The 64,412-nt window shown below is 38.6% G+C and overlaps 3 protein-coding genes across 3 annotated transcripts; 1 reads left to right on the forward strand and 2 right to left on the reverse strand.

Annotated features, from left to right (window-relative positions):
- Positions 1 to 658: 658 nt before the first annotated feature.
- Positions 659 to 9,456, reverse strand: LOC127661243 (ADP-ribosylation factor 4-like). Its single transcript, XM_052151868.1, has 6 exons — positions 9,227 to 9,456; positions 7,870 to 7,950; positions 5,973 to 6,082; positions 5,570 to 5,641; positions 4,239 to 4,364; positions 659 to 1,912 (listed from the first exon to the last, which is right to left on the reverse strand). The coding sequence occupies exons 1-6, from the start codon at positions 9,291 to 9,293 to the stop codon at positions 1,826 to 1,828; spliced, it is 543 nt and encodes a 180-aa protein (XP_052007828.1). The 5' UTR covers positions 9,294 to 9,456; the 3' UTR covers positions 659 to 1,825.
- Positions 9,457 to 14,573: 5,117 nt separating this feature from the next.
- On the forward strand, positions 14,574 to 25,865 carry LOC127661235 (transmembrane protein 116-like). Its single transcript, XM_052151857.1, has 12 exons — positions 14,574 to 14,716; positions 14,904 to 14,947; positions 16,979 to 17,042; positions 17,552 to 17,692; positions 20,040 to 20,147; positions 20,551 to 20,597; positions 21,929 to 22,054; positions 22,132 to 22,177; positions 22,265 to 22,336; positions 22,954 to 23,092; positions 24,028 to 24,098; positions 25,159 to 25,865. The coding sequence occupies exons 1-12, from the start codon at positions 14,684 to 14,686 to the stop codon at positions 25,309 to 25,311; spliced, it is 1,044 nt and encodes a 347-aa protein (XP_052007817.1). The 5' UTR covers positions 14,574 to 14,683; the 3' UTR covers positions 25,312 to 25,865.
- Positions 25,866 to 35,519: 9,654 nt separating this feature from the next.
- LOC127661266 (neuropilin and tolloid-like protein 2) lies at positions 35,520 to 56,525 on the reverse strand. Its single transcript, XM_052151904.1, has 10 exons — positions 56,516 to 56,525; positions 53,134 to 53,190; positions 52,542 to 52,685; positions 45,555 to 45,803; positions 45,428 to 45,475; positions 42,414 to 42,541; positions 42,055 to 42,283; positions 39,832 to 39,945; positions 36,248 to 36,378; positions 35,520 to 36,020 (listed from the first exon to the last, which is right to left on the reverse strand). The coding sequence occupies exons 1-10, from the start codon at positions 56,523 to 56,525 to the stop codon at positions 35,520 to 35,522; spliced, it is 1,611 nt and encodes a 536-aa protein (XP_052007864.1).
- Positions 56,526 to 64,412: the final 7,887 nt, after the last annotated feature.

A 64,412-nucleotide genomic window follows, 5' to 3' on the forward strand; every position in this document is an offset into this window, starting at 1 on the left:
ACTGAATTCAGTTGAGTTGGGAATACATGATGTACAGGATTTTGTGATGTAATTGTAGCATTGATGAAACTGGGCGGAAGATTTCCATTTCCCAGCATGCTTAACATTGGGCACAATAGGAAGAGTGAATGTTACAATTAAGTGTTATTTATGTGTTTTTAAATAACATAATGGGGGATACTTGTCAGAGATTAATGTTGTGCTATGTTGAGATTTAGATGAGTTGCCATTATGGTGAAACGTGGAGTTTGAGCTACAGGTGATTGTTGCACAGTAGGAAATGCTGTGCGAACCATAGCAAAGATAATAAGCTACACACTGTACGGCTTCCAACCAGCATGTATTTAGCATGCTAACATTCACTTTCACTAGTTAGTACAAAATGAACTATGATATCGGAGTTACGTTGACAACTCTAATTTAGTTGGGTCAAATGCATTTCTGAACTTTGTCAGGATATTTGAAATGCAATGAGGGCTTCAGATGTAGGTGATATACGGTGTAATGGTGTAGAGACTTGGAAAATTGCAATAATGCATCCTTGGGAATGAAACTAATTTTAGAAAGGCAGATCTTGCCAGTGTAAATCAATTAACCCAATCAGTATATTGCTCAGGTCCAATGCAACAACAACAAAAATGTAAGCAGTCGGTTTTGTTTTTATCAGATCTTTATTCTCTCACAGGGGTGGACCTTGTGGCACAGTTCGAGTAAAGGTAGGGCATATGCCATCATGGGTAAATGTAGAAGATCAGAACAGCCCTTTTCCTGCTCACCTTGACAGGAAAAAAGGACCTTATTGGTTTACTGGAGTGTCCATAAATTCTTACCCAATGCACCCTGACCAAGGTGCCAACATACATGCATCTTTCCAACAAGTATGAAGCAGATTGAAGCTGCATTGTTCAGAATTCAGGGATTTTGGAACAGTTCGTCCCTTTCCAACCACAAACATGTAATGACATCACACCTCAGAAAATTCCAAGCAAGGTACTCTGATCCGTTCAAATGCTTTCAAATAAAACATTTACTCACACGCTGTTCAATGGAGGTATTTTACACCACAGGAGGCAAGACGTCAGTGTGTTCAACATTTAAATGATTCCATATTGCTGTCAATACTTCATGTACCATTTTGTTTCCAACATCTCAAAGAATCTGTTGGTGGCAAAGTCCCTGAAATAAACCTTTTGCAACATAAAGGGATAGTTCACCAAATATATACAAATTCTGTCATCATTCACTCATACAGGAAACAACATGAGGGCAGAATTTTCATTTTTGATGCAAACTTTCCCTTTAAGAGCCTTTTGCACACAAGTTAATGTGTAGCTTTACAAAACAACCAACTAGAGTCAAATTAACTGCCTTGAAATGGAATGTTTAAAGGATGGTGGGTCCTGCGACCCGGAAGAGTCCGGTTAGGCAGCGCTGCAACAGGGATCTCAAGGTGAGCGTAGCAGTTACTCGGTCTTAAACTACTCCAAACCTGCGTGAGAGGGTCCCGTCCCAAACCTTCTCTCTCTTGTGCCATAATGCTCTCACAGTTATCAAGTAAACGTGCAATTTAAGCATTATCTTACGGTCATAGAAAAACAATCAAGATTTATAAGAGGGGGAAATTAAAAGGACAGTAGGAATACAGCATAGAAAAAGACAGATAGATTAGACATGATGCTGAAACACTTGATAGCTCCTCCACACCTGTACATCCCAAACACACACACATACACACAAGTTCTTGAGGACAGAGTCTATAAGCCGATACCCTCTGTCTTTCTAAAGTTCACACACTTTATCTCTCTCTCCGCCACCGGCATGCGCACTAGTGTTTGGAGAGCTCGTTTGATAACCAGTCCAGTCCTTCATAGAGTCCAGTGCCTTGTGTAGCACAAGTTGCTTGAACGTACCACTGTGGAGAAAAGACAAAGCGACATTAAACAAGAATAATCCGATATTAATCAGAATTTGGTCATATTCTGATTAAGTGCCATGTAAATGCATTGACCTGATTGCCGTAATCAGATTAAACTAACATTATGGTTTTCAGAAATCTGAATAAGACAGCTGGTGTATACCTGTATTAGTCAGAATTTTAGGTCATTAAACACCTTATTCAGAATATCCTCCATAACTGAATGTTCATTTATATCTACGCATTTATTTCTGTGTGATATTACAAGCAGGCAGTGTCAGAAATTAATATATATATATATGCATCCATTAAATGCAAAATAATATAAAAAATATATATATATATAAAACGCTTGGGGAAATACAAAAATGTTAATGTGAATGTAAAATTGAAAGTTGATTTTTTTATTCGATATTTCTTTTTTTTTCTTCCCAATTTGGAATGCCCAATTCCAACTACTTAGTAGGTCCTCATAGCGGTGCGGTTACTCATCTCAATCCGGGTGGAGGAGGACAAGTCACAGTTGCCTCCGCTTCCGAGACCGTCAAACCGCGCATCTTATCACGTGACTCGTTGTGCATGATAATACGGAGACTCATAGCATGTGGAGGCTCATGCTACTCTCCACGATCCACACACAACTCACCACACGCCCCATTGAGAGCGAGAACCACTAATCACCACCACGAGGAGGTTACCCCATGTGACTCTACCCTCCCTAGCAACCAGGCTAATTTGGTTGCTTAGGAGACCTGGCTGGAGTCACTCAGCACACCCTGGATTCAAACTCGCGACTCCAGGGGTGATAGTCAGTGTCACTCGCTGAGCTACCCAGACCCCAATTCTATATTTCTTTAATCATTCATTCATTCATTCATTCATTCCTGTATTTGTTTTTCCCTTCATGCAACATGCTAATGAGAGGATGTCAATCAAACATCAGTAGGCGGACTTTATGAGACCACTGGCTGATCATTGTAAAAGCGCTTCTCTTGACTATGACATTAATAATGACAATATAAAATTTTCAATCAATCAATTAATAAAAGTTTAGCAAATAATCTCGCTTTTACAAACTATTCGCTGCCTCGTGGAGCAACTCTTCACCATTGTGAGACTGTAAACACCCGCCAAACAAACTATGGTATCGATAGTTTGACTGATATCTGAACAGCTGTTGACATCCTCTCATCAGCATGTTGCATGAAGGGAAAAACAAATACAGAAATAAAAGAATGATTAAAGAAATATAGAAATGTTAAATTTCAATTTTGCATTTCCTTTTACAATTTGTATTTCCCCAACCATTTATTTATTTTTTATATTGTATTACTTTTGCATTGATTGGTGCATTTACGTATTTGACCTCAGACATTTTATTATTTATATATTTATTTGAGTAAGAATATGCAGATTTATTTATTTGTATTTATTTATAGTTTTTGCAAGTTTTGTCCTCCATACAATTCAAGTTAAGCTCAATCGACAGCATTTGTGGCATATTGATTACCACAATTTTATTTAGCCCTCCTTTAAAAAAAAAAAAAGAAAAAAAAAATCTGTTACATTGAGGCACTTACAATGGAAGTGAATGGGGGCCAAAAGTTAAATACTCACTATTTCAAAAGTATAGCGACAAGACAAACAATGCATGTTAAAATTATTTTAGTGTGATAAAATCGCTTACTGTGTAAAGTAATATCCAATTTTACAACTTTGCTGCCATAATGAAATCATGACAACAAATCCTAAATCGACTGTAAAAATTACCATTTAACAACTTTACAGCTCAAGTTATACACAAGTTAACAGAAGAATTAAAGTGCTTTTATAAAATTATAAACTTCACATTTCTGCCTTTAAACCCTCCAGAAATTGCCCCATTGACTTCCATTATAAGTGCCTCACTGTAACATTGATTACAGTGAGGCACTTAAAGAAAAGGAGGGACGAATGCAAGTCGAAATAATTTTTTGTGGTAATTAGCAGTATGCCACAAATGCTGTCGATTCACTTAATTTCTGACCTAGTTTTAAAACATCAAAAGATACGTCATGGCCCAAACTAAATTAATGAATTTAGTCAATTGCTGTCTAAAATATCTCCAAAGCACTGTAATAAATTGCAAGGGCGATCATGGAAAAAACATGAAAGTTTTATTAAGATTGAGATTCTGCCAATTGCACGTTTACAGAAATATCTAATTTGCTGTGAAGCATGCAAACATCTTTTCTCAACAAAGGCTTAACTAGAATATGATGTGCATGTTAATGTGGTCAGTGTTTAAGTGCATGTGGGATACATTCAAGCAGTGTGCGTGTACCGTTCTGCTGCGTAGACTCTGCAGACCCAGTTTGTCTGTGAGCTCACTGACAGCCATGGCGTTAGGCAGATCCTGTTTGTTAGCGAAAACCAGCAACACGGCGTCCCTCAGTTCATCTTCCTGTAACTGCATAGACAAAAGAAGCAACAGTAATGAAGCTGGGATAACTGAAAAGCAATATTGTGATTTTAGGTCACATTACAAATCTCAGCAAAAAGGACTTTTGAAGAGTTTCGGTCAGATGATGGATCTGTGATTAGTCCAATCAGACCAGTGCTGCGTCGTCACTAAATCTTACATTAGTTGATATTTTACATGCATTTTTAAGGCTTGCAATTAAAACCATTTGATTTTTTTATTTATCTAGCTGGCTAACATAGATGAGGTTTTGTGGAAATTGCAAGAATAATTTAAGAAAGTCTTGGAAGCATCAATTAGAAAGGTTTAAAAATGGACTTTAAAGCAGTCATGCAGTTATATAATATAATCACAAAAATCTAACCTTTAATTTAAGTAAAACAATTGAAACAGGGGAAATCTCATTATTAAATACATTTCTCCAAAACGCATTGGCCATAATTATTTGCACCCTTGTATTCAATACTATTTGCAGCCTCCCTTTATTCTTTAGTCTAACTGACTGTGATTGATGATTAAGGGAATTTGGCCTGTGTGTCACCTCATATTTATACCCCTGTGAAACAGGAAGTAATGGATGAACAATTTAATGTACTTAAGTCACCCAGATCCACTAAAGTTTTAAGAATTTCAAGTGTTACAATAATTGTGGCCAATATGTTTTGGAGAAAAATATTTATTAAATAATGAGATATTTCTCCTCTTTCAATTAAAAGGTTAGATTTTATTTTTTTATTTTTTTTTGAATGAAAGATCAAAAGGATAAACAATGCAGATTTTGTTTTGCCACAGCCTTTGTTAGCATTTACCAAGGGTGCCAATAGTTTTGGCCACCACTGTATATTATAAAAAAGGACATTGGTAGGGCCAGTGAAAACCAACACCCTTACTGTTAAGCCCTGCATTAAACCTAACTTAATAAATCACACTAAGAAGTTCATTTCTAAGCAATTGATGGCATCGTTGATGATGAATTGACAAAGTACATAAACTTAAAAGAAGATTAAATATAAGATTAAATAAGAAAGCATCCACCAATGATTTATACGCAAATGTAAATATGCAATGTAACCTGATCTCAAATCAGGTAAGTGTAAAAGGTGGTGAAAGGCTCTTGAAAGTAATAAACACATTACTATGTATATGTAATATTTAAAGTTTAATATCAATGCAGATGATAAGGCCATTCTTACCATTTTAGCAAGCTCCTCTGCAGACTCTGCCACTCTCTCTCTGTCATTACTGTCCACCACAAAGATCAAACCCTGAGAATAAAGACAGATCGGTCATTGTCCTGCTGCTAAAAATGACCACTAATTTTATCACTAGTGTTATATAACAGCTTTATTAAGAGGCAATGTTTATGTGATGCCTTAAGTAGCTAATTAACATATACCGGTACATCAAGGTTTAATCAACTGGAGACTATTTTGCATTTAAAAAGGCAAATAAGACCAGAAAGCTCAACGGGTATGTTGCTTGTAACTAAACTATTGTAAGAAGCTTTGGACAAAAACATTTATAAGTACCACATTACAACTGAATCACTATAGCACAACACGTTTCCTATTAATTGAATCTATATCAAGATTCTACCTGGGTGTTCTGAAAATAGTGCCTCCATAGAGGACGGATCTTGTCCTGGCCGCCGACGTCCCACACGGTGAAGCAGATGTTCTTGTATTCAACAGTCTCTACATTAAAACCTGTTCAGAAAACAGCAACAAGACATTCAAGGGACATCATAACTTCAACACAAATTTCCTAGGTTATAATGAGATTAGTAGAGTTAGACCGATATATATCGGTTTTACCGATAAATCGGTGCCGATAGTTGCTTTTTGGAACTTTCTATGTAGATAGCTGCCGATAATTTCTTCGCCATTTCAAAATAAGAGTTCCCGGTGTGTTTCAGACTTGTTTATACTTAAAAGTCTGGTGTTATGCACCAAATCTGTATCAATAACCGAAACAATAAAGCAAATGTGATATTGTTTAAAATTCATGTAGGACTCTTTGTCTTTGCCAGTATACTGAAAATATATGCTACCTGTCTGTATGTGCTAACAAAGCCATATTCACATCGTTTTAGGGTTTGGGTAAGAGCATAATCTGATAGTTATGGTGGTAGCACATCCTGATAGGTATTATCTGCGTGACAAGATGTGCTACCTAGGATTTTTAACACATTTCATACTTTTGTAGTACATACTGTCAGGTTCTCCCGTGCCTCCCGACATGTGCTACTCATGTTTTAACTTTACATATCACTGTTTTTACTGCTGGTAGCACATCCGGAGCAGGTAGCACAGATTGTCAGAACACCAGCCATAGTAAAGAAAGATTTTGAAAAAAATCGCTACAAAACTTCTTGTCGAATAGTCGTTTGGTGTCATTTAACGCAACATGAGATCATACGAAACAGCACTGCTGACTGACGAGAGGAAGAATTACACCGCTCACAGTCCAGACGCACTCCACACTTCCCAAACAGCTTCAGGTGACGTAGATCGCAAAGTATGAGGAAATGCGTGTGAGTCACTGTGCATTTCTTTTCATGAGGAAAATTGGCAATACGTAAATTAAGAGAGTTTGTTTTTTTTGTACAAGGCAATAAAATATGTTTTGATTTGTTTTGGCTTGTTTTCCAATATAAATATCTAAAATTTAAAACACGTACATTTTATTTAGCAGCTACTGCAGAAGAAAAAATTGTTATCTGAGAATGTTGAATATAATATTAAAAATACAAATAAGTATTTTTAATTTAAAATAATCTTTAAAAAAAAAAGATGCATTCACCTGAGAAGCAGCATATAAGATATTAAGACTTGCTTTTAGAGAATAGATCTTGAATATAAGTCTTTTATATTATAATGTATAAGTCTTTATTTTGTCATTACTGCAATTATAACAAAGTAAAAAATACACTTACTGTATATTTAAGAGACATCCTCTTAAAGCAAGTCTAAATATCTTATATGTTGCTTCTCAATTAAATGTTTCTCGTTTTAAGGATTTTTAGATATTTTTAAATGAAAAATTAAACAAAAACACTTAAAACAAGAGGATTTTTTTGCAGTGAATTATTTTACTGAATTAAACTTAATAAAAATGATGTTTCCCTTTAAATCAGTGAATGTTATTTAGAGGTATTTTTAAAAGATGATTTTGTCCTCTTTAGCACATTCAACCTTTTAACTCAGAATGCAGCTCTAATATTGGTAATAATAAATATATATATGTCGACCAAATTATGTACTATACCATATACACGTTGGGCTTTGTAAAGATAAATAAAATCCCAAACACTTGTTAACAAGTCAAAATAAAGTCAATGCTGTGACATTTGACACTGACCAGACTCTACAAAACTAAGTCACAAATATCACATGTAAGATTCTAATCATGAGCTCCTTCTGTATTACTTCAATAAAAACACTAACATTTCATTGAAAATGGTGAACAATCAATAATGCTGGTGTAATCTCACCTATGGTAGGAATAGTGGTGACAATCTCTCCCAGCTTTAGCTTGTACAGTATTGTAGTTTTACCAGCAGCGTCCAAACCCACTGAAAGATCAAATCACAAGACATGAAATCTTATCTGTCAAATATATCTCAGTATTGCGGTTTAATTTTTTTATCTATTCATACAGTTGAAGTCAGAAGTTTAAATACACCTTAGCCAAATACATTTAAACTCAGTTTTTCCTGACATTTAATTGTAGAAAACATTCCCCGTCTTAGGTCAGTTAGTATCACTAATTTATTATAAGAATGTGAAATGTCAGAATAATAGCAGAGAGAATGATTCATTGTAGCTATTATTACTTTCATCGCATTCCCAGTAGGTCAGAAGTTTACATATGCTTTGTTAGTATTTGGTAGCATTGCCTTTAAATTGTTTAACTTGGGTCAAACTTTTTGGGTATCCTTCCATAAGCTTCTCACAATAAGTTGCTGGGAATTTTGTCCCATTCCTCCAGACAGAACTGGTGTAACGGAGTCAGGTTTGTCGGCTTCCTTGCTCGCACACACTTTTTCTGTTCTACCCACAAATTGTCTATCGGACTGAGGTCAGGGCTTTATGATGGCCCCTCCAATACCTTGACTTTGATGTCCTTAAGCCATTTTGCCACAACTTTAGAGATATGCTTGTGGTCACCCTCCATTTGGAAGACACATTTGTGACAAGCTTTAACTTCCTGGCTGATGTCTTGAGATGCTGCTTCAATATATACACATAATTTTAATTCCTGATGATGCAATCTATTGTCAAGCAAAAAAGCAGAGTTTTAAGGTAGGCCCTAAAACACCTTCACAGTTACACCTCCAATTCAGTACACCACCTATCAGAAGCTAATTGTCTAAAGGCTTGGCATCATTTTCTGGAATTTTCCAAGCTGCTTAAAGGCACAGTTAATTAGTGTATGTAAACTTCTGACCCACTGGGATTGTGTTAGTCAATTAAAAGTGAAAATCTGTCTGTTAATAATTGATGGAAAAATGACTAGTGTCATACACAAAGTAGATGTCCTAAACAACTTGCGAAAACTATAGTTTGTTAATATGAAATCTGTTGAGTGGTTAAAAATTAGTTTTAATGACTTTAACCTAAGTGTATGTAAACTTCTGACTTCAACTGTACAAGCTATCCCAGAAGCTAGCATGCTAACATTAGCCACTATATCCAATATATTTCGTTTGAACTATTTGGCTTCAATGTAGAAATGATTAAAAAGCCATGATTACTTTAAAAACTACTATCCATATCTTCTAAAACTAATGTATTTATCCCATAAAGATATCAGAAATGCAGAGTCGAATGTCCTTCCAACACACTCACCCATCAGTATTCTCATCTGTTTCTTGCCAAAAAGTCTCCCAAAGAGCGATGAGATCGTGAGTCCCATGATGTTTTAAAAGAAGGACTTTAACTGTATCAATAACCGAAACAATAAAGCAAATGTGATATTGTTTAAAATGAATATTCTGTCTCTTTGTGCTCAATGTGTCTCGCCGGGTGCTTGACGCGTTGCCACGTAAGAAGAGGAGCCACCGTGGAAGACTTGACGTCACTTCCTGGTCCAAGCCAACTCGAGGCGGTGATGCCAAAATTATTCATAACTTCCGACTTTTGTGGTAACGCCCACTCTTAGACTACAACGCTTTTTTTTAAACCAAAACAAAGACAAAATGCAAAATAAACAAACACAACAGTGTGCCAGAATAATAATTAGATCAAGTATTGCACTAAATGAAATTAAATAAAACAACAGCGTTTTGTATTGAATTATCATGTGTTTAATGGGTTATAATTTTGTTTTAACATTCCAACAGTCAATGCAAAATAACATTTATACATTACCAATGTTTAACCCAACCTCTTTGATAATTATTTATATCTGATTACTTTAATAATTATTTTGTTATGCATTTAATGCATTTAATTATTAAAGACATAAGTATCTGTAATGGCACTGAACAACCAATGAGTGCTGACAAACTGTTGCTGTAAATCCCTAGTCAAACAGTAGAGGACACTGCATACAAAGTTTAGTGGACTGTGCATTAAATTGCATATTGCATAAGAACACAAAAATAAATGTTGAGTCTTACTTTGGCTGTTAAGCTTAATAATGCATTGGTACAATGATAATAATAATAATAATAATAGTAATAATGCAATAATGAAAGGCGTACATTTTTGAAGCTATATATATCCAAGCATAAGTCAAAAATGTATACATTCAACCCATATGTTTAAATTATAAATAAACTCAACTTAATCAATGCGTACTCTTAACACCCTTTTTTTATAAATAGCACTGCAGCTCTGTTATTACTTTTAATGTGCATTTGTTATATAATCTAAATACAATACCCTGCACCCTGTTGTTACTATTTACACTGCATCGGTACTGTACTTTGTTTTTATTGACATACTTGCATTTAGTTTCCTTTGATGTTTATCTCTACCTGTTTAAGTTATCAGTGCACATAAGAACTGACGGCAAAGAAGTTAATGGAGTGTCACAGTCTTCTTTGCACCACATGTGCACCAAACTATAATTAGAGTGTTAAGCAAGGTCTCCTTCTGTCGAAAGACACAAGTTGAGTCTGTTTTGGAGAAACAAGAGTCAAATAGTGGCCTGCTTTGAGGGAGATTATCAGCAATGTCAAAACAAAGAAAAAGGGGGTTAAACAGAAACAACCAGGGGAGAAAAACTGATAAGACATTTTACATTTACATTTATGCATTTGGCAGACACTTTTATCCAAAGCGACTTACAGAGCACTTATTACAGGGACAATCCCCCCGGAGCAACCTGGAGTTAAGTGCCTTGCTCAAGGACACAATGGTGGTGGCCGTGGGGCTTGAACCAGCATCCTTCTGATTACCAGATTACCAGTTATGGTGCTTAGACCACTACACCACCACCACCACCATCACATTTGGTAACATTTTATTATAGCTTTAATTAATAAGTAATTAAAATAGCATTGTAAAGTAAGTAATTAAGAAGCATTGTATAATGTTTAACAGATAAAGTATTTGCCCTCTACCTTATTTAGTCTGTTTTTGTGTATTTTACATACTAAATAGTTTTAGATCTTCAAACGAGATATAACATAAAACAAAGGCAACCTGAGTAAACCCAAAATACAGTTTTCAAATATATATATATATTATTCAAGAAAATAAGTTATCCAACATCTGTATCACCCATGTGAGAAACTAACTGCCCCTTTAAACTTAATAGCTGGTTGTGCCACCTTTAGCAGCAACAACTGCAGCCAAACACTTCGATAACTGGAGATCAGTCTTTCACAACGCTGTGGGGGAATTTTGTCTGACTCTTCTTTCCTGAACTGCTTTAGTTCAGCCACATTGGAGGGTTTTCAAGCCTGAACTGTTAGTTTAAGGTCCTGCCACAGCATCTCAATCGGGTTCAAGTCAGGACTTTGAATAGGCCACTCCAAAACTTTAATTTTGCTTGTTTTGAGTCATTCAGAGGTGACTTACTCCATTGCTTTGGATGATTGTCTTGCTGCATAATCCAGTTGTGCTTGAGCTTCAACTCACGGACTGATGACCGGATGTTCTCCTTTAGGATTTTCTGGTTTAGAGCAGAATTCATGTTTCCCTCCATTATTGCAAGTCGCCCTAGAGCAGCCAAGCATCCCCACACAATCACACTGCCACCAACATGCTTAACTGTAGGTGTGATGCTCTTTTAGTTGAATTCTGTGTTCCCTATCATCCAAACAGTACCACTTTTGACTTATCAGTCCACAGGACGTTCTCCCAAAAGGTTTGAGGATCATTTAGGTGTGTTTTAGCAAAATTCAGATGAGCCTTAATGTTCTTCTGGGTTCGCAGTTTTTTACATCTTGTCACTCACTCTTCCATGGATGCCATTTTTGCCCCGTGTCTTTCTGATAGTGGATTCATGAACAGCGAGAGAGACCTGCAGTTCATTGGATGCTGTCCTTGGCTTTTTTGTGACTTCCTGGATGAGTCGTCGCTGTGCTCTTGGAGGAATTTTGGAAGGTCGGCCACTTCTGGGAAGGTTCACTACTGTGTCAAGATTTCTCCATTTGGAGATAACGGCTCTCACTGTGGTCCTTTAGAGTCTCAGAGCCTTTGATATCGCTTTGTAATCCTTCCCAGTCTGATGTATTGCAATCACCTCATTCCTGATCATTTCTGGAATTTCTTTCGACCTTGGCATAGTGTGCTACTGGGTGAGACCTTCTAGCCAACTTCATGCTGCTGAAAATGTTTATTTAGGTGTTGATTTGATTGAACAGGGTTGGCAGCAATCAGGTCTGGGTGTGTCTAGTCCAGCTGAACCCCATTATGAATGCAGTTTCATAGATTTGGGGATTTAGTAACTAAGGGGGCAAATACTTTTTCACACATGCCCAGTTGGTATTGCATAACGTTTTTGCTTCCATTAATCAAATTATCATTTAAAAGCTGTATTTTGTGTTTACTCAGATTGCCTTTGTTTTATGTCAGATTTGAAACCATTTAGTTTGAGATACACAAAAACAGAAGAAATCAGAATGGGGGTAAATATTTTTTCACAGCACTGTAGCTTTAATTAATAAGCCATTAATAAACATTATATCATGTTTAACAGATTAGAAGTTCATGTGCAGTGACCCAAAAATAGATGTGGACACTTAAGTCTCACTTACAAAAATAAAAAATGAATGGAATGAATGAATAAGCACACTTTTAAAACACAATTTACATAATTTTCTTTTTTTATTAATAAGGCAATACATATTTAGTATTTGTACTTTTCAGGTTATGATGTCTACGGTTAATGTGATAAACTACACCTGTGGTTATAATGTGTGAACTACCGTCATAGATCCATTATAAAAGTCACCTCAGTATCAGTTGGTTAAAAATAATTGCAGAAATGGATAAAATATGAAGTTAGTTTTAAGAAAAGGTCTTAAATTATTTATTTATTTATTTTGTCATTTGAGGATGTGCAAACTGGTGTTAAATATGACTCTGATGTCTTGTGTTCAACGATCCTGAAACAGGATAATTGTTATGGTGGTCATTCATTTTTTAATTTTAATTTTTTTTCACATTTTAAATGTTATAAAGACACAAAGCAACCAATATCCAAAAAAGTTTTAGAAATTGTAATATTTATTTTAGGAATTATAAGCTTTTGGATACGCTTGGTCAAACCCACATGATAAATGCAACCCCTAAATAACTAAATAAATAACTAAAGTTGTTAATTATTGACCTAGGGATTCCTAGATGTAGTTCACAATAGCAGGTAATATTGGATAATATACAATAATTTACACATCATTAATACAGCCATTTTGCTGAAAATGTATCTTACACTGTGTACAAACATCTCAAGTTTCGTAACGGTCGGTCATTCAGATTTGATGTTATTAGCTGCTGAAATTTGATTGGCTGCTGGCGGCCATGTTTTTTTATTTGTCCAACTGATATTGTAGGATGTGTTAGCCTTTGGCCCCTACTAGATACTATGTACCCTCCTGTCAAAAAGTTATCAAAGGAATTTTGATTTGTCGAAGCGTTGCGAAGATATAAGCCAACAAATTGGTCAGGCGTCGTCTGTTTTGTACATATTGACCAATATCTACCAAAGGAAAAGTCAAAATGTTACCAAACTTGATAAACATAGACAACAGGATATTCTGAGGATGCACGCAAAGTTGCGAAACATTTAGCCTATAGGGGGCGCTACAACAAATAAACGCTCATAACTCCGCAACCGTATGATCAATGAAGTTGAAAATTGGTATGCATCTTATGTAGTAGACGCACCCCAATTTTAGAGCGAATCGGACATACGGCCTTGGAGGAATTTGAAAAACGAGGTTTTTCGAATTATGCAAATGAGTGCAACAATTTTATGGAATGAAATTGGAGATATACCTTTAGTTTGTATTGAGCCAAGGAATCCAATGATGTTAGACACTTGAGTGTGCGACAAACGGTTTAGAAGTTAAGGGCCAAAATGTAAACATGATCACTAGAGCGCCACCTTGAGGCCGATCGGGCCGAAACTTTCATACGCTGTAGTACTCTATGGAACTACCTTCCCTCAAAGTTTCAGCTCTCTACGACTTACGGTTTGGTCAGCACGATCAGTTTTAATGCAGAATAATACAAATAAAAATCCTTACAATTACAATAGTGTTTCAGCCCTTTGGGCTTGAACTCCTAATAAGTGAATAAATCAATAAAATTAAGCACATATAAATATTTTATTATATACAATTTATTTTGTAAATATTTTTTATTTGTAAATGCATTTATAAATAAATAAATACACCTCTGGATAACACTACTAATAAATATTTTGTACATATTTTTCCATTTATATGAAAATATACGAAACACATGACATTTTTGGACATTTCTTACTATTTTAATATACAAGAAAGTAAATATAGACTAAGATTTATACATCTGTGTTACCGAGGTGCTTGACTTGTATATTGCAGTATCTCCATGTTGGCAATAACTACACAACACTTGGCAATGGTCCAAGCTCTGTAATGAAAAACATCATGGTTTTTTCCCACAAGGCACACTGGTTATGAAAGCAAGAGTCAGTACAGGTGAGACTAGACACCATGTGATCAGAGCTGAGGTTCAACGTTCAGGTGAGACGGCTGGCAGTCGGAGAGCTGCTTAACATGACAAAACAACACAGAGCTGGCATGTAGTTTCATCAGCACACACACACACACACACACACACACACACACACACACAGGCAACATGAACTCAACTGGTGGATCTGGGGAAGAAAAGGTATTGACTCACTTTGCACACCTGAAGTATATTTAAAACATAATAATCAGTTTAACAGTTAAAGTTAATGACAGAATTGTTTGTTTGTTTGTTTTTTGCCATTATATTATTGTGATTGCCTTATCTACTTTGATTACTGTCCTACTTTTGATTTGATTAGGTTATTTCTTCTCCATCATTTCCACAGATAACTGCTTTGTCTTGGATATACATCTTGTCTTTGAGTTTAAGGTGAGAAAAACATTCAGTGTTAAGGAAATTATAAATGTTCTTTGCCCACATTGAAATGCATTGAAGGGTCATTAATAGTGCATCAACGAACGGTTCTCCTTCAACATGCGGTGACAAACAAAAGGAAACCATTGCTTGGAGTTATATGTTATGCATATGAAAGGGAGTAACTTGCCTAACTTGACTTCAGCAAGAACATTTAAGGAATTTCCATGTGACATGTGAAGTCACGTAAACTCAGGGCACCCTGATATGTGATCCCCTACCCAAATTCCAGCACTGACCCTTGGACAGCGACCCACGGCAGTGTCCACTCATGCTCATTTTGAACTAGTGGCAGTAAAAGAAGCGGGTCATAAAGTCACAATGCAGGACTGTATTAATATACCCCAAATAACTCTATTTTTTCACTCACTGGAAAAAACATTAACCTAAAAAATTTGCTTCACCAACAATCATCCATGCGATTATCTAATCAGCCAATCATGTGGCAGTAGTGCAGTGCATACAATCATTCAGATAAGGGTCAGGGGCTTTAGTTAATGTTCACATCAACAAAATTTGATCACAGTGATTTGGATCATGGCATGATTGTTGGTGTCAGACGGGCTGGTTTTAGTATTTCTGGGATTTTCACACACAACAGTTTCTAGAATTTACTCCGAATGGTGCCAAAAACAAAAAACATCCAGTGAGCGGACGTTCTGCCAACAGAAATGTCTTGTTGGTGTGAGAGGTCAACAGAGAATGGCCAGATTGGTTTGACCTGACAAAGTCTACAGTAACTCAGATAACCACTCTGTACAATTGTAGTGAGAAGAATATCATCTCAGTGTGCTGTTTTGGTGGCACTAGGGGGACCTACACAATATTAGGCAGGTGGTTTTAATGTTGTGGCTGATTGGTGTATATACATACACACATACATACGATAGTTTTTTCATATTTTCGTAATTTCATAATAAGAGTCCATAGTGTGATTTCGGCTTGTTTATACTTAACAGTCTGACATTATGCGCAAAATATAATTTTGTTTTCCTGCTTAATCCCAAGAATAACCATAAGAAAATTCAGATTTGTTGCATAACTTCAGACTTTTAAGTATAAACAAGACTGAATCATGCTGGGGACTCTTATTTTGAAAACAAAATGCATCTAGGATTGTATGCATTTATAACTCTTTGTCTTTACCCGTCATAGTAAAGAAATAATATTATTTATTTATTTTTTGACATTCCATATATCGAGATTAGAAACTATGGGCCGAACCACCTTAGATATCGGTGTCGGCAAAATCCACTATCGGTCGATCTCTCTCTCTCTCTCTCTCTCTCTCTCTCTATATATATATATATATATATATATAAGAAATGTAATTTCAAAGTTCTCCGTTGACGTACATTGCATGTAAAATGTGGTAACCTGTAACTGTAACCTGATGTATTCAGGATGATTCAGACATGTTAGTTATTATTTTTTACTTCAATCAAATCAGTTAATTTACTGAAAGCACCATTTTTGATGATCATATTTGATCAGTGTTGAATGTTCGCTATTCAAAATCAAAAATGTCTATATTTACATACTGAACTGCGATTGGTCTTTTATCTTACATTTATTTATTAACCATCTACAGCTGCATATAAGTTGCATTTGTTTTGGTTCTCTTAATTTACGCAGAAGCTTCCTCAAAACGTTTACACTATTATTTTGCTTGTCTTGAAAGCACCCAAATTTGCTTCAGGAAATAGATATCAAGTTTATTTTTAATCTTGCTTATTGCATCTAGGCTATATAAGGTTACAACCTGATTCTCACGTGTGGCTGATTTTTTATAATGTTTTTTAAACAATGAGTTTTGTTTATCTAAATCTTATAAAATTAACAAACTTAAATTGTATAGGTTAGATCGAGTAAAAAATGGATCCTTGAGGTAAAAGTAGCAGGTTACCAGTGTACAGGTATAGGGGGTTTTCCCACAATGCACTTATCTGATATTTATGCTTGTGTGACTTTTTCTATCTGTTGCAGTTTGATTGGCAGCTGTTCTGTTATGGTTGTGTCTATTGTAAAGAGAAGACCTCTTCATGAACAGGTGAGTCACTCACTTACTAACATGGAGATAGAGACAGAAAATCATTGCTATTGTTATTGCCATTGTTATTAGTGTATGTGAATGTGTAAAAGGGAATTTATTTTAAGAGATCTGATTATACCATCAGCTTCCATATCTTAAATTCCCACTTGAGTTAGATGTTGGGATTCCAATAGTTCATAGGAATTTTGAATGGTCTAATCGGCTGCACTGCAATCCCCAGGTGAATCACACGTAGAGCAAATACATTTCACACTATTGCTCCAAGTCAACAGTGAGGGTCAATATTGTCCCATAGTGCACCAGTGTACACACAGTCTCTAAATAAAAATGAAACCTTCTGATTGCATCACAGCTGACAACTCTCTCCATCAGGACAATTTCAGAAATGTTCACCTTCGATTGCAAAATGTTAAAATATTGCTTCAGCAGTCTCGTTAGCAAATATGCAGTATTTTCACTTTAATGCTTGTACTTGTAACAATGTTGTGTGTATTTTTGTGTCGTAGGCTAAACCTCTTCTTCAGCTAACCCTGGCAGATTTCCTGGCTTCACTTGTTTTGATGGGCACCGTCATAATTAACTTCCTATCCTATGAACATTTCCCAAAAAGTGAATTGTTCTGTAACTATGGATTGCCTTTATCTTTGGTGAGAAAACTCTTGACATGGAAACACACATCACTTATACCTCTTACTGTATTTGCTCAGACATTTCAATATTTTGAGGGTGTTTTACACTATTAAACATTAAATATGAAACATTTAAAAACATTTTCTTTGGTGAAATGACTGCAACACAGGCTCTCGAGGCTTATATATAAAACACTCATTTGACATACTGTAGAATGATAAAGGTCGGGACAGTAAGGGAAGCAGTGGCGGAGCTAGGGGGTGGGCAGGGGTGGCCATGGCCACCATGGACCGAAGCCTGGCCACACCATTGGCCACCCCTCTCGCAATTGCTGTTTTAGTAATTTTTGGGTCATTTTTTTGGCACAATTTAGTTCTTTAGAGGTGAAATCGTCTCTATACAAAATTAACATGTCCACACACCAAGGTCGCCAAACCTATCCGCCCCAGTTGTCATGGTATCCACCCCCCCGCCACCACCACCACCACCACAGTCCGAAGATATAAAAATGCTCTAAATGTTCTGAAATGCCAAATGTGATTGAAATGACATGAAATCACACATCTTTTTCTGAAGTGGTTATTATGAACAAGCATCGTCTACATTTGTTACTCAAAAAAAGCATCTTGAGGTCTCAGAAGTATTTGCATTAGTTGACAAATTTTTCCCTATAGCTATCGTCCCCATATCTACAAGATATCACTATAAAAAAAGGTCTAGAAAAGGCCTCCTTGCTACCTTTTTTAAAAAAAAAACATTATAAAAAGCAACCTTCCGTTATGATTTCTGACGTGTCCAAAAGGGGGTGCTATAACGCACAAAAAGTTTACGCTTAAAATATTCAAGTCCCCTAATACATAAGTGAGGCATCCAGTATGTGACATCATTTGGCAAGCTTAGAATATGAACTTTTAACAAATAACAAAATAAGGCCTGAAAACATTTGCGTCGCAAATCAGCACCACCTAAAGGTCATGTGGTAGAAATATGACTATAAAAGTATTTAAAAAATAAATAGACAAGTCATATATCGTATGAAAGCTCTCATTCTCAGGAACGCTATTTGTTGCCCTAATATCATGGTTCGAAAGATTTTCAAAAGAATCACAAAGTGAAATCAAATTCAATGTATGTACAGAGAAAAAAACTAATTATTGTTGCACTTTAATCTGTTTTGGATACTTTTCTGATGCTAGTGAAACTTTGTAATATGGCACTTTTCGTTCCACTGTCTCCTTAAGATGATTCGCTTGTTTTCCTCTTTTGTAAGTCGCTTTGGATAAAAGCGTCTGCCAAATTAATGCATGTAAATATAAAAATGTACGGATCACTTCTGCTGTAAGCCCCAAATAGCTAACTTTATATCTGCTTTTACATTAGGCGGCAGTCTTTGAGCTTGTTTGTGTCAAAAATCCAATGTTATATCTTAGAAAATATGCGGTCCAGCAGGAAAAGCACGCTAAACATATATATACATATGAGTGTGTTGTCGAATATTGATGATAAAATGTTATACATCATTGCAAAGGGAAGGATCTTAGCTTTCTAATAACACTTAAATTGAGTTTGTAGTCCACTCAGAGGCCGATATATTCAATGAAATAATGAGGGCGGTGCTTGAACTGAACATTAGACTGAATGTCTATGGACGAGGACATCTGTGAGGGCTAAAATGCATTAGAGCATTAGAGCGCCACCTACATTTCAGACCGGCGTTTTGTGATGGATGTATTTTCTGCCATCTAGTGGAATAAAATTAAACTTTTCGTAGTTAGACCGCTCCTTTAAAGTCATCATACTTTCTCTAGATTGCAGCTCTGCACGCTCCGTTCATTCTCTCAATCCTGAGCTGCTTTTTAAATAGTATTGCATGGCTGCTAATCACTATCCAGTCCAGCTTATGCATTTTATAAACTAAAATGTTAGTTTTGTAAAGAAACTATACATGCATAGGCAACATTAATATTTGCTTGCAAAACAAGCATTTAGTCCAAAGATGAAAGAAAAATTCAATGTTATATCTTAGAAAATATGCGGTCCAGCAGGAAAAGCACGCTAAACGAATATATACATATGAGTGTGTTGTCGAATAGGGAAGGATCTCAGCTTTCTATTGACACTTAGATTGAGTTTGTAGTCCACTCAGAGGCCGATATATTCAACGAAATGCTGAGGGCGGTGCTTGAACTGAACATTAGACTGAATGTCTATGGACGAGGACATCTGTGAGGGCTAAAATGCATTAGATTAAAAATACAATGACCTGTAGTGCATGTGTTTATTGTCTTGACAGTTTTCTCTCATCAGCACTTGTGATGGGACAGTATAGTTATGTAAGCATTAACGTTCTCTCTCTTTTTCTAGACATTCTACTGCATCTCTTTTCTGCTTGTCATCATTTATGCCTGTGAGTCAGCACATGCGTTTCAAGGATGGAGGGAAAAAGCAGAGGAGGTGGGGTTTGAGAACCAGGTGAGCAGGGATGAGAGGCACTTTCTGTCACAAGCTTTAAAAATCAAATCAACATCACTGCTATTACCTAATATGGCCGAACTTAAGCTGACACGTCAGTTTGACGGAGCCTGCATGCTATATAGGCAGTCACATCAGGTTTCAGTCAGGCTGTGCAGCTTTCCTTGCTTATTTTCCTTATGGTGACAGTTTACAAGCAATTAACTCTTTGCAGTGATTCTGTCTGATTTACAGTATATATCTAGAATCATGCATTATGATTTATTGTGGTTCATGAAATGCCAGTTTTAATATATTGTATAAAAAGCCCCTAGAATTGTGACAGAAAGGTTTTCACTGCCAAACACTTCTCATATGTGTAGCATTACAACAAGTCAAATTTGTCATCCATATGTTTCCACAGATAATACGCAGAAGGAAGAGGTTTTGTCTCTTCTATATTATTGTGTGGTAAGTAGTTCTGCTTAGACTTCATAAATGCAATATATAGAAATGGAAAATGATTTCTGGATTTCTGAACTCCATGTACTGTAAAAGTAATAACGCTTATTGCTTTACATTGAATGCAATGTAAAATTTGTCAGAGCAATTAAAATTTTGTATAAATTAACCATTTGTGTCCATGTTGGTTTCACACATTTTTGAAAAACACATTGCATTTTATCATAAATAAATAAATACAAATGATATGACTAAAAACGTCATTTAAATATTTCCCTTGTACCTTAAATACATGAGAATGAACGCAATTTAATCATTAGGTTTTCAAACATATTTTAAGGTAAAATAAATATATTTTTAACAAATATCATTCATTTTACTCCGGCTTCCTCCCACCATCCAAAACACATGCAGGCTAGGTTAATTGGTGTCTCCAAAAAAAATTGCCCTAGGTGTGGATGTGGATGTGGAGGTGAGTGTGAGTGTATGTCTGTCTATGTGTGGCCCTGCGATGGACTGGCGACCTGTCCAGGGTGTCCCCCGCCTTTCGCCCAATGTTAGCTGGGATAGGCTCCAGGCCCCCGCGACCCTGTACACAGGATAAGCGGTTGACAATGGATGGATGGATGGATCATTCATTTTTGAGTCAAGAATGTCTTCATCGTGGTTACACCATATTACCTGAACAAAATGTGCTATTTATAATAATAATTAAAATGTTTATAAATAAATATTTTTTATATTAATAATATGACAAAAAAAATCTATCTATATATTTTTTTACTTCACAGTTATGGGGGTCTAAAATTCATCTCTGTTTAATTTAATTAAATTTTTATTTTTTGTTTTGCTACATGCAAACAAAATGGCAACATATGTGTCATGTTACACCACATTACTTTTATTTGTTCAGCAAAAAAGTTTCAAATATTATTCATATTTTAAATTACAATTGTTTCACTGCTATTGTTTTTTAGGAAAATTAAATAAAAAAATAATAATAAAAATAAATAAATATATATATATATATATATATAGCTTATATTTTATATATAAAATATTTTGTAATTATTTTATTTATTCCAAAATGTCAGCATTTAATAAGACTTTGGCTTTAAGTAAAAATGTGGTGTAACCGTCCAGTGAATAAAAATCACAGACAAAATAGTAAAATGACTATGAAATCAGAAATTGAAATCATGTTTATCATAGTAGAGGTCTATTCAATTATAATATTTTTTGTGTGTGAGAACTGCATTTTAAATGTTTTTTGAATAACTTAATAGATCCAGACTGCAAAATGAGCGTCATGTCATTGACCCCCTTTGTCATTTCTATAGGCTTGTTCCAATTATTGGATACATCATTTATGTAAAAACCGTCACGTTTACGGAAGCTACTGTCGGGCCAGCATACAAACCCTCTGAACACAACAGAGGATGGCCCACTGCCGTGTTCTGCAACAGGTGAGAATATGCATCTGTATGTGAGTGTGTTGTATCAATGTGTGTCATTTTACTAAATCTCTCTGTTTCCTTTTTAGCTGCATTCTTTTCCTGCATTTAACAAATGACTCCTGCCCAAATGTGGTAAGCCATTTACAGACACCATAGGGCACAAATACAAATAAGGCCCTGTACAAGTTTTGATTATCAACCCTGTGTTTTGTCCTATAGGATTCCCCTCACGCTGAGTTCATTCGAGTTTTCACTCTCTGTAGTGTGATGATCGTCCTCATCAGCTGCACAGTAAGTACATAAATGTTACTTACAATAAAGTTTCGTTCGACCGAAATTTACATTTACATTTATGCATTTGGCAGACGCTTTTATCCAAAGCGTCTTACAGTGCACTTATTACAGGGACAATCCCCCCGGAGCAACCTGGAGTTAAGTGCCTTACTCAAGGGCCCAACAGTGGCATCTTGGTGGTGCTGGGGCTTGAACCCCTGACCTTCTGGTCAGTAACCCTGAGCCTCAACCACTGAGCCACCACTGCCCCGTCACTGCCCCGAAATCCGGGATGATTGCTGAAATAATCTCAGAGAAACCGATTCAGTTGTTTTATTAATTAAAACTCAGTTGTTTTATTAATTAAAACCTATCAAACAAGGCCGTTTCTGAGCATAGCCTATGGACATGGGCATAGATACCGGGGGGGAATGGGGGGAGGTAACCCCCCAAATAATCCACCCAAGCAAGGAGTTTTTGGTCTAACAGCAGAACGATCCAAACGCTCTTTAAACAACCGTTCAACCCATTGAAGAGAGACTGTACATCTATCCGTCACAGCCTCTTTCCCTTCAAAATAAATATGGCGCTGCCGTGAATAAGGTCTATTCTCTCTCTGTCTGTCTGTCTCACAGGTGGTGTACTGTAAGTTACAGAGCTGTTATAGACATTACGAGAACAAAAGCATGTTCACAATGTCACAGAGACATCCAGGTGGGATTTGGTCATCAGCTCGATACATGATCTTTGTTATCATCATCTGCTGGGCTCCAGGTACATACAATAATAACACACACACACACACACACACAGATGCACATATTTACTGTACACACATTAACACAGACGTCACAAAACATATGCATAACAATGTTTCGATTCATCTTATTTAAAGCTGCGCTTTGTAAGGCTTCGATTTGGCGTGAAATCGCTGGCTCATTCATCCTTGTGTCATTACATCATGTCCGCACACACAGGAAAGAAGAACCGGCTGTCTCATGTTCCGGCTGGAGAAACTAACTACACTGTTCATTCACACTCGCACAGTTCAGGACGGCATCGCCGCAGTCTAGATGGATGTTTATCTGTTTTCCGTTTGGCGACGTTGTTTACCTGCTGTAGAATCGAACATGACTCGTGTGTTAACCGATCGTGATAGTATATTATATCCCCATCATTATTGAATCCTCGTTTTATGTTTTTAGTTTACGGTGTTATTGCGTGCATCGCATAGACGTACTATTGTAGTAACTGAGGCTGGACAATATATTATAAAAATAATAAAGTCTTCTATTGAACTCGTATCAGCCATATCATGAGTTTAACCTCTTAAATTGAAAATTGTAGCACAATTCAAACATTAATAGTAGATAAAACTCTTTAATAATCATATTAAAATATACCAGTAAGTGATTGAGTCCCCTGTTCTCTATTTTTACGTTTTAAATGTTTAATCGTGTAACATCAAGATGAAATTAGCACGTTATGACTCCGGCTCAAGTGATGATCACACACAGGCGATGTCCAGATCAGCTCAAATCATGAGATTCATCCGCCAGAAGAGCAGTGCCAAAACACGACTGACGTAAAGCGTTCTTCTGCAAAATGCTTGCAATGTAAGTTTCAACCACAGGTGTCACTAGAGAGCACAAAGTTACGTGCTGCAGCTTTAAGATAAAATTAATACTGATTTCTTTTTTCTTTATCAGCTCTGCTTGTGATCAGTCTCTCCTTTGATCCAACTAGAATAAGAAAACTCTTCCCTCTCTATGTCATACAGGTAAAAGCATGTTTGATAACAGATTTCAGATTAAACAGATTAATGATTAAACGCATCATGCAATCCAAATATTTATTTATTACGAAGTAAAGCAACACAATTCTAGAACATTTTGAAACAACTTGATTTCATTGTTTTCTATGCATTTAAATGAGCAAAATATGAGTTTACTTAATCCATTTGAGTTGGGACAACATGAGTACTTTTTGTGGTGTTAATGTAGCATTGATGAAACTAGCGGACTAGGGAGAGTAAATGTTAAAAGTAAGTGTTATTTTATTAAGGGGATTACTTGTTAGTGTTTAATGATTTTGAATGAAGATTTGTATCCGCTCTTTTGACCCTCACAATGCAAGTGAATGGGTGCCAACATTTTTAAGCTCCAAAAAAATTACATAATTCAGCATAAAAGTAATCCAAATGACTCCAGTGGTTAAATCAATGTCTTTAGAAGAATATTGATCTGTTTCTCACACGCACCTATCATATCACTTCTGAAGACATGGATTTAACCACTGGAGTCTTATGGATTACTTTTATGCTGACCTGTTTGATTTTAGGTGCATCAAAATGTTGGCACCCATTCACTTGCATTGTATGGACCTACAGAGCTGAAAAATCCTTCTAAAAATCTTCATTGTGTTCTGCTGACGAAAGAAAGTCACACACATCTGGGATGACACGAGGGTGAGTAAATCATGAGAGAACCTTCATTTTTGGGTGAACTGTCCCTTTAAATATCATCTTTGTCTTGAAAGTACAAGGGAAGCATTTAAATGGTTAACATCTGGATCACACCAGTTTGGTGTAGAAACAAAACGATAATACTGTTAGAAAGCTGAGACTTCCCTTTTCATCATAGTGCATAAACTCAAATGTACACAGCAGTTCACATATTTATATACCTTTTTAATGCACTTTAGATTGAGTGTTTGTGAAATGAGGAAATGCAAATTGATTCGACACCCCGTGCCCTTTCCGCCAGACGCACATTTGAGGGTTTTCATATGGATGTTATTAACATACCTATTAATTGTGAGGTATATCTGCTGTTGTACAGGCACTGTCCGTGTCACTGCAGGGGTTCATGAACAGTATTGTGTACGCATGGAGACGGCGTAACTTCAGAGACGCCGTGCTGGGAGAGCGTGTGCCGCTCATGGCTTATTCTAACAAAGCCTTCTTCGAACAGTCGTTAAATGAGCCATCATGAAATCAAACATGAAATGTGTGTGAGAGTGTCTGCATTTTGAGAGATGGAAATTTTGTGTTTTTAAAGATTTGTATTTATTTTTTTATGTTGTGAATGTGATACCGTTAACGGAAATGTTTATGTGTCACTGTCTGTATAATATAAACATTATAAAATATACTTGAAATTTATAGAATAGTCAAGACTGAACAAAACCTCAATTATTAGTCGATTGCTTTCATTAGATTCAGTCTTGTAGACTGATATTGTATGGAAATGTTATATTTCTGTTGTATATATTTAACTAAATAAATCATGACATGGATTTGGCTCTTTGAAGCATTATTCACAATGACTAAGCAAGCAATGTCACGAGCGCTGTTAGTAAAACGTTTTTATGTCTCAGACTGTCATGCATGAGGGGGATGATCTGTGCAAGCCCATAAAGATTTTCAGGACAAAATATTCTAGTATGTACTTAACATTATGGCCGAAAGTCACAGTGAGTCATTGTCACATTATATAGTAGTAAGTCCATGGCATGCATTTGTGTTTGGTTCAAACAATCACTAAAAGTCAAGTTTTATTTGCAATGCTTCATATGAGTTGTTCATTCGCTCATAAAAGAATAAACACATGTATCTTGTGTCTAATACTTTGTTTTTGTTGCTTTAAATCAAAGTTTGCAATGTTGTGACTGATCTCAGAGCTGTTGGCTTAGAACTCTTTAATGAAGAAGCTTTTGAAATCCCAGCGGGGCAAAGAAAGGGGAAAAAATGCTTCCAGGACCAAAATGTGTTCGCCCTATTAAGGGTCACATTTACATAATGAATGCTTTAGGAAGCCGTTCCTTGTTATAAATGTGTGCAAGTCATTATCTGAACATTTATTGGGGTCAAAATCCTGTTTTAACAATCCAGCGTCTATGACCTTTAACTTCTTTTAGGTGGCGTCTCACTCCGTGATCAGCTGAAAAACAATTGTGCCTAGTTAACAAATTATACTTCCATTTGAAATCAACTTCTTGTAGATTACTTATGAATGTATAGCATTTATTTATAATAACTAGTATGTAAAGGAAGTATCTGACATGCGATGAGCCAATGGAAGGGGTTCCCTTACTCAAAATAAATATTTTTGTAATAATTAAACTGCCCCAATTTTGTAACCCTGGCCTGAAGTAGCAATACATTTATGCATTTGGCAGATACTGTTATCCAAAGTGACTTACAGAGCACTTATTACAGGGACAATCCCCCCGGAGCAACCTGGAGTTAAGTGCCTTACTCAAGGGCACAATGGTGGTGGCTGTGGGAGTCGAACCAGCAACCTCCTGATTATTAGTTCTGTGCTTTAGCCCACTACGCCGCCACCACCACTCAGTGTTGGGTGTAATGCAAGGTAAAGTAAGGGATTACTCTTCATTTTTATGATGTAATTGTGTTAAATACTTTCTAGACTATACAACAATTCTTTATAAAACAATAGTGAATGTAAAATATAAATTTAACTTCTAATGTTAAAATAGTTGTTTTTTAATTTAACGCTGCCCCTTTAAATTCTTTCGCCAGCTCATGAATAATTTATTTGATTTTATATGATTTATTTGAAAGAATTAAAAGAACAATTTCACATCTATACTTGTAGTTTTCATCTGGTTAGTACAGTGATCTAATTACACTGTAGAAGATGTAATTAGTAGTTAGTAATTAAGTACTTTTAGAGTAACTGACTCAACACTGTGTGGCTATATTTAGGGATCAGAATAGCATAGAGATTTGCAGTTGGGGTGTGTGTGTGTGTGTGCTCTTTTGAGTTGGTTGAGTAAACAACCACTTAGCAACCACCCAGAACACTATAGCAACCTCATTGCAACATGTTAAGAACCATTCAAAACACCTACAAATTTACTAAATGTGAAACTTTTAAGTATGTTGCTAACAAGTTGTTATATGATATTATATTACATTATATTATAGTTGCTACTTTCATGCTTGTGGTTGTTGTAGTCCTTATCTAGCAACTTGCTAGCAACATACAATGCTAACATTCAACATACAAGTGGCTTCAAAATTTGTGTTTGAGGTATTCATGGTGTGTCATTTATATTGCAGAACAAAATGTGAAAGTCTCTACAAGTAATTGTAACCAAAGGCCTTATTATACTCATAAATACAAGACCATATAAAAACCAAAGGAAATTCCCAAGGGATCCCATGACATAGAAACACTAATTGTCTTCTGGCTTTTTGGACTACATCCTGAACAGCTCTATACAGTAGATTAGCTTCTGTATGCTGGGCCTAACTGCTCAGGGCTAGTAAACAGAAAATCGCAAGAAACAAGACATTAGACATCACCATTGTGCTTGTGCATTGTCTGATTAAGCCACTTAATCACAGGTTACTTTAGGCATCATTTCCACCACACCAAACTATTTTGCCCCTAGTAAAAACATTTCTAAATTTAGTGTATTTGTTAACCAGGTGGACAAAAGTGTGAGTGAAGAGCATGCTTGAGATGAAATATGAGACAAAAAAAAAAACACCTCTTGCGAGCAGAATATTTTTATTGGCCGTCATTTACAATCAAGCTTTAATTTTGTCAAATTATGCAAAAAGTGTGAAAATATTATTTAATCGTGTATTTAGGGTGCATAAAATGTTAGCTATGAAATCACTGTCATTTCCACCCATAGACTGTAAAAAAAGATGGATGACGCCCCTTCGCTCTTTTCCATTGGTGAGAACTGAAGCCGCCAGTGTCCCGATATGGCGCTGACATCTTGGGACTTGAGTCTGCGCAGTTGCGATTTCGGGACCAGACCTGCACAGTAGTGAGCAGGAAGTAAAGCTGCGAAATCAAGGCCCCGCCCTCACTCTCGCTGAATCAATCGCAAGCACACGCCCCTGCACTTTTGACTTTTGACTTATGATGGTGTGAAATAATTAATTATAGAAATTTAGATATTACATTTAAAGCTCCAATCTCCTCAGTCCTCCGAAGATCCCGAAAAAAAGTCAGTTGGTGCTTCAGTGACTACTTCGCTCAGAGAACCTGTCAATCACAGCTGTCAATCATGATGTCACAGCACCGTTTTTATAGCATCAACGTGATAGTTTCTGTCATTTACTGTAGTTTCTATCGTTGGAAAAAAGATATGTGAAGTGTAATTTAATTGTTTAGTTGGTCTCACCTCCCGTTGAATAACATGGGGAGGCGGGGTTTATGACCTATACTAGGACCAGTCACCGGGGGTGGGGCGATCGAGACGTTTTGGCTTCACTTTTGAGGGCTTGTGCGGCACGCTTGTTTCCACCACAGAATTTTACATTTGGAAATGACATTGTGGTGGGATTGTTTTTTTTTTTTTAACTTTCAGGAAAATATACAAAGATAAATCCCCTGAGATGCATGTGCATACACTGTTAAACATTGTTAGTAGACAAACAAATTTTTGTTTTTAATGACACTTTACTTTCTTGAAGTCCACAGTGCTAAAAGTGCCAGAAGTTGAAGAAATAAATTGAGGGTTTTGTTTACAGTCAAAAACTCTAAAGAACAACAGTGAGAGCCGTTATATCCAAATGGAGAAAACTTGGCCCAGTAGTGAACCTTCCCAGAAGTGGCCGACCTTCCAAAATACCTCCAAGAACACAGAGACGACTCATCCAGGAAGTCACAAAAAAGCCAAGGACAGCATCCAATGAACTGCCGGCCTCTCTCGCATCAATAAAGGTCACTGTGCATGACTCCACGATCAGAAAGACACGGGGCAAAAATGCCATCCATGGAAGAGTGACGAGGAGAAAAACAACTGCTAACCCAGAAGCAGAATTTTGCTAAAATACACCTTGATGATCCTCAAAGCTTTTGGGAGGATGTTCTGTGGACCGTTGATTCGAAAGTGGAACTGTTTGGAAGACAGGGGTCCCGTTACATCTGGCGTAAATCAAACACAGAATTCCACAAACAGATCATCATACCTACGGTCAAGCATGCTGGTGGCAGTGTTATGGTTTGGGGATGCTTTTCTGATTCAGGGTGACTTGCAATAATTGAGGGAAACATGAATTCTGCTCTCTACCAGAAAATCCTAAAGGAGATCGTCCCGTCATCAGTCTGTGAGTTGAAGCTCAAGCACAACTGGATTATGCAGCAAGACAATGATCCAAAGCAATGGAGTACGTCACCTCTGAATGACTCAAAGAAGCTAAATTAAAGTTTTGGAGTGGCCTAGTCAAAGTCCTGACATGAACCTGATTGAGATGCTGTGGCAGGACCTTTAACGAACAGTTCATGCTCGAAAACCCTCCAATGTGGCTGAACTAAAGCAGTTCAGGAAAGAAGAGTCAGACAAAATTCCCCCACAGCGTTGTGAAAGACTGATCTCCAGTTATCGAAATGTTTGGCTGCAGTTGTTACATTTACATTTATGCATTTGGCAGATGCTTTTATTCAAAGCGACTTACAGAGCCCTTATTACAGGGACAATCCCCCCGGAGCAACCTGGAGTTAAGTGCCTTACTCAAGGACACAATGTTGGTGGCCATGGGTTTTTGCTGCTAAAGGTTGCACAATCAGCTATTAAGTTTAAGGGCGCTGTTAGTTTTTAGTACAAATTAACTATGCTTGTTTTTCCTTCACTTAACACAGTGACGTCTTCTCGAGTTGTCACCCAGTTACAGTGGTAATCAGCTGCCGCTTGTACTCACATTGATGACGTAATCGGACCGTGGTTCAGACCCAAATAATATGATGTGAACACAGACCAGCACAGGCAGCGGGTGTGGGAGGAAAAAAACTTTGGTTCGGACCAAGTGTGAAAGCACCCTAAGTCCTTTTTTTCTTCTTCACATCTGAAAGTGAAAGTGGAGATTTAGGGTTAAAAAAGGACTAAAATATTGAACGGTTTCTCACCCACATCAATCATATCGGTTCTGAAGACATGCATTAAACCACTGCCCAAATAGCAAGGACCTTTGGGCCAAATGTGTAAGGTAACCATTACATCTGGCGCGCCTAAATACATGTGGGCCAAATTTTCACCATATATGTTTTGGCAAAGCTTTAGAATTGGAGGGAATTTTCTCTTGGGTCACTGGCATTGGGGTACTGTATACGGCGCAGATGGCAACAAATAGCTGAGAGCCGTGTGTGGCTTGGCAATGGCAAGCCATAGAAAATGTTAACTTGTGGTTAACATTTGGTATACACTTGGAAAATGAGGGCAGGTATGGTCCACATCTCAGCCTGTTCAACAATGCAAATACTAATTCACAGCCCTGTACAAATTAACTAAGCTTGTTTTTCCTGTTTTTGAACACTGCTAATGTAATCCTGACCTATATCTACTCACAAAAAAAAAAAAAAAGTGGCTTGTAGAAAGGACAAAGTGCAGAGGAAGCCAAGCGAAATTTCATGGAAGTGAAAGTAAAACATAAATGTAAAAAAATTAAAACATGAAATGGAGTGTCAAAATACAAGTACATGAAACAAACAATGTATGACAGTGTGAGAAAGAGAGAAACAGAGAAGAGGGTAATGCATGAAATGAAAATATTTGTATTTTTGTGAAGATTGCATTAGGATGTGTTCGCGTGTGTAAGATGTGATATCTGATAAAACACAGAGGGCAGATTTAGGTTAATATGTCTACAGTCATAAAAGCTTAAACGTCATTAAAAAATACTTTGGTTGCCCTGTGATGTGAGACAGAACTTCATTGTGTGGCCGTTGCCACGTGCATTCATGAAAAGAAAAAACGATGAATAAATAAATTAAGAAAATGTGCTTTGTGGTTGTAAATTTACTGTATGCTCATTTAAAGGGACAGTTCACCCAAAAATGAACATTCTCTCATCATTTACTCACCCTCATGCCATCACAGATTTGTGTGACTTTCTTTGTTCTGCAGAACACAAATGAAGATTTTTAGAAGAATATCTCAGCTCTGTAGATCCATACAATGCAAGTGAATGGTGACCAGATATTTGAAGCTCCAAAAAGTACATAAAGGCAGCATAAAAGTAATCCACATGACTCCAGTTGTTTAATCCATATCAACAGAAACAATATAATAGTTGCGGGTGAGAAACAGATCAGTATTTAAGGGTGCTTTCACACTAGCACTTTTGGTGTGCACCCGGGCTCAAATGAGGTCAAAGTTCGTTTGGATAATGTGAACGCTGTTTTCTGAACTCGGGTACGCGCCCGGGTCTGCTTGAAAAGGTGGTCTGGGGTACGGTTCATGTGATCTCTGGTACGTTCACTACTGATATGAATGTAATCGTACCAAATTGCGGAAGTGAACCGCTTGTGATGACATATGGTATAATGCATTTCTCATACCTGCTTGTGTCCAAACACACCGCCTTCAGAGAGTAGCTCACATTCTTCACGTCTCTTCCAATGCATCCGCGGGCTCGCTACTGACAAACGCTAAGATTCATCACATCATTGCACATTCAGTGCGTCCGCGGGAGACAAACACAAGTGTTGTTCTGTGCATGGCAAGTTTTCATTGTAAATCCAGAGAGACAAACTTTAATACTTCACTTAACACAGTGACGTCTTCTCGAGTTGTCACCCAGTTACAGTGGTAATCAGCTGCCGCTTGTACTCACATTGATGACGGAATCGGACCGTGGTTCAGACCCAAATAATGTGATGTGAACACAGACCAGCACTGGCAGAGGGAGGGGGAGGAAAAAACTTGGGTTCGGACCAAGTGTGAAAGCACCCTAAGTCCCTTTTATTTGTCTAAATCTCCACTTCCACTTTCACATCTGAAAGTGAAAGTGGAGATTTAGGGTAAAAAAAGGACTCAAATATTGATTGGTTTCTCACCCACATCAATCATATCGCTTCTGAAGATATGCATTAAACCACTGCCCAAATAGCAAGAACCTTTGGGCCAAATGTGGAAGGTAGCCATTACATCTGGCCCACATCTGGCGCGCCTAAACACATGCGGGCCAAATTTTCACCATATATGTTTTGGCAAAGCTTTAGAATTGGAGGGAATTTTCTCTTGGGTCACTGGCAATGGGGTACTGTATACGCCGCAGATGGCAACAAATAGCTGAGAGCCGTGTGTGGCTTGGCAATGGCAAGCCATGGAAAATGTTAACTTGTGGTTAACATTTGGTATACACTTGGAAAATGAGGGCAGGTATGGTCCACATCTCAGCCTGTTCAACAATGACATTGTTTGGTCTCGTTGTTGTTGCATCTTCTTTCAATTCCTATCGGTGGAGGAGTGAAACTGTCACTGCAGCAGCAACATAAATTCTGGACAGTGGACATTTTTCCAACTCTTTCCTCTCCTCACAACTGCCGTATCCTGACAAACCCTTAAGCAGCTTCGAGTAAGAGAAGTTTTGGCATTTTAAAGCCTAGGAGCAAAAGTGTTAGGTGCACATGATATGTGTAGTGCTTTTCAGGTTATAAAAAGTGTCTGATATGTGACTGATTCTATTATTTCTATCTAATTCTATTATTATTATTGTACGTATGCTCACATCATGCATTAGACCATTCTAACCACTTCCAATGTTACTACTAACATCAACACACTTCTGTTATAAAAAGTCTATCAGCCACATGTGGGAAACATTAAGGCCATCAGGTCTTAACAGAACTCAGCCAAACAAGAATTACATATAAAGCACATGCATTTTTCACTGGTGGTGTTATGGCACTGTTTTGGTTCAGCAAAAAATATCTGTACCAGATTTGGGCCATCATTCACTTTCTGAGCAGGGCCAAAATTATTTGGGCCAAAGATATGCCAAAGGAAAGTTGCTGACTGGGTGGAGACTTCACTTGTATGCTGACTTTATGTGCTTTTTGGAGCTGGAAAGCTCTGATCACCATTCACTTGCATTGTAAAGAACAACACAAGCCGCCAGAAGAGCAGTGCCGAAACACGACTAACGTAATGTGTTCTTCCGCAAATTACTTGCAGTTTTATGTTTCAACCACAGGTGTCGCTAGAGAGCACAAAGTTACGTAGTGCAGCTTTAATTTGGAAAATAAATCTGAAAGTCAGGGCTTCACAGTTCTGGTGGCGTTCATGTGCGCTAAACTCGTAAATCTGATCATTCCTCCGTGACATGAATGCACCATGAATCACAACGAAAGATTTCCTAAAACTGCTACTACTGTGGATAATAAACATATTTAAGGACACACGTTTTTGAAACGCAATGTTTATTGTCACAGAATGGCTCAATATTCAAAGACAATAATCTTGGTAATCCCCATGTACGCTACATCATAAACAACAATTTAGAAATGCTTAACCCCTCAATACACTTCATTGTGCACCATGCCTCCGCTAACATAACAAACACAACATAAAACAGCACGCAGTAACTCACTCCAACCCAAGTCAATTATTAGTCTGGTTAAAAGAAAAGGGAAAGCAAGTGAACACAAGCACAATCTCTCTTTTAAATGTACAGCTCGTCCATCCACCTCTCCATGTTTTTTGTCAGCATCTCATTAAAGGAATAGTACAAAAAAAAAAAAAAAAAAAAAAAGTGTCATCATTTACTCACCCTTGTGTTGTTCCAAACCTGTATGACTTCCATTCTTCCATGGAACACAAAATTATGTTTGTCTCAGTCACTATTCACTTTTATTGTATGGAAAAAAGAACATTCTGCTTAACATCTTCTTTTGTGATTATTTGAATAAAATTCATGCAAAATAGAGAAATAAATATTTATAAGTGGTTCATTTTTGCAATTTATCCATATTGATAGGGGTGGCAAAAAGTGGATTTTGCACCCTGATTACATCCATTTCTTTATCTTAAACCAGGTGTTGAATAAAATGAGAAGAATGCCAATAAAATACAACATAAAAACCAATAAAAAATAACAATGGCAACATAAAAACTGGGAAAGGCAGAGGTCACAAATAACACTGAAAAACAAACGGATTTATAGTTTAAAATAAAAACTAAACACGGTGGTTTCCAGACGCCCAACATACGATTGTGCATTATTTGTAGGGATGGGAACCGTAAAGAAATTTTAAGATTCCCGTTCCAATTCCTCTTAATGATTCTGGTTCCTTAACAGTTCTATTAACAATTATTTTAGTATTTTTGAGGAAGAAATATTTGGAAATGCAGTTCTTACTGGACTTCAGCTGTCTGTAGTGTGTTAACTCGGACTTAATATTTCATTAAAAATATTTTATTCATTCATTGATTCATCTATTTTTTAAAAATACCACTAATTACAACAAAACTCACAAGTAGGGCTCTCTTTAACTACACATTGCCATATCAAGCATCCAGTAATTACTCTGATTTCTTGGTTAACTTAAAGTCGGACAAAATAACAAAATTAATCATTTGCAGTTCAGTAAGTTTTGCGTTGCTAAAAAGAACCGATTCATAATATTAATTTGTTCGAGAATCGGACTACACTGTTCACACTGTCTTTTTCAAGCTGCAGATTCAAAAGAACCGACTCATAAGATTCATTCATTCGAGAATCGGACTACACTGTTCACACTCTCTGTTTCACGCTGCAGATTCAAAAGAACCGACTCATAAGATTCATTCATTCGAGAATCAGACTACACTGTTCACACTCTCTGTTTCACGCTGCAGATTCAAAAGAACCGACTCATTAGATTCATTCATTCGAGAATCAGACTACACTGTTCACACTGTCTTTTTCACGCTGCAGATTCAAAAGAACCGACTCATTAGATTCATTCATTCGAGAATCAGACTACACTGTTCACACTGTCTTTTTCGAGCTGCAGATTCGAAAGAACCGGCTCATAAGATTCATTTGAGAATCGGACAACACTGTTCACACTGTCTTTTTCGAGCTGCAGATTCAAAAGAACCGACTCATTAGATTCATTCATTCGAGAATCGGACAACACTGTTCACGCTGTCTTTTTCGAGCTGCAGATTCAAAAGAACCGACTCATAAGATTCATTAGTTCGAGAATCGAAATATGCTGTTTGCACTCTCTGTTTCACGCTGCAGATTCAAAAGAACCGGCTGATAATATAAAATAACCGACAAATCAACAAAGCCGAACTGCTGTACCTAAAGATGACTTTCATGCACACTGATCGAAATCTGATCGAAATGAGCTGTGGGCAACATTTACAGTTATGTTTGTATTCATTTATGCATTATATTATTGTATTTTTACATGTGACAAAAAGTGTCAGCTGACTTCTTCATCACTCATAAGTCCATGGAGAGGGAACGCTGCTGAACAAGGTTTGAATGGTTACGCACCATAATGGCACGACCTCCACGGGCGTAACTATCATTGTACCCAATCTCCTCCATCATTCGGCTCTCCAAACTCACCTCCCCATCCTCTAGCGCCTCATGTAAGCTCTGTGCGCTGTAAGCATGCATATGCGGACCGTGCGTGAAAGAGGTAGCGCGTGAGCTGCTCCTGCGTCCATGTAAACTGCCCCAGCCTCTAGCCCCGCTCAGCTCCTCAGATGCCAGTGAGAGATGATGCGCTCTGGAGGCGACGTTGCCCTGCATGCCACAGTGATGCTCGTGGATGCAGCGGGATGTGCTGGAAGATCGCCGGAGATTCTTCAGACTCTCCAGCTCCTCCGTCAGCTCCTCTGGCAGCTCGGCATCACGCAAGGAGAACAGCTCGTACTGAGGCGGCTCCAGCACCTCTTGCATCTCTGTCATGCTGAACAAACCCTTACGATTCAAAACCTGCAGGAGGCAAATACACATGAGCAGTGTCAGTGATATTCTCATGGAAATGACCCTTTGCTAAGCTCTGACTACCTAAAAGCTTAAAAAAAAAACGTTTTGAAAGATGGACCGGATTTGTTTTGGTGTTCTGCATAAGAACAAAAATCATAAGAGCATGAAGCGTCATGAGAGTGAATATATTATGACAGATTCTTCTCTTTTGGGTGAATGAAGTCTTTAGTCACCTTCTTTCTCGGCTGCTTCATCTGTATAAATACAGATATGATTAGGAGGAGAAAGACCACACCAGAGGCCACTCCAATGACAGTGACATGGGTTTTGCTCATTTGCAGGAAAAAACCTTTAGACTTCTTTTCTGAGATAGAGAGCAAGAGAGAGAGTGAGATTAATATAGAAACTAATGACTTATAAATTAAGATAGAATATTTAAAAAATGCATAATACAGAACTAAATAAGTACAATGGACCTCATTCACGAAACACGAGCAGACATTTTGTTTTGTTTAAATCATTCAGAAAGCTGTTTACTTAACAAAACTACTTATGAGTTTTGTTGTAATTAGTGGTATTTTACAAAAATAGATGAATCAAGCTGACATAAATTCTCGGATTTATGAAAGTTTTCGTATTTTCAAAATGTGAGTTTATACTAACACGAGTGTGACGAGGAAGAGGGTGTGTGCGGGCCGTGAGAATGCACGCCCAGAGCTGAATTGTCCTAATCAGCCCGGGAGGGGAATAAAGACGAGCTGGAGGAACCAGTTCAAAGGAGAGAGAGACACACACATGGCTGATGTGTGTGTGTCTGTGTGTTTATGTTTGTTTAAGTTGATTTATGTCATTAAAGTTATGTTGACTGTTCTACTGGTTCCAGCTTCCTCCTTGCCAGTCCTGTGAACCCCGTTACACTGGTGCCGAAACCCGAGAAGGGAGGCGCTGTCGTGGAGTCCTCACGCTGCGGAAAGTGGAGGAGCCATGGCCGTCCACCAGGGGACGGAGGAGTCGCTGCCGGGAGTCGGAGGAACCACTGCCATCTGCCAAGAAGAGGAAACCTGCCATCCACCAGGGGAGGAGCGGCTGCCGTCCACCAGAGGGTGCAGGAGTGGGTGAGGACCTAGTGACGGCGTGTCCGGGGACTGGCAAGAGAGTTTCTCTCTCCTCTCTCTCAATCTCTGTCAATCCCCCTCGATCTTTCCCTCCCCTCATCTCTCCCAGGGCTTTAGAGAGGCAGGGAAGTCCTGCCGACAGATGGATGGCCAGAAGGGCAATGCCTCTCCTCCAGGAAGGGAGAGGAGGTGAGTATGTCATGCCGGAGGTTTCCCCGGCCTGAATCGGGAGGTGGAGGAGTGTGACGGGAAGGAGGTGCACACCCGGCACTGAATTGTCTTAATCAGCCGGGAGAGGGTGCCAGTTCGAGAGAGAGAGAGAGAGAGAGAGAGAGAGAGAGAGTTTCACCAAATTTCACTGTGGGTGCGATCAGGGCTGGACTGGGAAGAGAAACCGGCCCGGGTTTGTGGTCCGTTCTGCAAAATGCGCCTGATTACTAGTCCAGCCCTGGGTGCGATAAACTGTGGCTTGAAGGCCTCTCCAGGTCTCCGTCTAGCCATTAAATGACCAGGTGGATGATCAATGTTGATCTGGAGGTGCTTCAGCAAATCTGGAATCGGGCAGATTTGTCTTTGTGAAGGACACATGAGAGACAAATTTTAGGAGAGGGGAAAATACGGGACAAAACAAGTATTTTGCTTAACATTCTGTTGTGCACGGCCATAGCTTTGCACATTCATGACCTGAGAAAAGTCTTGCAGGCTGAAGGAATCATTCATAAAGCAGTTGGATGCCCTGGTTGAAGCTGGTGACATGTGGGCGGATGATTTCTTTTGTGCAGTGAAATCTTTATTCAGCATCTGTGGATTTCCTCCAAAATTGGAGCTGCTCATTGGAGAACACAGAAAGACATGAGTGGGCCCTACTGAGAGACATCCCAGAGATGAAAGACATTCAGAGCCGCCTCCGACACTTCTACTCCAGAAACCTCGCTCTCAGTTTGATTGACGAAACCATGCTCTTTGATGAGTGGGCTTGCGCTAAAAACACTGTCACTCATCGCATTACTGAGTGGAACATGAACAAGTCGGCCGGGTCTGAGAGATGGACAATTTTTCTTGAGTTGGAGAGCAAAACCATCAACTTTGGAGTCTTAGCCAAGGTCATGGAGTTTGATTTATGTCTATGGAGCATGTGTTCCAGATAAACACCAGATAAATCTCGAATTTGTGTAACAGTCATGAAGGTAATGCTTTTCGTAAGTCTTAATTTTGGACTGGACTGCTCTATATTTATAACGATAAACTCTTGAAAGACAAGCGCACACTGTGAAACTTGCTGCCAGTGAAAAGTACAAGGTGACAACAGTTACAGATGCGGATGCACCCTCTACTTCGCATTGATCTGCGCCTAGGTAAGGATACGTCAAACTCATTTTGCAGGGAGGGGTCTTTCCCGTTTTCCACAAGCAGGAATCTGGTCACCCTAATTCAAAAGTCACTTTTTGTATTGTCTTATGAATGCTTGGGCGAAATGGTTGTGCGAAGACGCAGTTTATATTTGATTTTCTCAAAAAAATGAATGCCATCTAACGTGACTGGTTGAACAGTTTCTTCATTCGATATGAGCTCTATAATTTAGGCTTCATAATTCAGTATAGGCATCGACAAATCACGTTCAGTTGATAAAGTATGGTCAATGCTAATGCTGTTAAACCTATAAATAAACTCATCGCGGGCAGGTGCGTACACAATACAATGGGGTCATAGCTTGCAAAATCTTTATTAGTTTACAGCATTTCAGTTAAAGAACAGAAACAGAGAAGGTTCATGGTGGTGGACATCCTCCTGCCGGCATGAACTGAACATTTTTTAAGAACCTCTGATGACTTTAATTTGAGACGTTATTGTGTTTACTAAATCAAAATTGTACTCAACTGAGTTGTGCGTGGATACCGCAGAGAATAGCGTGAAGCCTCCAGACGCTATACGTCTACGCGGTAACGTGCTTAACAAGTCACGTGATAAGATGCGCAGATTGACGGTCTCAGACGTGGCAACTGAGGTGCATCCTCCACCACCCGGATTGAGGTGAGTCACTACGACACCACGAGGACTTAGAGTGCATTGAGAATTCCAAATTGGGGAGAAAAGGGGAGAAAAATACTCATATATTTAAATGGTCTACACTTATATAGCACCTTTTTAACCTTAACAGTATTCAAAGCGATTTACACTGTGACACATTCACCCATTCACACACACACACATTCATACACCAATGGTAGCAGAGCTGCCATGCAAGGCACTAGCCTGCCATTGGGAGCAACTTGGGATTCAGTGTCTTGCCCAAGGACACTTCAGCATATGGAGTCATGTGGGCCGGGAATCGAACCGCCAACCCTGCGATTAGTTACCGACCCGCTCTACCACCTGAGCCAGAGCCGCCCCTAATACACATGTTGTGACAGAAAAATGCATATTTACGAAAGGTTCATGAATGAGACCCAATGCACAATATAACTGATTTGTTTGGGCTTATTCCGATTTAAATTCCTTGGTATGGACACACATTATGTGGTTTATCAACAGTGTTTCATTAAGGGAACATCAGTCCATTGGTGCGGAGCGCTTGAAAGAACAAATCCAATTTTGTGATGCAAATGGGAAAACATATTCATTAAATGGCATAAATGTTATTGTTCTTGTCAAAAGCAGGACGGATAGGAAAATTAGCAGAGCCTTTGCAAGCACACTTTTACCTTTGCAGTTGTTCTCGTCCCAGGGGTACACACAGTTCTGAATGCCATTACAGACCAGAGTGTTGTTGATACACATGTTGCTGTGACAGAAAAATGCATTGGCCGAACATGGAGCTGCAAACCAGAGTAAGTATTCAGATGAGAGCCATTCAGACAAAGCAATACCCACAATGTCCACATGGTGGACCACTTAAATGAAATGTTTGAAAGCTATAATTACAGCATTGGACAGTCTGTCACTGTGTGCCATGTAAAAAGACTCAGGAGACACTGCATTCGGATTAATTCTGGGTAGCTCAAGATGTTATTTACTCCTTTTAAGTTGTTATAAATAACTTTAGATCAGGGTTCAATGGCTTGTAACAACAGAAAACCCTTTTTTTGGTGTTACGGGTGAATCTCATGTGGTGTACAGATCACATATTACCCAAAAAGTAAAAAAGAGAAAAATGTATTTAGATTTTGCATAAAGCGAACCAAGATTTAAACACTGGAGTCACATGGATTACTTTTATATTTCCCAAAAGTGGGCGCTATGTCGAAAAAAGTTACAAATACAAACATCTCATTTATGTGCTGATCACTGCTGCTGTAAGCCTTAAATAGCCCAAAAATTTATATCTGCTCTTACCTTTTTCTAGTTTTCTAAAATATAAGCCATTTTTTACTGTGTCTGTGAGCTTGCTTGCATGAAAAATCCAATGTTATATCTAAGATGTCCAGAACAAAATATGCAGTCCAGCAGGCTAAACAAATTGTTATGTATACCTTGTCTTGTTTCACTGTTGCCCTTTTGTTTGCCATTTTTGTCACTTTTGCATTCCTTAGTTTTCACTTTTGTCCCTTGTGTAACTCCATAGTCTCTTTGTTAGCTTTCCTGTTCACCGTTCATTGTTTGCACTTGCCCTCGTTAATTTGCCATTTTGGTTCTGTTAATCACCTTGTTATCTTGTTGGAGTTCTGTTTGTTCATTGGCCCCTTTTTCCTATGTTCATGTATTTCTACCCTGGTGTTTGGTTCAGTCCTTGTCTATCGTTGTTTGTTGTTAGCCTGATACGTGTTCCCTGCCCGAGTTCTCTGTTTGTTTTCATCGTGTTTAGTTTTCAGTTTTATGTTTTATTTCCCCATTGAGGGTTGTTCCTTTGTGTTTACTTGTTTGTTTATTTAATAAAATCTAAACTGCATTTGGATCCGCATCTCCTCGTCTGCCTCATTGCTCAAGCGTTACACAAATCATCGTAAATATGTTATTGACTATTATTGATTAAATGTTATACATTATAACAAAGGGGAGGATCTCAGCTTTCTAATGACACCTAGATTGAGCTTCTAGTCCACTCAGAGGCCAATATATTAGATGAAATAATGAGTGTGGTGCTTGAAATAAACATTAGACTGAATGTCTATGGACGAGCACATCTGTGAGGGGTAAAATGCGTTAGAGCGCCACTTACATTTCAGATCTGTATATTGTGATGGAAGGTGATAGAGGAAAAAAATGCTAATAATGTTGCCAACAACAACAAAAACATTTTTTTACTATTTTTTTATTTTTTTTTATTTTTATTCATCATAAGATTGTAAACATATACAATACTATTTCTAAATAGTTAAAAGTATTTTTTTTATTAGTGGATGTTTCTGAAAATATTTGACCAATTTCTGGCCATTTTGAGTGTGGGAAAATGGCAGGCAGCAGCCTAATAATGCTCCAGAGTTGAAGAGGTTTTAAGGGAAGACTTTTTTTTAGACATTGCATGATTAAATATTAACAAGGCAATGGCAGTTTATCGATCATTGTCATATCAATATCATCATATTCCTACTCCAAAGCGCAATAGTCTCACAGATCAACATTTTGAGCATATGTTCACCTCAGATAAGGAATAGGTGATGGACTGTTACTAATAGTAAGGGTTTAAAGTAAGTGTGTCATAGTTTTGAGCTGTTAGCTTTGGCCTAGATGTTATGATCATTAATGTTTGTAATGCTGCTATTGTTTTATACACTTAAAACGAATGTCTCAGTGTTTTGAATATCTAAACGTCGGCCATGTAGTGTCATTGCTGTTAGACACTTCATAAGCAGCTCATTTTTGAGGCTCAGTACCTGATTACAATTCACAAGTAATCCGCTCAGCACTGTCCACAATATTATGTATTCATGCATGAAGTAATGATGTTTGTAAGATTGCAGAAAGTGTAAAGGTAGAAGGATGCTCACGTTCAGAAAACACTGTGAAGAGAATACGGAACCGACTCAGTCTGCTGGTCTCGTCGGCCCACATTCGAACCACGCCCACAGCGTTGTCAAGCGTGATGTCATTGGCAACAGTGCTGCAGAACTTGGCCTTCAGGTCTTCAATGGCATTGCTGCCTTCGTAGATCGCGACAAAGTTTTTTTTACACTCATTTGAGTGCTCCAACTGATAGTCCAGAAAGCGTAGATAGATCTGTGTATGTGTGTGTGTGTGTGTGTTGTGTGTGTGTATGTGTGTGTGTGTGTTTGTGTGAGAGAGAGAGAGAATTAACAAGTACACAAAATGTATATATATATATATGTGAGATGGTTTCATTACTAACCTTTGACATTGGTGGAGCTCGTATGGTCCATATACAATCCACTGCTTCCCCTGATTTCACTTTGTTTTCCTCCTCAACTTGACTGGATCTGATTATACCATCTGATCCAGACATTTCAAACTGACAGTCTGAGAAAAGGAGGCAATGGAAAAGATGAAGATTTATTTGCTGCCAATAACATTAAATTATTATCTTTATCGTATTGGAGGAAGAGAGCAGAGACTGCAGATAACATCTAGGTAATGTAATACTAATAAATTCTGGGGCACTGAAATATTCAGGAGTTTACATAACACATGAACTAAAAATTTCATTTACATTAATATTTGTTGGGCTCAGTAACCATAGCAACTGGAAAAGAGGGCGCATAAAGTGTTATTGTGATGATAACTTCAGCATTAAAAAATAAAGCCAATAAAGACCAAAAAGAGAATAATACTGTTTCTGCAGGACATGCCAGGACAGGTTTAGTTAGTAAATACTTTGTTCCTTCAAAACATCAAAAGTTCAGGGTCAGCATGTGCAATTATTAGTCTGACCAGACACTAATCTGATGACAAGTTTGGTTGTTATGCAATGGACCAGTGCAAATGAAAAAAAGTGTAAAACTTTTGTTTGAAAATAATTAGTTTCTACATCTGAACATTACCATTTAAATGTGTTTTTCTGTAGTAAAAATCACCTGCGCAACTCTATTCTTATTTTTTTTACCCCCTTTTTTAAATAATGCCAGGAACATTTATTAAAGGGATAGTTCACCCATAAATAAAAATTATCCCATAATTTACTCACCCTCAAGCCATCCTAGGTGTAAATGACTTTCATCTTTCAGCCAAACACAATCGTAGTTATATAAAAAAATATCCTGGCTTTTCCAAGCTTTATAATGGGAGTGAATGGTACCTTAGATTTTGAAACCCAAAAAAGCACATCCATCCATCAAAAAAGTAACCCATACGACTCCTGGGGGTTAATAAAGACCTTCTGAAGCGAAGCGATGTATTTTTCTAAGAAAAATATCCATGTTTATAACTTTATAAACTATATATCACTGGTTTCCAAAGTGACGAACGCGGAAGCACAGAGGATAAAGAAAAACAAAATGCTGTTCACGCATTAGAAGACAACAACGAGGATTTTTAAAGAACAATGACGGAGGATTTCGATATAAGAGAAGAAGAGATTGAGTTTTTTGTCCAGCCCTATTTGTTTGAACTGGAGTACACCGACCAAGAACTCTGAGAGAAGGAGAAGGCTGCAGCAGCGGCACAAACAAAATAATCTGGTAGACGGAGAGTTCGGGAGACGTGGTGGTGCTCATGCAGGTAATGCCAACAGAGGCTGAGAGGGTTTGCTGTCATGAATGGACAATTGGAATGACGATAGATGCACGAACGCACCATTTTAAGACTAAAACAAATCTACAGTATAGCTAAAACAACTCACTTCTTTTCTCCATTTTTCTTCGCAGTAAACAACGCACACTTCCACGTTCATCACGTCTCAATGGAGCTTACGCTACGCCTACGTCATACGGCAGAACTCTACTCTCTTGTGAACGCGCGGACGGCCGTTACCGGAAACTAGTGATATATAGTTTATAAAGTTATAAATATGGATATTTTTCTTAGAAAAATACATCGCTTCGCTTCAGAAGGCCTTTATTAACCGCCAGGAGTCGTATGGGTTACTTTTTTGATGGATGGATGCGCTTTTTTGGGCTTCAAAATCTAAGGTACCATTCACTCCCATTATAAAGCTTGGAAAAGTCAGGATATTTTTTTATATAACTCCGATTGTGTTTGGCTGAAAGAAGAAAGTCATTTAAATCAAATCAACTTACATTTATATAGCGCTTTATTTTTTTTCTCAAACTCAAAGCGCTTTACATAGTATAGGGGGAATCTCCTCAACCACCACCAGTGTGCAGCATCCACCTGGATGATGCAACGGCAGCCATAGTGCACCAGAACACCCACCACACACCAGCTATTGGTGGCAAGGAGATGGTAGAGTGATGTAGCCAATTCAGGGATGGAGATTATTAGGAGGCCATGATAGATAGGGGGACTTTGGCTAGGACACCGGGGTTAAACCCCTACTCTTTTAACAGAAGTGCCCTAGGGATTTTTAATGACCACAGAGAGTCAGGACCTCAGTTTAACGTCCCATCCGAAAGACGGTGCTTTTTTACAGTATAGTGTCCCTATCACTATACTGGGGCATCAGGACCCACACAGACCATAGGGTGAGCACCCCCTGCTGGCCTCCCTAATACCACTTCCAGCAGCAACCTTGGTTTTCCCCAGGAGGTCTCCCATCCAGGTACTGGCCAGGCTCAACCCTGCTTAGCTATAGTGGGCAATCAAGTAATAGCTGCAGGGTGATATGGCAGCTACAACTATGTAGGCTTGAGGGTGAGTCAATGATGGGATCATTTTCATTTTTGGGTGAACTAACCCTTTCAGAAAGCAATTAGGGTCGATTTTTATATCACGTTATCTTCAGTGGAAAACTATATTTCATATTTAACTATATTTAATAACTATATGTATAACAGTGTTATATGATTCTAGTATAGATTTGTATAGTATCTGATAAACCATAGATTATCGCTACGTTTTACAGTGAAAAAACATCGGTAACACTTTACTATATGGTTGTATTTGTTAACATTGCTGAACAACATTATTTAACATGAACTAACAATAAACAATATTTGTATTATATATATTTGTATGATTTTGTATGTATGTATTTAAAGCAAGTTTTACTCTACACAAGGACAATATCCAGCCTATTAAATATTTTAAAGCTGTAAAACCTTCCATGACCTTTAAGTGTTTTATACAGTATTTCCATGACTTTTCAGGGGAACCCTGGATTTTACGAAAATAGTCAAGCTGACAGTTCATGGATCATCCCTTGCAAGGCTTTGAGTTACTAGCCCAGATTTGATTGTATCCATTACACAACTCTACCCCACAGCACCCATTTAAGTGTTATCAATTTACCTGGAATAGGATTTAAAAGCCCTCCGACATGGAGATGAAAATCAGGGTCTAGAGGTAAAACAAGATCATTAAAATGAATTCAAGGTCAAATATTCTGATGGCTAATTGACGTAGAGTGTGTGTTTACCTGCAGTAAATGAGTACTCCACCCTGAATCCCTGTCCTTCCAACTCCTCATCACTGATAAACCTGATCCACATGAACCGTCCAGAGGAGGTGACCACACCTGGACACTGTGCCCCACAGAAACGATTAATCAACGGAGAGAAAACAAATGGCCCGTCGCGAATTTCAATGTTGTCAAACCGACACTCAAAGGAAGGCTCGATGTAGTAGTTGTCATCGAAGTCAAGCTTGATTCTCTTCCGTGGGTGGGCTGATGAGACAGCAGAAGAGAAACGTTATGCCTCAAGAAAATGAATATTTACTTTAAGATTTAGAGATGCCTATTATACAGGGACCTTTTTACAAATCATAGCATTTACAAAAAAAAAAATTATTAAACAAGTTTTAAATCATCAAAACTATTGGCACACATACTTAAATACATACTATGACCGTGCGTAACGTTTTATAAAATTTTCGTTAGAGCGCTAATTCTTTTTTTCTTTTCTTTTTCTTTTTATCCCCTTTTTCTCCCGAATTTGGAATGCCCAATTCCCACTACTTTAGGTAGGTCTTAGTAGGTCCTCATGGTGGTTACTAACCTCAATCCGGGTGGCGGAGGACAAGTCTCAGTTCCCTCCACTTATGAGACCGTCAATCTGCACATCTCAGGTGAATCGCTGTGCATGACACAGCGGAGACTCACAGCATGTGGAGACTCATGCTACTCTCTCTACATGCCCCATTGAAAGTGAGAACCACTAATCATGACCACAAGGAGGTTACCCCATGTAACCTTACCCTCGCTAGCAACCGGGCCAATTTAGTTTCATAGGAGACCTGGCAGGAGTCAATCAGCACACCCTGGATTCTAACTCATGACTCCAGGGGTGATAGTCAGCATCAATACTCGCTAAGCTATCCAGGCCCCAAGAGCGCCAATTCTAAGTGCAATTTCCGTGCCAGCGCAAACAGCAAGTGGGCCTGGGTGGGATTGTTTACGCTACTGTGGATGCATGCATGCAAACTATGTTGTATGTTAATTAAGTGGTGCAAAGTGCCATTTGCTATTTTCCTGAGAAATTGGTCCTTGCGCTAAGACGTATTAAAAGCAGGTCTCATCTCAGCACAAAGTCTAAACTCAGTTCCTGCATTTGCAGTTTGGAGATAAAGTTCACATCCAAACTCTGAAAATACAGAGGAACATCAAATTATGTCCATGACGATCGCTGTTGTAGCCATTTTATGAAACAAATATTTATGAGATTTGTGTTACATGATCTTCAGGTCATAGTATATTTTTCAGATATTATTATGATGTTTATATTTACAATATAGTTTGTATTTAACAAATTTGTATTGGTATTTTTCCACCTGTTGTCTAAACCCCTATTCGGATGGGATTCGATTTCTAAACAGCGTTTGAGGTACAATTATTATCACACGACGTATGAGATTTAATGTACTGATTCGGACGGGACTAAAAATCTCCGTGTTTATTACAGAGGTGGGAGTGTCTGCTTTCTAGATGTGGGTCGTTACAGAAGGCTGAACACATAATTTAGGTGGTACATATATTTTAAACTTTATCAGTTTAAATTTAAAATGACATAATTAAAAAAATATTATTATTTGCTTTATTGATTTAATTATAATTTATTAATTATACATTATACATTTGCATGAGTTAATAGAAGTGGCTGCTTATAATAAACCCACTGAAATAATAAATATAATTATTACATTACATAACGGAGCAGAGCAGAGATATTAAGGTAAGTATCTTACCAGACGCTGATATTACAGTGGCCAGTCTTAGCAGTTTCCATGATTTGGCTATCCTTGTTAACTCGTCATTAACTTCGTCGGATGGCAAAAAATGTATATCCAAACGTAAAGTCGCGCAGCAGGCAGAATATTGACAGAAGGCGCGCACATAAGTACAATCTTAACGGTTTCTTTTCTAGAGTTAGCCGAGATTGTGTGAGAAAACACAGACTTGTCAGATTCGGCCAGGATTAAAATCACAAAATATGTCTGTGAAAAACAAATTTCCCCAACTTACTCAGGGAAAACTTATCCCGCAGGAAGAGGGCTTTAGAGTGATTTTTAAGTCACTCCAAAATGGGCCGGTGGAAGAAATTTGAGAGGGTAACATTTTTGGATGTATGATTTTTTTTTTACCAATTCAATATTTTTGGTTGAATTTTTTTGTGTTTCAATAAATGATTTAAATTTTTCAAATCAATATCATTTATATTTACATTTACATTTATGCATTTGGCAGACGCTTTTATCCAAAGCGACATACAGTGCACTTATTACAGGGACAATCCCCCCGGAGCAACCTGGAGTTAAGTGCCTTGCTCAAGGACACAATGGTGGTGGCTATGGGGATCAAACCAGCGACCTTCTGATTACCAGTTATGTGCTTTAGCCCACTACCACCACCACTTCTGTCGACCGGTAGAAGTGAAGTGCATGCCGATACAAACACTGTTAACACTAGCAATCATTTGTGTGTCTGTAGATGAAAAATATTAATTATACTTAAATTCTCTATGATTTAATGGAGCCTACAAACCCTAATGAGAACCACATGTCAGGATCACAGAGTGATCCACCAGCTATTTTCTTGTCTGTTTTGCATGTTCCCTCAGATCATCTTGTGCCATTTTGGATACAACACTGCAGTTGCATTCAGTCAAAACACATTTATGCATACAGGTCCAGATATTTAACATGCTAGATATCTTGCTGACATCAGTGATGCTTCAGCACTTCTCTCAGATTGCGTCTTTGATAATTCATAAATTGCGTTCTTCACTCACGGGTGTGAGCTCTGATTTGCCTATGATTTTGGGCTTTTGTCGGCAATCTCCACAAAACTGTTTTGTTCGAGATGCTCAAGGTTTTCGACAATCGGTATATGGGAAGGAGGCAGCATGCCAACTAGCTGCCCTGTCAGTGGTGGAATTCTCCATCGAGTTTCGCACCCTGGCGTCGGCCACCAACTGGAATGCGGCAGCTCAGGTAGACATGTTTTGGCAGGTGCTCGTGGAGGAGGTGATGGATGAGATGTATGCTCACGGTCTGGCCACCCTCTTCGATGATTTGGTGGATAAGGCCATTAGAGTGAACCATTGACTGGCTCTTCATCATTGCCATCGTCTGACTCGTCCTACTTGGAGAACATCGCTCCCTCCAGAGTCTTCTCTGTCTCCTGACTCTCTGCCTGATTCCGAGCCCATGCAGGTGGGTTGAACCCACCTCAACGCTGAGGAGAGACAGCGCCACATCACCAAGAGTCTTTGTCTGTACTGTGGGGGTGTGGGACACATTTCCAGGAGTGGTCCGGTAAAAGCCAATGCTCGCCAGTAGTTAGGGGAATACTGGCGAATGCGACACCTCTCACAGAATCCCTGGCGCTCATCCTATCCTTCATGCCATCCTGCAGTGGGGAGACACTTCCCATCCATTTTCTGTCCTGATCGACTCCGGGGCCGAGGGTAATTTCCTCGATGCGGAGCTGGCTACCAAGTGTAATATCCCTGTACAAGACCTCTCTGTACCCTTGATGGCCAGTGCAATCAACAGCCGACCATTCACCGAGGTGTCCAAGATCTCCGCCTTGGTGAGTTTGACAATTTTGGGCAATGGGTGGAGATAGCTTTTAAACTCCCATCGACCTCGGCCATCCTTGGTTTTCTAGACACAAACCGCACATTGACTGGTCCCATAATTCGGTCAGACAGTGGAGTAAATTTAGTTTTGTCCAATTGTCTTGGGTCTGCGTCTTATACTGTCTCTTCTCTCTTTGTGTTGCAGGAGGAAACGGTGGATCTTTCTGGAGTGCCCTCAGAATATCATGATTTGAAGGCAGTTTTCAGTCAGTCCTGGGGAAATTCCTTGCCTCCTCAACAGCCATACAACTGCGCCATTGATCTCCTCCCAAGTCCTTCTCCGCCCCGCGGACGGCTATAATCCCTGTCTGCCCTTGAGAGGGAGACTATGGATAAACAACTCGAGGAGTCACAAGCAGTGGGCTCCTTCCGCTCCTTGCCAATTTCGAAAACCAAAGATTTATCCGTAATTACAGTCAGGTAACTGTGCCTCTGACTGCGCTCCCCTCCACAAAGAAGCGTTTTCAGTGGTTCACAGTGGCTCAGACTGCCTTTAATTCCCTTAAAACCCTTTCTACTTCCGCTCCCATTTTGGTGAGGCCGGACCCTGATAGACAATTCATTGTAGAGGTGGACGCATCAGATATTGGATTTGGGGCGGTTCTTTCCCAGTGGTCCCCTACTGATGAAAAATTGCACCCCTGTGCTTTTTTTCTCACCGTCTCTCCCCAGCTGAGTGGAACTATGATATTGGTAACAGGGAGTTGTTGGAAATTAAGATGGCCCTGGAGGAGTGGCGCCACTGGCAGGAGGGAACGGCTGATCCTTTCCAGGTTGTCGTGTCACCCAGGGGTCAGGAGGATGCTTGCTGAGATTTCCCAGTGGTTTTGTTGGCCAGCACTTGTGGAGGATGTCCACCGGTTCATGGAGGCGTGCTCAGCCTGTGCTCGTAATATAACCACATACAAGCAACCCGTTAGTCTGCTCCAATCACTTACCTTTCCCTCCCGCTCCTGGTCTTATTTTGCCCTGAACTTTGTGAACTTTAACCCCGTACAGTGGCAATATGGTAATTCTCACTGTATTCCAACACCAAGGAGATGGTAATGGTGGTGGTAGACCACATCTTCCGGCTACATGGATTGCCGGTGGATGTGGTCTCCGAAAGGGGGCCCCAGTTCATCTCCAAATTTGGAGGGAGTTCTGTCTGCAGATTGGCTGTCAGTCTGTTGTCAGGCTTCCATCCCCAGACCAACAGCCAGACTGAGCGGGCTAACCAGGATCTTGAGCAGATGCTTTGTTGCCTGGCTTCCCACAACCCTGTCTCCTGGGCACAGCACTTAACTTGGGCTGAATACACTCACAACTCTCTGCCTGTGTCATCTACTGAATTGTCCCATTTCCAGTGTTACTTGTGTCATTAGCCTCCACTGTTCCCCTTGCAGCAGCCGGAAGTTGTGTTTCCCTCTGACCACGCTTTTATTCAGCAGTGCGAACCCACCTGGAGGACTGGCGCTTCTTTGGGCCAGGGGGCCCACTAAGGCTGCTGCTGATCATCGTTGGACTGCGGCACCTAGGTATGTTTGTGGGAAAATGGTATGGCTCTCTACCAAGGACTTCTCCTCAGGGTGTCGGCTCGTAAGTTGACACCTAGGTTACTCGATAACTACTCAATTGTCAAGGTGCTCAGTCCGGCAGCAGAGTGGCTCAGGCTTTCAGTTTCCTTGCGGAGGGTCCATCCTGTGTTCCATGTTTCTCGTGTTAAACCTGTGTGTCATATGGGGCTTTTCCACTGCAAGGTAAAGCTCGACTTGACTCTGCCTGCTTTTTGGGGTTTTCCACTGTGGATAGCACCTGGTACCTGGTACTTTTTTTAGTACCACCTTGGTCGAGGTTCCAAGTGAGCCAAGCCAATACTAAATGTGACGTCAAAACCCTACAGATCACTGAAGGGAAGAGAGAATTGTCACCACCAGCGTGACTGGATTTACGACACGGGACATCAACCCGCTAGTTTTAAAGTTAGCAACAGCGATAGCAGTATAATTTGTTTAGGCGACTTTCGAATTGTAAAAAGAAATGGCTGTGTGCAAAACCCCACCGTGGTCAATAGACGAGGAGCAGACGTTCTTCTCGTTAGTGACGACCGAAATTAAGCAAAATGAAAAAATCTTTCAGGAAGTATCCCAGCTATTGGATACTACCACCAGACCTACCAACAGTGTAGGGAAAAGTTACAATTAAAAGTGACTACAGAACCATCAAGGACCACAACAGCCTGAGTGGTTCAAACAGAAGAAAGTGGAAGTGTTTTGACCAAATGGACACCATCTATGGCAATAGACCAAAAAGAAATGGGAGGGAGAGTGCCCTGGACTCGATGGAGTCCACGATGAAGGATGGTACATTTTGTTACATTAACTCTAAATTCTGCTCTATATAATCTTCACTTTATTTAGTTGACCAGCTACTGGAAGCTTCTAAAACAACCAGGCTAATTTAACTGTTACACTTGTGTAAAAACACCATGCAACAACTACTTTATGCAGCACAATGAGCTAGTAACTAACAGCTAGTGGTCATGTTATTGTTTATGGTCATTGTTTATAGTTTTAATTTGGTTCTGGAGGCTGAACCCAGCATTTTACCCAAACGATAGGGGTATATTTAATTAAAATAAATTATGAGACATTCAACATCTCTTAACAAATTTGGACAGTTTTGAAATATTTCTTGTTGCTTAGTACTCTCAAAGACATTATTGGTGAAGCAGAAACTTGTGTGAAAAACACTTTGGTGTAAGGTGACTATTCTGCAGCGCTGACGCGAGTCATGTGATGACCCTTTACACGTATAAACATCCCTCACTTCATATACTTCAATGTATTCTGCAGCAGAGTTATGTGATGACCCTTAATGCATATAAATATCAGTCAATTCTGCACATAAATCATTTCTCTTCACAGTCACAAAAGTGACCAATTATGGTTTCAAAACGGCGAATTTCTCCGAAAGGGGAGGAGTTTGGATCCCTGAAATTATATATATTTTTTTCATGCATTTATTTATTTTGTGGAATTTTATAATTTTCCACGGGACACCTGACAATCTTTCACCGCACACTAGTGTGCCGTGGCACAGTGGTTGGGAAACACTGGATTATATCGCTAATGCTTGACAGGGAATGGACTATGTAATATGATGCAGAAGGTGCCGGAAAAGAACCTCAGAATTAAATTGTTCTTGACCCAGCCCATTAACGCTTTGCGCACATAATTTCACCAAATCCACTTGCGCCTAGACTTAGCGTATGCTTGCAAAAAAATACCAAAACTTCCTGGCCATACACTTAGGGTCTTATATGTTTGTGGGTGTGGGATGCATACCCTCCAGTATGTACACACACTCCTTGTTTGGTGGGTAGGTGTTGGGGTAATCTGGAGAACTGAATGATCCTCCATTAGCCGTCTGGATCAAAGTTCCACAATGAGCCGGTTTCTTATCCCCAACAGCCACATTCTGAGGCAATGCTAACAGGATACACACACATAAGATGATCTATATTAAAGACACATTATAATGTACAGTTATTAAAGGAAAACAGAAGGGTCTGATACTTTCTGTTAAATACACACAACATTATTATTTAAAGGTGAAGTGTGTCACTATTTCTATGTAAACATACTTTCTTCAATCTCAGCATAGTGTACTGAGTCATCTAAGTAAGCCATTTGTAGGTTGAATCCCTTGTAAAATGTAAACACTGTGGATCTAGCATCAGAACATTGTTCTATTTGTCCGGGCAGCCCAATGGCATGGGGTTTGGGTGAGGAATATTTGGGGATGGACAAGAGGATTGTTTTGGAAACCTGTTTAAAAAAATGTTTTTGACTGAAAACATAATTTTGTGTGATGCAGAAATTACGGCGAGGTCTCTTTCTTTTTTGTTTGTGGTTGCAGCATTAAACATGAACCAACCTTGAGTTTTCTGTGCCAGTGCGAAACCCTCCTCTATCAGGACAAGCAGAACCAAGACTGGAATAAAACAAACAAAAGCAATGCACATCTTTACACAGTTCTAAAACTTCTCTGGAAGTCCCACAGCATTTGTGGCATAATGTTGACTACCACAAATATTACATTTTAACTAATTTCTCCTTTAATTTAAAAAAAGCAAAAATTTAGGTTACAATGAGGCACTTACAATGGTTTAATGGCAGAAATGAGAAGCTTATAATTTTATAAAAGCCCTTACATTAATTATTTGGTTAAAATGTATTATTTGAGCTGTATTGTATTATGTATTAAAATGTATTATTTTAGGGTTTACTGTGTTACGTCGTCATGGCAACAACATTTTTAAATTTGATATCTTGACACAGAAAAGGTTAGCAAGTGATTTTATCACATACAATCATGTTAACACGCAGAATGTTGTAGCTATACATTTAACTCTCCTGCGCAGTTTGGTGATTTTGACCGATTTCAGTTTATTTATAAAAATGGTTTCCTCAATCTGAGTGGTACAAGACTTGTGATCATTCCTAGACTTGCAATCTGCACATAACATTTTTTTTTTTTGGATTCAGTAAGTCTAAATGGTGGTAAAAAAATACAAAAATAAACAACCCCTGTTCTGTTCGCAATCAAAATTGACCGACCATAGGAAATGAATGAGATAGACCCCAAACAAAGACATTTTTTTTACTTGTCAAAGAAAATCCATAAGTAAGCCATAATGCTGAACATAAACACAGAAATTAAGAGGTGGGACTATAAGACATCCAGTCTGCAACACACACACACACACACACACACACACACACACACACACACACACACACACACACACACACACACACACACAAATAAACTGGTTACAATATAACACAGAATTTTTTTTAAAATTAAATCAATAAATCAGTCACAATGCAGAACACACACACACACACACACACACACACACACACACACAGAGAGACATGAGGAGGTGAGACCATAACACACCCACAGTGCAGACCAAGCACACACACCTGCTCACACACACACACACACACACACACACACACACACACACACACACACACACAGTTGTGTTTCCATGTTTTATGGGGACTTTCCATAGACATAATGGTTTTTATACTGTAAAAACTTTATATTCTATCCCCTAAACCTAACCCTACCCCTAAACCTAACCCTACCCCTAAACCTAACCCTCACAGAAAACTTTCTGCATTTTTACATTTTCAAAAAACATAATTTAGTATGATTTATAAGCTGTTTTCCTCATGGGACCGACAAAATGTCCCCACAAGGTCAAAAACTTCGGGTTTTACTATCCTTATGGGGACATTTGGTCCCCACAAAGTGATAAACACACTCACACACACACACACATACACACACACACACAGACATGAGGAGGTGAGACCATAACACACCCACAGTGCAGACCAAGCACACACACCTGCTCTCACACACACACACACACACACACCTGCTCACACACACACACACACACACACACACCTGCTCACACACACACACACACACAGACACGAGGAGGTGAGACCATAACACACCCACAGTGCAGATCATGCATACACAACTGCTCTCACACACACACACACACACACACACACACACACAAATGAATGGCGGAGATAAACACAGTCAGAAGACAGAATGAAGAACACACTTTATATATTTGAAATAAATTAAAACAATGTCTCCTCCTTGTAACACCATGGTCAGGTTTGACAGTAAAGACATAATAATGTCACATTACTGCAAAAACTGACATTTAAAAACAATTTATAAAAATGCTAAAATTTTAAAAATAAAATAAAATGCGTCTTACTACATATCCAAATGCATAACTTGTGATAATTTAAATTAAATCTAAAATAAAAAAATAAAAGTTTTTCATAATTTATTCACCCTCATGTTGTTCCAAACTCACCAAACTGACCCCCAAAAAGAAAGAAAAATTAAACTCAAAATGATTGCCCTGGCACAACACAGCTCCCTGTGCTGAACTTTTCTGTTATCTGTCTGCTCATAAAAATAATTTGTCAAAACAAGTAGTTACGAGGTGGATGTTATTATCCAGTACAGTAACATTAATCAAGTCTAGTGAACTCACTAATTGAAATTCAACCAAAATACTCCACCGCTCTTCCTGATATACTTCCACAGAAATGAAGTTGCCAATTTACAACCTGCCTAAGATTTGAACATGGGATGTTTTCCAACTCTAAGGGATAGTTCACACAAAAATGTAAATTCTCTCATTATTTACTCACCCTCATGCCATCCCAGATGTGTATGACTGTCTTTCTTCTGCACAACACAAACATGATATGATAGGTGTGGGTAAGAAACAGATGAAAAGTCCTTTTTTACTCAAAATCTCCACTTACACTTTCAGATGTGAAAGTGAAACTAAACTGGCACCACTTGTGAAATTCAGATGTAAAAGTGAAAGTGAAAGTGGAGATTATGAGTAAAAAAGGACTCAATTATTGTTATTTCTCACTTATACCTCTCATATCACTTCTGACCACACGGATTTAACAACAGGAGGCTTATGGATTACTTTTATGTTTCCGTTATGGGATTTTTGGAGCTTCAAAGTTCTAGCCACCATTCACTTGCATTGTATGGACCAACAGAGCTGAAATATTCTTCAAAAAAATCTTTGAATTGTTCTGCTGAAAAAAGAAAGTCATACACATCTGGGATGTTATGAGGGTGAGTAAATGATGAGAGAATTTTCATTTTTGGGTGAACTGTCCCTTTAAGTGAGATTTATAGCTCTAGTAGCCCAACAGGTGACTTGATGTCATTGTTGACTGACAACAACATGGTAAAAGAGTGTATTATTACTAAAATAAAAACTCTTAAACTATTCGTTACCAGCCCTAAAATCTATGCCAATCACCTCATTTTTACAGACAAGTGACTTGAGTGAGAAATGTCTTGACCCTTGAGATTAATGTTGTCATGAATATGTAGATTATGTAATGAATAAGTGATTTTTGGTGAGGGTACAGAGAGAGTGGGAGCTGTCCATTCAGCACCACCTGCTTTACAGAGTTACATTGATGCATTCACACTGTGGTCAACATACAAACTGGTTTAATACATCTTTAAGAAAACACCATGTCAATGACTTGATGCATGAATATGGTAATCATTCAGTAGCACAGTATTGACACGTGATACCATCCGTATACCATGGTACCACCACAGTAGGCTACTTTATTGTAAGGGTCCACAACATTATAATAAGAATCCTCAAAACAAGCTAGTATTAGATTTACACAGATTAAAGTAGAGTTTACCCAAATTAACTCACCCTCTTGCATTTCCGCTTTGACTGAACACTTTTGCTCTCGTCGGATGCTTTTGTTGTTGTTTACATTTTCAAACACAGAAAGTTAAACTGCAACAACACGGCTCTCAGGCAGATTTCACTACTAAAGAAATTTATTTTTCCTGTTGGAAATGCGAACATTAAACTCTTGAAGCTGAGACCGCTGCAGAAACTGCCATTCTTGTGCGCCTGAGGCGTCGAAAATCCTTCGAGTTTTCATTGTGGTACTGGACTGAAGTCTTGGCTCATGAATATGAATCGCGTTGTGTGACGCGCACGCAATAGGCGCTTCTGATTGGCTGAAAGGCGCTAAGTAGGCACGACTCGGCTGCTGATTAACGAGTCCTCATGAATATTAATTAGGTTATATGACTGGACGCTCAAGGAAAATTGCATTGAATTGTCCACGTGGCCTAATTAATATTTATAAGATACATCTTGATAGTAGGATTCGTATTATTATGGATGGTTATCCACACAGCTGTTGGAGACGTGCAGGGAAAGAGGGATTTGAGACTTAAGGCTGGTCTCTCTAAGGGGTCTGTCCCACTAACACATGTCTGACTGACGTGACAGAAGCTGATTTTGAAGCCCCTGTAAGGAAGGCATTTCCTTATGATCACCTTGTCATATGCAATAATAATATTCTCGTCCCTCTTTTCTTTAAAAAAAAAAAAAAATCAATGTTACAGTGAGACACTTACTATGGACGTGAATGGGGGCCAGTGTTTTGAAGGTTTAAAGGCAGAAATGTGGAGGTTATACTTTTATAAAAGCACTTTAATTATTCTGTTAAAGCACATGCACTACTTGAGCTGTAAAGTTGTTTAAATCGTTTTTGCAGGATTATTGTTTACAGCGTTATATCATCATGGAAACAAAGTTGTAAATTTGGATATACCTTTGCACGGAAAATGTTAGAAAAGTGACATTATCACACTAAGATCGTGTTGACACACATATTGTTTACGTTTTGTGTCTATATTGTTGAAATGGTGCGTATTTTAATGTTTACAGTTTGGCCCCCATTCACTTCCATTGTAACAGCTATTTTTGCTTCTTTAAAGAAAAAGAGGGACGAGTCGAAATACATTTTTCTGGTAATCAGCATTATACCACAAACACTGTCGATTAAGCTTAACTTGTATTGCACCCAAAATATTCCTTTAAGAAACCAAAATAATCCATCTGATGAGGGTTAGGGTTAACCCTTCTACTTTTCAACTTCCCTTTTACCATCACTGAAAATGATGTATCATCATGCCTCTAATTAATTTAGTAAATCTAAATCATGTTACAATTTATCTGTAAATTGTCACCGGGATGTAGAGCTAGAGTTCAGTAGGGTGAGAAGCTTCCTCTGAACCTGCTGGTTCGGGTGTGGAGGGACCTGAAACGCCTCCCGGAGGGGAGTGGGGTGAACAGTCTGTGGTTGGGATGGGAACAGTCTTTGATGATGCTGTGCGCCTTACGCAAGCATTGTTTGCCCTGGATGGCCTCGATGGAGGGGAGCGAGGAACCGGTGATGCATTGGGCAGTTTTCACCACCCTCTGCAGTGCTTTCCGGTCATGGGCAGAGCAGTTGCTATACCAAACTGTGACACAGTTGGTGAGGATGCTCTCGATGGTGCAGCGGTAGAAGTTCACCAGGATGACAGGAGACAGGTGGACCTTTTTGAGTCTCCTCAGAAAGAAGAGACGCTGGTGAGCCTTCTTGATCAGGGTAGAGGTGTTGAGGGTCCAAGAGAGGTCCTCAGAGATGTGGATGCCCAGAAACACCCCGGTGACACGCTCCACCTCAGTCCAGTTGATGAGAATGGGTGTGTGTGTGCCAGATTTAGACTTCCTGAAGTCCACAATGAGCTCTTTGGTCTTCTTAGTGTTGAGAGCCAAGTTGTTGTCGGTGCACCACGATGATAGGTGCTGGACCTCCTCCCTGTAGGCCATCTCATCGTTGTTGCTGATGAGACCAATCACCATAGTGTCATCTGCGAACTTGACAATGGTGTTTGAGCCATGTACAGGTGTGCAGTTGTAGGTGAAGAGGGAGTAAAGGAGAGGGCTCAGCACACATCCCTGTGGTACGCCAGTGTTCAGGGTGATGGTGGAGGAGGTGTGGTTAGCTAACCTAACAGACTGAGGTCTGTTGGTTAGGAAGTCCAGAATCCAGTTACAGAGGGAGGAATTGATGCCCAGTTCACTGAGTTTGGTGATCAGTTTGGAGGGGATGATGGTGTTGAGTGCTGAACTAAAGTCAATGAACAGCATTCTCACATAGGTGTTTCTATTGTCAAGGTGGGACAGGGCAGAGTGAAGTGTCGTAGAGATGGCATCCTCTGTGCTCCTGTTCTGACGGTAGGCGAATTGGAAGGGGTCCAGTCAGGGTGGTAAGCAGGTCTTGAGATGGGCCAGGACCAGCCTCTCGAAGCACTTCATAATGATGGGGGTGAGTGCAACTGGACTCGTTCTATCTTCTTGACATCATCTTTCCCAAATTGTCCTAACTAGAAGTCTGTAATGGCAAAAATTAAACCGTTTTTCAGAGCATACTGAATTAAGCTCTGCTTATATTATCACTGAATTGAGTTATTCTCCATTCATGTCTCAACATGAACAATCCTGCCGACAACTAATATAAAAAGGGCTTTCATAAATAAGTAATGCTGCCACTGACGTATGATGGCATGCATTTGCAATTCTAATAAAGTTCAGACACTATTTCATGTCTGACAGAGGAGCTCATATTTTCACCTGAGAATAGAGAAGCTACCACATTCATATACAATGGCCTAGAAAAGTCAATGAAATCACTCTGACTTTAGTGCATGGAAGTGAACAAGGAAGCAATGAGATGGAGAATCATGTTGGTATCATTTCACCAGCCTCCTCTCAAGTGAACTATGGTGGCTTGAGGGTGTGAAGTGTTATAATAATCTAGGACGATGAGAACACACTTGGATCATATGAACACTTACAAGGATGCACATACATCAGAGATTTGCTCAGCATCTAACGGATGTAAATCAGAGTATATATCCAAGCGCAAACAATTAAAAAGATTCATGCAAACACAAACCTGACAGATGAATGTTTTAAATCTTGTGGCAAACACAACAAATGTTAACACATCTGCCACTTGCAAAGAAGGGTTTTCATGAATGTAATGTTGCAGGCAGAAAACTTAAACACAAAGACAATATTGTGCCATAAGGAGACAAATTAATGTTTCTCTAATCCTCATGTTGTGTTCTATGCATGATTGTAGAATGCCATGGCTCATTTTATAGATGCATCATATCTCAGATCTGGCTGTACACGTATCTACGTCACAAAAACCATGATACGATGAATATACAAGCCGAGTATGCTCACCCTTATACACACACATGCATCAGGGTTGCAGGAAGCCTGAAATATAATTATAGTATTATGAACTTCACCATTTGAAGAAATTTCCTCACTTTTCACAATGCAAGAAATCAAGTCCTATCCTACTTTTTTATCTCACTTGGAAATGTGTCACATTATGGAAGTAAAATCAGTTGCAATAGCATCTGAAGATTCCAATCGGAATGCATATCACATTTAAAATGTAAAAAAAAGAACATCATTTAGGCATTTCATCTTTTTTGCAGTGCCAAAGTTCATGGCTTATGTGAATGAGTGTGCTTGCAGATCTAAGTCAATCTTGCTGTCGCGACTGGTTGAGTGTTGGAGGATTAAGAAAAGCGTCAAATCTTTTTGTCAATCTGCTTCTGTGTAGAGAGAGAGAGAGAGAGAGAGAGAGAGAGAGAGAGAGAGAGAGAGAGAGAGAGAATTTGCTAGTCAATTTTCTGTCATCAAACTTAATTTAAAGAGAGAAGTAAAAACAAGGTATGTGCTCAATCAATGCGTTGCTATTTAAATCTCCTTTCTGTCTCAAATACTAAGACATAATGTTCTGTCTCCTAGTAACATATATGACACCCACATATGTGAATGACACAGTATATGCTGTACACTCAACATATTAAATCCTATAGTGCACTCTGGGTTCAGCAAAGAGGTCAAGGATTTCACATCCTTCAGATTAATCAAAACCATCTCATCCTATTGTCATCTTCTGGCAACAGTTCTGAACTTACACACACACACAACATCACCTTACCTGTACACAACAACCTTTTGACCACAATGAAACATTAAATGTTTTAGTGTATGGTGTATCACACTAGCAGAGGTTTATAGTTGATATATTTCAAATGTATAGCACAACATATATGATACACAGATAAACCTGTATCTCCATATGTGTATGTGATCTAGTCAGGAAGCATACAGGATTAGAAGATGCCACGTGACACATCACACTGATTCCAAGATGATTTCGAAGATACAAGAGATTTTCTTCAGAGGATATAAGATTGTGGCTTTTGCCTCTAATATTTTCAGAAAGAAAGTGACCCTTTTGGGAGCTGAAAGCTGTCTGGTGTATTTTATTATTGTACAAATTCTCATTGTCACACTATATTGTCTTTTGAAGTTTATTAGTTGACAAAATTACATTTTTTTTTTCTTCAGCAAAGCGGCTTTAAAGCTTTGCAAATCTGCAAAAGAGCCAAAATCCAAACTGTCTGTCTGTTTGTCTATATTTCTATCTGACTGTCTATCTATCTATCTATCTATCTATCTATCTATCTATCTATCTATCTATCTATCTATCTATCTATCTATCTATCTATCTATCTATCTATCTATCTATCTATCTATCTATCTATCTATCTATCTATCTATCTATCTATCAGTCTGTCTGTCATTCTATCTGTCTGTCTGTCTGTCTCTCCATCCATCTGTCTGTCTATCTATCTATCTATCTATCTATCTATCTATCTATCTATCTATCTATCTATCTATCTATCTATCTATCTATCTATCTATCTATCTATCTATCTATCTATCTATCAGTCTGTCTGTCATTCTATCTGTCTGTCTGCCTGTCTCTCCATCCATCTATCTATCTATCTATCTATCTATCTATCTATCTATCTATCTATCTATCTATCTATCTATCTATCTATCTATCTGTCTGTCTGTCATTCTATCTGTCTGTCTGTCTATCTATCTATCTATCTGTCTGTCATTCTATCTGTCTGTCTCTCCATCTATCTATCTGTCTGTCTCTCCATCTATCTATCTATCTATCTATCTATCTATCTATCTATCTATCTATCTATCTATCTATCTATCTATCTATCTATCTATCTATCTATCTATCTATCTATCTATCTATCTATCTGTCTGTCTGTCTGTCTGTCTGTCTCTCCATCCATCTGTCTGTCTATCTATCTATCTATCTATCTATCTATCTATCTATCTATCTATCTATCTATCTATCTATCTATCTATCTATCTATCTATCTATCTATCTATCTATCTATCTATCTATCTATCTATCTATCAGTCTGTCTGTCATTCCATCTGTCTGTCTGCCTGTCTCTCCATCCGTCTATCTATCTATCTATCTATCTATCTATCTATCTATCTATCTATCTATCTATCTATCTATCTATCTATCTATCTGTCTGTCTATCTATTTATCTATCTATCTGTCTGTCATTCTATCTGTCTGTCTCTCCATCTATCTATCTATCTGTCTGTCTCTCCATCCGTCTATCTATCCATCTGTCTGTCATTCTATCTGTCTGTCTGTCCATCCATCTATCTCTCATCCATCCATCTATCCATCTGTCTGTCTCTCCATCTATATATACACTCACCTAAAGGATTATTAGGAACACCATACTAATACTGTGTTTGACCCCCTTTCGCCTTCAGAACTGCCTTAATTCTACGTGGCATTGATTCAACAAGGTGCTGAAAGCATTCTTTAGAAATGTTGGCCCATATTGATAGGATAGCATCTTGCAGTTGATGGAGATTTGTGGGATGCACATCCAGGGCACGAAGCTCCCGTTCCACCACATCCCAAAGATGCTCTATTGGGTTGAGATCTGGTGACTGTGGGGGCCATTTTAGTACAGTGAACTCATTGTCATGTTCAAGAAACCAATTTGAAATTATTCGAGCTTTGTGACATGGTGCATTATCCTGCTGGAAGTAGCCATCAGAGGATGGGTACATGGTGGTCATAAAGGGATGGACATGGTCAGAAACAATGATCAAGTAGGCCGTGGTATTTAAACGATGCCCAATTGGCACTATGGGGCCTAAAGTGTGCCAAGAAAACATCCCCCACACCATTACACCACCACCACCAGCCTGCACAGTGGTAACAAGGCATGATGGATCCATGTTCTCATACTGTTTACGCCAAATTCTGACTCTACCATCTGAATGTCTCGACAGAAATCGAGACTCATCAGACTAGGCAACATTTTTCCAGTCTTCAACTGTCCAATTTTGGTGAGCTCTTGCAAATTGTAGCCTCTTTTTCCTATTTGTAGTGGAGATGAGTGGTACCCGGTGGGGTCTTCTGCTGTTGTAGCCCATCCGCCTCAAGGTTGTGCGTGTTGTGGCTTCACAAATGCTTTGCTGCATACCTCGGTTGAAACGAGTGGTTATTTCAGGCAAAGTTGCTCTTCTATCAGCTTGAATCAGTCGGCCCATTCTCCTATGACCTCTAGCATCAACAAGGCATTTTCGCCCACAGGACTGCCGCATACTGGATGTTTTTCCCTTTTCACACCATTCTTTGTAAACCCTAGAAATGGTTGTGCGTGAAAATCCCAGTAACTGAGCAGATTGTGAAATACTCAGACCGGCCCGTCTGGCACCAACAACCATGCCACGCTCAAAATTGCTTAAATCACCTTTCTTTCCCATTCTGACATTCAGTTTGGAGTTCAGGAGATTGTCTTGACCAGGACCACACCCCTAAATGCATTGAAGCAACTGCCATGTGATTGGTTGATTAAATAATTGCATTAATGAGAAATTGAACAGGTGTTCCTAATAATCCTTTAGGTGAGTGTATATCTGTCTGTCTCTCCATCTATATATATATCTGTCTATCTATCTATCTATCTATCTATCTATCTATCTATCTATCTATCTATCTATCTATCTATCTATCTATATATCTGTCTGTCTGTCCATCCGTCTATCTCTCATCCATCCATCTGTCTGTCTCTCCATCCATACATCCATCCTTCGGTCTGTCATTATATCTGTCTCTCCATCTATATATATATCTGTCTGTCTGTCTGTCTATCTATCTATCTATCTATCTATCTGTCTGTCTATCTATCTATCTATCTATCTGTCTGTCATTCTATCTGTCTGTCTATCTATCTATCTGTCTGTCATTCTATCTGTCTGTCTCTCCATCTATCTATCTATCTGTCTGTCTCTCCATCCGTCTATCTATCTATCTATCTATCTATCTATCTATCTATCTATCTATCTATCTATCTATCTATCTATCTATCTATCTATCCATCTGTCTGTCATTCTATCTGTCTGTCTGTCCATCCGTCTATCTCTCATCCATCCATCTATCCATCTGTCTGTCTCTCCATCTATATATATATCTGTCTGTCTCTCCATCTATATATATATCTGTCTATCTATCTATCTATCTATCTATCTATCTATATATATATCTGTCTGTCTGTCCATCCGTCTATCTCTCATCCATCCATCTGTCTGTCTCTCCATCCATACATCCATCCTTCGGTCTGTCAATATATCTGTCTCTCCATCTATATATATATATCTGTCTGTCTGTCTGTCTATCTATCTATCTATCTATCTGTCTGTCTGTCTATCTATCTATCTATCTATCTGTCTGTCATTCTATCTGTCTGTCTATCTATCTGTCTGTCTGTCTGTCTATCTATCTATCTGTCTGTCATTCTATCTGTCTGTCTCTCCATCTATC

This window comes from Xyrauchen texanus, chromosome 21 (assembly GCF_025860055.1).
Source record: "Xyrauchen texanus isolate HMW12.3.18 chromosome 21, RBS_HiC_50CHRs, whole genome shotgun sequence".
NCBI classification, from domain to species: domain Eukaryota; kingdom Metazoa; phylum Chordata; class Actinopteri; order Cypriniformes; family Catostomidae; genus Xyrauchen; species Xyrauchen texanus.

Excerpts from the sequence above, each read along its gene's own strand:
- LOC127661243 (XM_052151868.1), bottom strand. The coding sequence starts at position 9,293 with ATGGGACTCACGATCTCATCGCTCTTTGGGAGACTTTTTGGCAAGAAA. Across the intron at positions 5,642-5,972 it reads ACTATTTTCAGAACACCCAG|GGTTTGATCTTTGTGGTGGA; the intron begins GTAGAATCTTGA and ends CTTTATTCTCAG. Across the intron at positions 4,365-5,569 it reads CAGAGGAGCTTGCTAAAATG|TTACAGGAAGATGAACTGAG; the intron begins GTAAGAATGGCC and ends TTGTCTATGCAG.
- LOC127661235 (XM_052151857.1), top strand. The coding sequence starts at position 14,684 with ATGAACTCAACTGGTGGATCTGGGGAAGAAAAG. Across the intron at positions 17,043-17,551 it reads GAAGACCTCTTCATGAACAG|GCTAAACCTCTTCTTCAGCT; the intron begins GTGAGTCACTCA and ends TTTGTGTCGTAG. Across the intron at positions 20,148-20,550 it reads AGGTGGGGTTTGAGAACCAG|ATAATACGCAGAAGGAAGAG; the intron begins GTGAGCAGGGAT and ends ATGTTTCCACAG.
- LOC127661266 (XM_052151904.1), bottom strand. Across the intron at positions 45,476-45,554 it reads GGAGTACTCATTTACTGCAG|ACCCTGATTTTCATCTCCAT; the intron begins GTAAACACACAC and ends TTTTACCTCTAG. Across the intron at positions 42,284-42,413 it reads GAGCTCCACCAATGTCAAAG|ATCTATCTACGCTTTCTGGA; the intron begins GTTAGTAATGAA and ends ACACATACACAG.